This window comes from Neophocaena asiaeorientalis, unplaced genomic scaffold (assembly GCF_003031525.2).
Source record: "Neophocaena asiaeorientalis asiaeorientalis breed wild unplaced genomic scaffold, Neophocaena_asiaeorientalis_V1.1 scaffold85, whole genome shotgun sequence".
Classification (NCBI taxonomy): Eukaryota; Metazoa; Chordata; class Mammalia; order Artiodactyla; family Phocoenidae; genus Neophocaena; species Neophocaena asiaeorientalis.
Genome location: NW_020174301.1, coordinates 9,268,146 through 9,339,566, shown reverse-complemented (window position 1 = coordinate 9,339,566; position 71,421 = coordinate 9,268,146). Strand labels below are relative to the sequence as shown.

General features: G+C 48.0%; 1 protein-coding gene across 1 annotated transcript; it reads right to left on the bottom strand.

The window, feature by feature from the left end:
• Window positions 1-30,158: 30,158 nt before the first annotated feature.
• On the bottom strand, window positions 30,159-53,714 carry BAG3 (BAG cochaperone 3). Its single transcript, XM_024756116.1, has 4 exons — window positions 53,167-53,714; window positions 36,561-36,887; window positions 34,772-35,176; window positions 30,159-31,529 (listed from the first exon to the last, which is right to left on the bottom strand). Exons 1-4 carry the CDS (start codon window positions 53,350-53,352, stop codon window positions 30,714-30,716), a joined length of 1,734 nt encoding a protein of 577 aa, XP_024611884.1. The 5' UTR covers window positions 53,353-53,714; the 3' UTR covers window positions 30,159-30,713.
• Between the last annotated feature and the right edge of the window lie 17,707 nt (window positions 53,715-71,421).

Sequence of the window (71,421 nt, the reverse complement as noted above, 5' to 3'; positions counted from 1 at the left end):
GACATCAGAACAAGAATTATTTATCATCAGGTACCAAGGAGAAGATGTCCTGAGGGAAAAGATATGAATAATAAGCTCTGAGGAAGGGAAATCCAGTTTAAAAAAAAAAGGAGGCAAAGGAAGCTACTGCTATCTCTAATTTTCCACAGCAGCCTCTATAGAGCTCAAAATACTTAAAAGACATATTTTTATTTTGAGGTAGCAGGGAGTAAATATCAGTGGCGCTCACAGATGGTTTTGGTGGGGCCTGGCTTCTCCCAACAGGATCTCCTGCCCTGGATGGATCAGCACAGAAGAGGACTTGTAGAGAGAGTGTCTCTCTTTCTCCCAGGAGCTTACCAACTCAGCCATCAGAAAGCTTCCCCAGTCCAAATGTATATTATTTTAATATAAAATACTGTGTATTGATAATTATCTCCATCAGAAATTTCAAAGCTATTGAGAGCAAGAATTAGTTCTATTCTACAGATAAGAGAGGGGACAAAGAGATGTTATTTGGTCAATGTGTTAGTTTCCTGGGGCTGTTGTAACAAATTACCACACACCGAGTGGCTTAAAACAACAGAAATTTATCCTCTCACAGTTCTGAAGGCTAGAAGTCCAAAATCAAAGTGTTGGCAGGGCCATGCTCTCTCTGAAAGCTCTACAGGAGAATCTTCCCTTGCCTCTTTCAGCTCCTGGTGCTGGCCGGCAATCCTTGGTGTTCCTCAGGTTGTAGATGCATCACTGCAACCTCTGCCTCTATTGTCACGTGGTGTTCTCCCTATGGGTCTGTATGTCTGTGTGCAAATTTTTCTCTTCTTATGAAGACACCAGCCATTGGATTAAGGCTCCAGTATGACCGCATCTTAACTCAATCACACCTACAAGGACCCTGTTTCCAAACAAGGTCACATCCACACATACCAGGGGTAAGGATATGAACATATCTTTTGGGGGGATACAATTCAATCCACAATGGTCATTTTAAGAACAGGATATTGCTACCTAGGGGTAAATATTCTCAAAACCACCAAAAGCCATGACTCTCCAGGCAAAAAGGGAGAATAACAACGTGTTTACTGGTGAAATAGCCCAGAATCCCTTTCTGAATAAGCTCTCTAGGAGTTCTTTCCATCTCCAAGATTCATGATTCTATGACTTAAAACTTACTGTCCCATAGACTCTATCTGTAATATCTTGTGTGACTTTTCCATTACAAAAATTTCACATTCCCATCCCTAAAGCTGGTAACATTATTTTTCAGAGGAAACTTCTTCCAAAATGTGGTATTCTGCTCTGAACAATTCATCTACTCTTTGGAAAGGAAAAAGACTGTCCATGGAGGGAAAGCATGTTATAAGAATGATTAACATTTTTGAGCTTTCATTCTGCATGAGACTCTGTGGTAGGCACCATCAGTCTACTTAACATGATGTACGTGATCATCCCTATTTAGGGATGAGGAAGATAAGAGGCAGAGCACACAGGAATTTGCCAACATCTCAGAGGCCCTAAGAGGATAAAGGGGACGGACAGATGCACCCTACTTCTGACCACAAGAGCAAGACAACTGGGACCAGCGAGAAGAGTAGAGAGGATGGGAAAAGCCAGGAATAGACACTTCCTTCCTTCTTTCTGTACTAAGCCATGGTTTGTTTAGGGGCTGCTGTTTCTGCTTGTGCAGTGTTGCCTCTGACCCACCAACAGAGTCAGAATAAGCCACTCATACACTACCTTACAACAGGGCCCCATTGTCATGTGAGTCAGGTGGCTGTGAGCTAAGCATTGTTCTCCTCCTCTGTACTGTGCTTTGTTGGAAGGCTGGAGGAAGTCATGAAATGTAATCGCTCTTTCTTAGTCTGGAGGAGAACCAACAAAGTTGAATGGTTCATTCATGGGTGACCCCACTTTGTCTCACTTTAGCCCACAACATTCTCTGTCTACCTTCTCCTTAAATAGCATTTATTCACTCAATAATGACAATGCGCTAGTATTAACAAGCTGATAGCTCAAAGTCACTGCTAGATATCAGCTCTTTTTTTAAAAAATAAATTTATTTATTTAATTTATTATTTTTGGCTGCATTGGGTTTTCGTTGCTGCGTGTGGGCTTTCTCTAGTTGCAGCAAGCAGGGGCTACTCTTTGTTGCTGTGCGAGGGCTTCTCATTGCAGTGGCTTCTCTTGTTGCGGAGCACAGGCTCTAGGTGTGCAGGCTTCAGTAGTTGTGGCACGCGGGCTCAGTAGTTGTGGCTCACGGGCTCTACAGCGCAGGCTCAGTAGTTGTGGCGCACGGGCTTAGTTGCTCCACGGCATGTCGGATCTTCCCAGACCAGGGCTCGAACCCATGTCCCCTGCATTGGCAGGCAGATTCTTAACCACTGCACCACCAGGGAAGTCCAGCTCTTTTTTTTTCTTCCTTAGAATTGCTAAACCCTAGAGAGGCAATTCATAGTAACTTCTGAAGGATTTGTCTTAATGGAAGAGAAATATAAATAAACAGATTTCTTCTTCCTCTTTGGCTTAAAACTTCACATGATTTATCTTTTGCAATTCCAAAAAAAATTTAAGCTTCTATTTCCTCCTTTTCACCTTGTTTTACTTTACTCCTTTGCTTTCTGCTGTTCTGAATTATTTTATATTGCTTCTTTGTCCTTGGAATTTTCCTTTCCCCTCATTATCTTTTTTCTTTCTCCAAACAGTTTCCTAATTGTCCCAGCCGTTTCACTCTCTCTTCCTTATGGCTGTCTCTAGAATCATAAAAGCATAGAAATTTAAGGGGAAAAGGGACTTCCAGTTAGTTTAACAGCTTTATTTTACAGATGAAGGGCCAAAGTCTAGGGAATTTAAGGAATTTGCCCAAAGTGATGCAGTTAATTTGTGGGCAGACCCAGGACTAGAACCCAGGTGTCTTGATCGCCTCAACACATCACTGATTCCTTCTTTGTACCTAATTCTACATTCATATAAGAAATTTTCATATCACTGCCATGCTGGCTGATCTCTTACACTGTGCAGTAATGTCAAATCATAGGCTCTGGGTCATCAAGTACAGATTTAGAAAAGTTATTCCATTGCTTAAAAGTTTTGAGAAGTCATTCCTGGTTAGATGGCAGAAGATTTCATAAAAGTTTATGAAATGTGGCGTTGTTATTATTTAACTTCACAAAAAAGAGAAATACAAAGAAAAGAAAAAAGGGGAAATTTTGATACAGTATTATCAATAGTAAAAGTGTTGAGAAAGAAAAAGGAAGTGAAATTACACAACTCAAAAATATACTCATGGTATACTCATAAATTTCCCTCAAGAGAACCGTCTAATAATAAAACATGTGGGTCATAGGTCAAGCAAGCAATTATAATCAACAGAGGAAAGACAATATTTTCCATTAACTAGAATAGAGCCAAATTTTATTCGGTGTGGTGTCACCACAGTCCTCATAGTTTTTGATGCATCCATCATACGTGCTCAATGCACTTTGTCTAATAAATGCTGGTCGAATGGGTATGTGTCTACAGAAAGTCAAACTAGAAGATTACCTTAACTCTGGACTCAGGCTTCTTTTAACATCAACAACCTATAATTCTGATTTTGAATAGCAGCACAAAAATATTACCAGCTAGTAACAGAGTCCCCAGTTTTTTTGTTTTTTTGCGGTACGCGGGCCTCTCACTGTTGTGGCCTCTCCCGTTGCGGAGCACAGGCTCCGGACGCGCAGGCTTAGCGGCCATGGCTCACGGGTCCAGCTGCTCCGCGGCATGTGGGATCCTCCTGGACCGGGGCACGAACCCGTGTACCCTGCATCGGCAGGCGGACTCTCAACCACTGCGCCACCAGGGAAGCCCCAGAGTCCCCAGTTTTAAAAATTTTTTTAATTTTAAAAAATTTTACTGAGGTATAGTTGATTTACAATGTTGTGTTAATTTCTGCTGAACAGCAAAATTATTCAGTTATACATACATATATTCTTTTTATTATGGTTTATCATAGGATATTGAATATACAGTTCCCTGTGCTGTACAGTAGGACCTTGTTGTTTACAGAGTTCCCAGTTTTTTGTTTTTTGTTTTTTTTGCAGTGTGCGGGCCTCTTACTGTTGTGGCCTCTCCCGTTGCAGAGCACAGGCTCCGGACGCACAGGCTCAGCGGCCATGGCTCACGGGCCCAGCCGCTCCGCGGCATGTGGGATCTTCCCGGACCAGGGCACAAACCCGTGTCCCCTGCATCGGCAGGCGGACTCTCAACCACTGCGCCACCAGGGAAGCCCCAGAGTCCCCAGTTTTGAGCTTCCTCATTCACCAGATATTGAGAGGCATGTACAGAATGGGTATGATTTGAATTCCCTGGTTGTAACAGCAACCAACTCAAGCTAGCTTAAGTAAAAAGAGAATTTGTCACGTGACGTGGGTGTATGTCGTGGAACCTAGTACTCACCAAATATTCCATGTCCTCCTCTACATTTCCCAGCCTTGCTTGTAGTTCCTCTGGGGTCATGTAACTAAATCTAGCCAATGGACTGCGACATGTGTCACTTTTAGGCTGAGGCAGTTAAGAGTGATGCTGCTTACTCAAAGACATCCTGAAAAGTGAAATAAGTCAGTCACAAATATTGTATGATTCCACGTATATGAAGTACCTAGAAGAGTCAAATTTAGGGAGACAGGAAATAGAATGGTGGTTGTCAGGGGTTGGGGAGAGGGGGAATGGGGAGTTACTGTTTAACGGATATGGAGTTTCAGTTTGGGAAGATGAAAAAAGTTCTGGAGACAGATAGTGGGTATAGTGGGTGGAAGAGTGTCTCCCCCAAATTCATGTCCACGTGGAACCTCAGAATGTGACCTTATTTGTAAATAGGGTCCTTGTGGATGTAATTATGTTGATATCAAGACAAAATCATCCTCAATTTAGGGTGGGCCCTAAATCCAATGACTGGTGTCTTTATAAGAAGAGAAGACAGAGAGACACACAGAGGAGAAGGCTATGTGACCACTGAAGCAGAGATTGGCAGGATGCTGCCACAAGCCAAGGAGCAGCTGAGGCCACCAGAAGGTGGAAGAAACATGGAAGCATTCTTCCCTAGAGGCTTCAGAGGGAGCCTGGCCCTACGAACACCTTGATTTTGGACTTCTAACCTCCGGAACTGTTAGAGAATAAATTTCTGTTGCTTTAAGCCACACACTTAGTAGTAATTTGTTATGGCAGCCACAGGAAACAGTGTTTCTCCAGGCACCTGGGACACAGGCTACTTGCAGCTTCTTTTCTCCCATCCTGAGGAGGCGGTCCCATTATCACGGTCCAAGATGGATATCCAGCTTTCATGTCCACTGAGCAATAGGATGGGAAGGAGAATAAAAGGAGCTCGTTCCTCCTTTTAAGGGCACATCTATTAGTAGCACCTGCCCCTTCCACTTACAGCCCACAGCCAAGCGTAGCTGCAAAGGAGGTGGGGAAATAGTCTTCAGCTAAAATTTAAGTTTCTATTACCAAAGAGAAGAGGAGAAAAGATACTGGAAGACAATGAACAGTCTCTACTTCTATGATGAAATTATTTCTAAAGTTTATTTTTTTGCACTTCTTATCATCTTCTTACTTTATATTTTAACAAAAAGATCAAGGACAGACTTCTGGAGATTTCAATGGACATGGATATTGAATAACGAAAGGGGATCAGAGAAAACCAGCAGGAAGGGTGTTCCAGCCCAAGGGGCGGCCTGAGCAAGCACACAGAAATGTAGGCTTAAATCCATCACTTCTTCACAAAAGCCTTCCCTGGCTCCCCAAATTAGATTACGTCTCTCTGTCTCACACCCACTCAGCCCTCAGTTCTCCTTTGCAACACTCACTGGGCTTGTTCAAGTCTTGACCTGGTACAGGAAAGCCCCCTGCGGGCAGGGACCATGTCTATCTTCATCACCCGCCATGTCCCCAGCACCTGATTCAGTACCCAGCACATAGTAGGTGCTCAATAAATATGTGTGATTGAATGAAGGAAGGAACTAAGGAGGAGAGTGCATGTTTCAGCAAGATCAGTAACACATACGGCCAACAGAGCGGTGTGGTGGGTTCTGAGCTCCCAAGGAGTCAGCCGAAGTGACACTGGGGCTGGATTTTGTAAGGAATGGGGGTCGATTTTTTAAAGCAGAGATTTTCTCCAGGAGAGTTAATATGGTAGTGGTATATAGGATATCTTCTTTTATAAAATGGAAATAATGATACATATTTGATAGAGTCGTTGGCACAATGCAGTGAGATCATGTAAGGGCCTGGCTCCTGGAAGGTACTCAGTAAATGGTAGCTATTACCAGAGGAGGAAAGGCTGGGTACATAAATCAATCCCCTCATTTACCTGGCAAACATTTGATGAGAGCACTGCGTGAGAGTCTCTCACCTTCCCCGTACTCCAGGATATACACCAGCTAAAGACATGTCCGAGGATCTCCAGCTAAATGGGAAATAGAAAACCAAACTTCATGCAAAGCTCCGATAAAAGCTGACGTGAACATGCTTAAACCTAGGCCTAAGGGAGACGTAGTCCTCTTCTCTCTCTGCTGAGCTGAAGAGAGCAGGACCCCAGGGCAAGGGTCATGCGATCTACCCATTCAGTCACAGTGGAGATGTTGGAAAAGAGAGAAAGACAGATTCCCTGCTTCCCTGGCCCACCCCGAGGAGGGTGGCCCTGTCAAGGGGCGCTAACCACACATATGTGGGCAGCATCATGTGTGAACTCAGGAAGTGAAGGAAGGGTATAGCTCGGGCCCTGCTTTAAGATCACTCACCCCACCCACTGCTGAGGTTGGTGCAATCAGACTGTCCACCTCTCCCCTAGGAGAGAGCAAGGGGGATAGGAATGCTTCCTCTGATATTCCCCCAAATGGGAAGAGAAGGAGAAATCTTACTCCCTATGTCCTGGGTCTAAGGAGGAATTAAAATTTTATCTGGTTCTCTTTAAGCTGCCAGACATTTGAAGGTTGGGAAGGGTGTTCCTGGGATGAAGAAGAGGTTGTACAAAGGCACGGAGCCACAAGAGAGAATGGCAAGTCCAAGAAATAGTCTGTAGTTCATTTTGTTTATAGCTTAGTGAGTGTGTAGATGAAACCCCAGAAGTGTCTGGACAGCTGGGCAGGAACAAGGTGGTTTGTCAAGCTGGATTAACTTGAAGAAAAGTGTCTGCTGTGGTGTGAATATTTGTAACCTCCCCAAATTCATATGTGGAAATCCTAACCTCCAAAGGTGATGACATTAGTAGGTGAGGCCTTTGGGAGGTGCTTAAGTCATGAGGATGGAGTCCTCATGAATGGGATTAGTGCTCTTAGGCTCCAGAGAGGTCTCTAACCCCTTCTGTCACGTAACAATACAGCGAGAGGTCTGTGACCCAGAAGAGAGCCGTCACACCGACATGCTGGCACCCAGCCTCCAGGGCTGTGAGAAATAAGTATCCGTTGATTATAAGCTACCCAGTCTGTGATACTTTGTTATAGCAACCTGACTCAGCAATCAGAAATGAAAAGAAAACATATTATCTGTGAAATACTAGAGGCATTAAGTCAAGGGACAGGACAAGGAAGTCTGTTATTCCAGATACTATTCAGCATTTTTCCTGGAAGTTCTAGACACCACAATAACACAATTTTTAAAAATAAGAGGCATAACACTTAGAAAAGGTAGGACAAAATTATCGTTATGTACAGATATGATTGCCTACCTCGTGCTCTACCACCAGAACAGCTGGATTGGAGACTGTATTAGTCAGCTAGCGCTGCAATAACAAAATACTATAGACTCGTGGCTTAAACAGCAGGAGTTTATTTTTTTACAGTTCTGGAGGCTGGAAGTCCAAGATCAAGGTGTCGGCAGTTTTGGTTTCTCCTGAGACACTCTCTCTTTCCTCATATGGCCTTTGCTCTGTGTGAGCCCATCCCTGGTGTGTCTTCTTCTTCTGATGAGGACAGGGCCCCACCCTTACGACCTCATTTTACCTTGGTTACCTCTTTAAAGGCCCTATGCCCAAAGAAATTCACACCGGGTGTTAGGATTCCAACATTTAAATGGGGGGAAACACAATTCAGTCCGTAACAGAGACTATGGCCATAACTGGGCTTCTTGATATCTTCCCAGGGGAACTGATCTGAGAGAGGGAAGAGAAAGAGAAAGGGAGAGAGACAGAGACACAAGTCAAGCAGGCATGCTAAAAGCTCTTTCCCTAGCTTCTCCACTTCTCCTGGAGACGAGGGAGTGGGGAAGGGAGGGAGCAGGTGTGTTAGTCTAAGAGTGGATGGAAAGCCTTGCTACTCATTAGAATAACCTGGGGAGCTTTCCAAAATTGTCCATGCGTTGGGGGGGGCATCTGGACTCGTGGATTGCTTCTTTGAGAAATACTTCATATACCATAAAACGCACCTTTAAAAGTGTAAAACTCAGTGGTTTGAGTATATTCACAAAGTTGTGCATCTATGATTGCCATCTGATTCCAGAACATTTTCATCATCCCAGAAAGAAACCTCAGATCCATTAGCAGTCACCGCCCGTTCCTCCTTATCTCTATCCCCTGACAACCACCAATTTACTTTCTCTCTCTATGGGTTTGCTTGACGTTTCATAAAATGGAATAATACAATATGTGGTCTTTAGTGTCTGGCTTCTTTCATGGGCTAGTGTATTTTTAAAACATCTCTCTGATTGTGCAGCCAGGGTTAAGAACCAGGTGCTAGCAGAGGTCCCTTCATGGAAACAAGAGACGTTCCAGAGGAATTTCTCTGAGCTTCACCTAGGGTCAGTGGACAGCAAAAGAGAGTCCCAGCAGCTCTGGCAGAAAAAGCTGATAAAGGGTTCTCATTGGTCTAGCTTGGGTCACATATTCACCCCTTAGCCAACTGTAGTGGCTAAGAGAATAATCACATGATCCCTCCTCCTTTGGCCTTTAGCCTGAGGAAAATGGGAGCATTGCTGAAGGATTTTAAGTAGGGGAGGACATAATCAGATTGATTGATTGATTGATAAAATGTTTATTTATTTATCTTGGCTGTGCTAGGTCTTCGCTGCAGCGTGTGGGATCTAGTTCCCTGACCAGGGATTGAACCCAGGTCCCCTGCATTGGGAGTGCAGAGTCTTACCCACTGGACCACCAGGGAAGTCCTCATAATCAGATTTAGAAACATCTACTTGTCTAGGAAATTCAAACTATTGATGCTAAGGAAACCCAATTAACCTTAAGACCCGAATATTAAGAGTCTGATGCAATGATACTGCTAATAAAAAACGATACTCTCTGTTATGGGCTGAATGTTTGTGCCCCCCTTACCCCCCCCACCCCAAAATGTATATGTTGAAACCATAACTCTCAATGTGATGGTATTTGGAGGTGGGCCCATTAAATTTTAAGTGAGGCCATGAGGGTGGGGTCCCCATGATGGAATTAATATTCTTATAAGAAGAGGACGAGAGATAGAGCTCTCTCTCTACCATGTGAGGACATAGCACGAAGGCAGTTGTCTGCAAGCCAGGAATAGAGCCTTCATAGAACTCAGCAATGCTGGCACCCTAATCCTGGGCTTCCCAGCTTCCAGAACTAGAGAAATAGATTTCTCTTGTTTAAGCCAACTAACCTATGGTATTTTGTTATGGCAGCCTGACCTGACTAAAATATCTCCTAAGTCCAACTACCAATATATAGCAAATACAGAAGACTGAGGATCTAGTTAAATGACACGATGGGGATGCAAAAGGAGTTATACTGTTAATTATTTTAAAGCGTGATAATGGTATTTTAAAAGTCTTTACCTTTTAGAAATCCATACTGAAATATTTATGAATGAAATCATAGGACATATGGGATTTGCTTCCAAATATTATGTGAGTGGGGAGCAGGTTGGGATAGGGATACAACAGGTCTGGTCTGGGTTGATGGTTTTTAGGGCTGGGGGAATAGGAACACAGGGACATTATAGTATTCTGTCTTCTTTAATGCACATTCAAAATTCTGCAAAAAGGTTAAAAGTAATAAAAGTATATATTTATAGTAAAGCAGGCCTGACTCCATTTTTCATAGTGGTTTGAGTTTTTGTATATATATAAAAGTAGTAAAACTATATTTATTTTAAAAAGGAAAAAGAATACTCTGGCTATAGTGGGGTAACTGGATTGGAAGGGTTGGAAAACTGAAGGTGGAGAGCCCGGTTTAGAGGCTGTTTGAATGACCCTAGGAGTAATGGTGATGGCGGGAGGGAAAAAGAAAAAAACGAAGAGACACTTAGAAAGTGGAGCACCAGATATTTGATATATTAAGGAATTACTGTCAATTCTTTTTTGGTATTTGGTTGGGTGTGGAGAGTGATGGAAAGAGAGGCATAAATTATGAGGCCCAGTTCTTGGCTTGAGCAAGGGGGTGGTGACATCTTCTGAGGTAGAAAACATCCAGGGAGGGAGTTCCCTGGTGGCCCAGTGGTTAAGACTGTGCTCCCAATGCAGGGGCCCGGGTTTGATCCCTGGTCAGGGAACTAGATCCTGTGTGCTGCAACTAAAGATCCTGAACACACAACTAAGACCTGGCACAGCCGAATAAATAGAAAAAAAAAGAAAAAGGAAAGAAAACATCCAGGGAGGAAAAAGTTTGAGGGAGAAGGTGGTGAGTTCAAATGTACACACAATGACTTTGAGGTACCTGTGGGGCACCCAGGTGGAGCTGTCCAGTTGGTTAAGAGGTCTGGGAGGAGGTCAGGCAGGTAGAGAAAGTTATTAGTATAGAGCAGGTGATTAAGGCCGTGTGGGTGCCTGTAGAGGGACCAGCAGGAAGAAAGGACTCTGGAGAAGAAAGGAAATCTGAGCCCAGAAGAAGGCTGACTTTGAAAGGAGAGCTAGGGCTTCCCTGTTGGCACAGTGGTTAAGAATCCGCCTGCCAATGCAGGGGACACGGGTTCGAGCCCTGGTCCGGGAAGAACCCACATGCCGCGGAGCAACTAAGCCTGTGCACCACAAGTACTGAACCTGCACTCTAGAGCCCTTGAGCCACAACTACTGAAGCCTGAGCGCCTAGAGCCCCTGCTCCACAACAAGAGAGGCTACCGCAATGAGAAGCCTGCGCACCGCAATGAAGAGTAGCCCCCACTCGCCACAACTAGAGAAAGCCCATGTGCAGCAACAAAGACCCAACGCAGCCAAAAATAAATAAATAAAAAGAAAAAAAAAAAAGAAAGGAGAGCTAGAGAAAGAGGAGCCCACAAGACAGGCTGGAAGAAAGCAGCCAGAAAGGTAGGGGGAGAATTAAGGAGTGTCCATGTCATGGAAGTTGCATGCAAAGGAACAGGAAAAGGGTCAACAGTTTTAAAAGCCATGGAATGTTCATAGACAGAAAGGAATGAATACTAGCCATTGGATTCAACCACAGAGACCTTGTTTATGACCTTGGTGAGAGCAGCTTCTGGACTGCTGAGCACATAAGCCAATTGCCTTGGGTTGAAGAGTGAACGGGAGGAAAACAAAGATGCTTCTAATGGGCTGCTCTCCCCCTCCGCAGCCCCTTATAAGGGAGGCTGCCCCGTGCATGATCCTTTGGCCCTAAATAGCCACGTCCTGTAATATGAGGTCAGAGACTTGGCTCGTCTCCTCTGTTGAGGAAATTACTAGGCTAATTAGGTTCCCTCTCTCTTGGGCATCTGTCTGTTGACAGTGGGAGCTGGGTTAAAGATTCTGAGGTTGACTGGAGCTGGAGTGGTCACTATGGGATGGTGCTAGGTGAGAAGTAGAGAGAGGGGAGAATAGAAGAGATGGTCAGAGAGAAACAGAGAGAGGAGAGGAGGAAAGGGGAAGGGAGAAGAGTGGAGGGGAAGGGAGGAAAGACGAGGAACATCTGATCCTGATGGGCTTGCAATTCGTATTCCAAGTTTCTATGGGACCAGCTTTGTTTCAGTGTCTTATGTCTAGATTTGCACATGGTTTCTAGTGTGTTCCTGCAAGAGGCAGCTCCCTTGTGCCAGCCAGAAGTGTCTCTATTCCAAAGGAACTTGAGCAAAACAGGAAGTGAGGAAGTAGAGGTGGTGAGTGTAGACAACTCCCTCCAGAACTTGGTTTTGCAAGGGAGGAGAGAGAGGGGGCACTAACTGGATAGAGTGATGAGAATGACTTAAGGATATTTTAACGCTGATGGGAAAATCAAGAGAGAGAGAGAAGTTGGACACCCGAGAGAGCTGAGATAATGGATAAAGCAAGGTCTCAGAAGAGGTGGGTGGTGAGATCATCCTCAAACAGAGCCCATGAGCCCAGTGTCATTGGCACTGATGCATCTGACCTGCATCCGCTCCCCAGGTCAGAGTGGGTCTCTTCTCAGCTGCCCCGCTGATCATGCTTCCTAGTAAGGGAGGAGCCACAAAGACTTTGTGCTCTGTCTTAATCCACCATGTCATTCTATCAGGCCTTTAGCAGCTTGGGTTCGATGTATAATATGTCATGTCAAATGCCTCACAGACTTGCTAAGTCACTGCCTGGTAACATTTGACTGCCGTATGTGATGGCTTCCCGTTGGACTTTATCAGCACCCGGCTCTAATAAAGAGCTTCAAAGATGAAGTTGGTTGGAATTCTCTGGTGGTCCAATGGTTAGGACTCAGTGCTTTCACTACAGGTGACCCGGGTTCAATCCCTGGTCCGGGAACTAAGATCCCGCAAGACACGCAGCACAGCCAAAGGAAAAAAAAACGATGGAGTTGGTTATATTCTGGCTGTTTTGATACAGCTCACTTAAACACTGGTTTTAGCAGATGAGTTGGGGAATAAATAGTAATGTTCAGCTGCATGAATGAAATTAAACAAGGAATGAGGAATTAATGCTAAAGAAATTGCTATTTACCTTTATTTAGATAACAAAGGAAACCCTTAGGGACTTCCATGGTGGCACAGTGGTTAAGAATCCGCCTGCCAATGCAGGGGACACGGATTCGAGCCCTGGTCCGGGAAGAACCCACATGCCACGGAGCAACTAAGCCCGTGTGCCACAACTACTGAGCCCGTGCACTGGAGCCCGCATGCCACAACTACTGAGCCTGCATGCCACAACTACTGAGCCTGCGCTCTAGAACCCCTGAGCCACAACTACTGAAGTCCAAGCGCCTAAAGCCCGTGCTACACAAGGGAAGCCACTGCAATGAGAAGCCTGTGCACTGCACCAAAGAGTAGCCCCACTCTCTGCAACTAGAGAAAGCCCACGCGCAGCAACAAAACCCAAAGCAGCCAAGAATAAATAAATTGTTTTAAAATGCTTTAAAAAAAACTCCAAAAAACAAAAACAGGGAAACCCATAGTTTTTCCAAAAAGTTCAGGGAATATAGTAATGTAGAGCTTACAAAGTAAAAGTTTCCTGTGTTTCAATTCCAGAGAGAATCTATTTATATCAATAGTATGACATATATTTCCCAGACATATGATATACACATAAATACAACAAAAAAGCTGCCATTCACCTTCTCTTCTACAGCTTGCTTTTTCTTTTTTATTTATTTTTTTTTTTGCGGTACGCGGGCCTCTCACTGTTGTGGCCTCTCCCGTTGTGGAGCACAGGCTCTGGACGCGCAGGCTCAGCGGCCATGGCTCATGGGCTCAGCCGCTCCGCGGCATGTGGGATCTTCCCGGACCGGGGCACGAACCCGTGTCCCCTGCAATGGCAGGCGGACCCTCAACCACTGCGCCACCAGGGAAGCCCTTCATTGTAGTTTTGATTTGCATTTCTCTAATGATTAGTGACGTTGAGCATCCTTTCATGTGTTTGTTGGCAATCTATATATCTTCTTTGGAGAAATGTCTATTTAGGTCTTCTGCCTATTTTTGGATTAGGTTGTTTGTTTTTTTGTTATTGAGCTGCATGAGCTGCTTGTAAATTTTGGAGATTAATCCTTTGTCAGTTGCTTCATTTACAAATATTTTCTCCCATTCTGAGGGTTTTCTTTTGGTCTTATTTATGGTTTCCTTTGCTGTGCAAAAGCTTTGAAGTTTCATTAGGTCCCATTTGTTTATTTTTGTTTTTATTTCCATTTCTCTAAGAGGTAGGTCAAAAAAGGATCTTGTTGTGATTTTTGTCATGAAGTGTTCTGCCTATGTTTTCCTCTAAGAGTTTTATAGTGTCTGGCCTTACATTTAGGTTTTTAATCCATTTTGAGTTTATTTTTGTGTATGGTGTTAGGGAGTGTTCTAAGTTCATTCTTTTACATGTTACAGCTTGCTTTTTCATTTAACAATACTCAAAACTGAATATACAACCTGATAATTTTGTAAATTATACATGTATAGAAAAAACAGTAAAGGTAAATGTAACATAATGCCAATAGCAGTATTCCCTGGGTGTTAACATTATGGAAGAGTTTCTTCATTGCATATATTTTTTGCCTTCTGAATTTTCTTCAATGGAAGTAGTATATTACTTCTAAAATCAGAATATGTATATATATATATCACTTACTCATGTATGTATAATCTATATATACATACATATATACACACATATTAATATATGTATAATATGTATACCTGCACACACATGCACACACATATTATACATATAATTTGAAAACAAGAGACAAAAATGATGAATTATCTATATCTTTGTTAGTTTCTCATTTGAACAAGTTGCCTGTATTTCTGCTAACGTTGATGTTACTACAGAAATCCACTGAGATGAATGAAATGCAGTCTCAAGTCTTTATTTATTTTATTTTTATTTTGTGGCCACACCATGTGTCACTTGCGGGATCTTAGTTCCCCAACCAGGGATTGAACCCGGGCCCACGACAGTGAAAGCACTGAGTCCTAACCATTGGACCACCAAGGAACTCCCTAGGCCCAAGTCTTTAGAAACCAAGCCTCCTCTCCGTGTTGCAGGCCCATGGCTAACTGCCTCACTCACTCCTTGCTGCCATCACTGTTCTGCTTGGAGAGTCTCCACAGCAGAAGGCAGTAATAGATGGGGAAAGAAATTGTGTCACAGACCTCAGTGACCCTGCCGGAGAAGCCCAAGGATTAGCATTTGTGGCTCAAAAGGAAAAAGGAACGCAAGTCAGGAACGTATTAGTTCAGACACACTTGCAAGTGAAACACAACACAAAACAAATAAGAAAATGTATTGGTTCACATACTGAAAAGTCCAGGAGCCGTGCTTCCCTGGTGGCGCGGTGGTTGAGAATCCGCCTGCCAATGCAGGGGACACGGGTTCGAGCCCTGGTCTGGGAAGATCCCACATGCCGTGGAGCAACTAGGCCTGTGAGCCACACCTACTGAGCCTGCGCGTCTGGAGCCTGTGCTCCGCAAAAAGAGAGGCCGCAACAGTGAGAGGCCCGCGCACCGTGATGAAGAGTGGCCCCCGCTTGCCACAACTAGAGAAAGCCCTTGCACGGAAACGAAGACCCAACACAGCCAAAAATAAATAAATAAATAAATTAGTTAATTAAAAAAAAAAAGTCCAGGAGTCAATATCCATCAGGCATGGCTGGATCCAGGGGTTCAAACTATGTTATCAGACCTTGGTCTCACTCTCTCCACCTCTCAGCTTTGTTTTCCCCTGATTGATGGTTTTGTGGCATGTTCTCTCTGCATAGTGAGCCCTGGAAGCTCCAGGTTCCCCAGAAAAAGATTCTCATAGCTTCAGCAAAAGCCACAGAGCTGGTGCTGGGGCTCTGATGAGCCAAGCCTGAGAAATGGTATAGAAAGGAAAAAGGCCCCAGCTGAGCCAGGTGGCCTGAGAGTGGGGGATCAGAGTTCTCCCAAAGCAAAACTGCGGTTCTTCTGTTAGCAGAAGGGGAAACAGTGAGCAGGTAACAACATCAGATGCCCATATTGGTGATCAGGTTTATTGTGAGATCTGCCTTACCTGTGGGGAAGTCACCCAATCTCTCTGGACACTGATGTCCACATCTGAAAATGAGAGAGCTGTACCCAAAATCTCTAATGTCCTTTCTAGCTATAAGGGGTCAGTGTCACAAAATTTTTTTTTCCAGAAAAACACTGAGGGTGTCAGCTGCTGAGCCTTCCCCCTCCATCAGGCCAGGCACCTGATCTTCCCAGGCAGTGGGGGTAGGATGGATACTAACAGGGGACCTCCATGCCCCACAAGCTTGAACTCAGGCCCTAACATCCGTCCTATCAATCACACACATGCTGCTGTCCATTCCACCTTGAGCTCTGATTTGGCCCTGGTGAAGGGGTCAAGGACAAGACAGCATCTTGTCTAATGAGTTCACATGTGTAAAACACCAATCCCTGCTCAATAGACTTCAGTAGCTCCCTATTATCAATCGAATTTGGCCAAAAAAGGCCTCACCTTGAGTTTTAAGGCATAATATGGCCCCTAGGTAATCTGACAGATGTATTTATTTCCCACTACTTCTTTGTATACATTCCATGCTCCAGCTACTCCAGACAGCTCACTGTAGAATTTCTCCCCAGCAAGGCCCAGAAATCACCTGTTTCCTTTTCAAACTCCCCTACTGGATCAGCCCTAAGCAACTTAGAGGGAAGGGCTGAGTCTTGCTGCTGATGTACATCTAGCTCCTAGCATGACGCCTGGTATACAGTAGGCACTCAATAACTATCGAGTGAAAATTTCCCTGAATGAACTTCATACTTTTCCACCTGCAGACTTTTGTTCACTTTATTCCTGCTCCCCAGACGATGCTTAAACCAGCTTCCCCATATCTACTGTCCTCTCTCTCCACGAACCACTCGAGTCCCATTACACCTGCATTTTATTAGCATACTATGTTCCGTCACGCAGAGCCTCAGCACACCGTGTTCAAACTATTGGTTTGCTTGTTTTGCTGCTGCTCTGGCCCTCCCCCCTGCTAGACTGGGAGGAGCTCCCTGGAGGCAAAGGATGGGTCTCATCCATCTCTGTATCCCAGTCTTATTATACTCTCTGTGTCTTGGCAGCAATTAGAACAACATCTGCCATATAGCAGGTATCAACAATACCTGCGTAACCCAGGTGGGACAGGCCCCTCTTCTGTGTCCTGGAGTGCTTCTTGCTAACATATTGAGGGGAGAGTGGTAACAGGAATCAGATAGTCCTACTGTCTCCCGATTTGGAAACTGCTCTCAGACAATAGGACTCTAAGTCTGGTGATATTCAGTGGTACCTCAATGGCAGGGGTCCGGGAGGAGGAGAATTTCAGCTTCTCCTGTTGGAGACACACTCCCAGTTGATCAGAAAGTGCTTACCACTCCTTTGCCTGCCTTACTAGTCTTTGCTAACACAAACATCACTAAATGTGATGGAGGCCACAGTTGTGGACTGAGATGCTGGGAGATCTCACAGAGCAGCCAGTATAGTTTTTAGAGGAAGGAACAAAAGAAATGTCTGCACTTAGGCAGTTCCCTTGTACCACCCACAGTGAAGAGGTCTTATAGCATTAGGCCTTCAGAATAAGGGTGCCCACAAAGACACTCCTTTTCTCCCCATCTCTGTCCATCTCCCCTAATGCCTCCCTTTCCTCCAGCCCCTGCACCCCACCGTTGTGGAACTGGACCTGCTGCCCTATTCTTTCCTTCTAGAAACTCTCCCTTCTTCACAGTTTATTAACCCTGTTGCCCAAATCTTGTTGATTTTTTTCCTGCTTATTCCATCGGTTCCTGAGAAATGTGTCCTAAAATCTCCCGCTGTGATTGTGGTTGTGTCTATTTGTTTTTATGTCTGTCAACTTTGTCATCTATTTTAAAGTGATGTTTTTATCAGGTGCTGGATATCATGTAGGAAAACTTACAGATATAATTTGAGGCTCCGGGTGATGGTAAGATTTATTTTTGCTTCTGGCAGGCAGTAGGGTCTGGGCAGATACCCTTACACTCTGGTTTTAAACCAGAGGTGATTCTGCTCACCAGGGGACACTGGCAATGCCTGGAGACAGCTCTGGTTGTCAGAACTTGGGAGAGGGGGGTACTACTGGCACCTCTAGTGGGTAGAGGCCAGGGATGCTGCTAAACATCCTACAACACAGGACAGCCCCCTCAGCAGAGAATTAGCTGCCCCCAAATGACAATAGCACTCAGGTTGAGAAACCTTGCAAGAATATAAACTTGCCAATCAGAAATAGAGCTGACTGGAAGCTGAACTTCAATCTTTGTGAGGGTTTCTCTATTTTCACCCCACTCCTTGCTGTAGCCCTTTGGAAGTCCCAGCTGAAAGCCTAAGGTGATTACTTGGGCTCCTCCTCCTTGGGCTCCAATTTTTGTCCCCTTAGCATAAGATGCTGGAAACGCCTCTGCCTCTTAAGAATGGGAAAATATCTCAAAACCAACTTCTCTGTTAACCCTTTTCTCTAGGATCTTGGCCCTCAAATCCTCACCATCTTGGTAGCTCACCTTCAAACACGTCTTCGATGTTTTGTTCAGCTTTTCTAGCTGTTCTCGATAGGAGGGTTGATCTGCCAATCTGCCATTATGGAACCATCGCTTTCCACAGAGGGAGGAAGTTGCTTCTGACTCTTTTCTCAAGTCTTTCAAAGGCAGGCTTTAGGCCTTACCATGATGCTGAGTTTCTTCTCTGCCCATACCTTGCCCATTTTGCCTGGAGAGGGGCATCTCTAGTCCCAGTGGCAGGAATGATGATGGGTGCTCTGATTTCCCATAATTACTGCCACCATCAAGAGCAACGGGAGAGGGCTGTGGGGTGGTGGGGTGTCTTACTAGTCATCTAAGAAGTAAACATGACGCATCATTAATTTTTCCATTCTCAGACAAGGATAAAATAGCTCTGTCTTTTACGAGGAAATTTTATTTTGACCCTGCTCCTTATGAAAGAATAAGCCTGGCATTAAGTGCTAAGACCATTTGCATTTTCCCCCCAAAGTCAGGCTTACATTGCTAGGAAACCAACCAAGATATGAGTGGGCCATATCCTCTCATCTCAATGGGTGTGGTCAGTTTCCATTACTGGAATAGAATTCTAATCAGATTGTGAATTAGATTATTTATGATTCACAAATCTCCCCAATTTTAGAAAATGGGGGTGTCTCATTTATTCATGGAATGAAAACATGAATGAATGCATGGCTATGTTCTAATCTTAGACCAGCACCACATCCTGTACTTGCTTTTTTTTACTTGGTTTTCAAGGAAGGCCTTGATCTCTGTTAGTGTATCACTTGTATTATAAGAAATAAAAAAATAATGAAAGAAGGAATTCATTCTGAAATGCAGCCCACAGTCACAAGAATGACTTCCTGAGAAAGCAGGAAAGGATTTCTTCGGGCTGGGGTAAAAATGGAAAGCGCAGTCATGAGTCGCCCCCTACCGCTCAAAGGAGTTAAACCACTGACCTCAGATTTTAGTTATTTGTGGCGTTGAGTCCTCTGTTAGCAATCATGGAAACAAAGCTGTATTTCGTGAGTCCAAGGGGAAGCGGCTTGCTAATACACACAGTGAGTCACTGGGGATGCTGGGATGAAGAGCCAGGATCTCAGGATCCCAGGGCCTAATTTAATAGCCACAGTCCACCCAGGCCAGAAGCTGCCAGCTTCAGTCTGTGCTCATAAATGAACTTCCCTGGAGATTTCCAAGTTTCAAATAGCTTTTGGTAAAGCCTTAGCTCTAAAGAAGTATTTCGAGCTTCACATTCCACTGTGTCACAAGTAAAATCACATTTATAATAAAATAAACCGTCTCAGCCATACCTTTTGTACTAATTGATAATGTTATTCTTGGGACCCCCTCCTTCCTTCCCTCCCTCCCTTCCTTCCTCTTTTTCCTCCTCCCTCCTTCCTCCTACCTCCTACTTCCTCTTTTCTCTTATCATTCGAAGAAACTTAATCCTTAAAACCTTTCATGAAATGAATGAAATGTTATTTCATTATTATGAAATGTTACTTTACTTTTAAACTATGTATTTTATCAAATCTTGATCGGTAGGGTGAAATATAATGAACAAAATGGAAGAGTTACCATGTTTTTAGTATTTCTAAACCCTCAGGGTTTAAAAATATATTGGGGGGGCTTCCCTGGTGGCGCAGTGGTTGAGAGTCCGCCTGCCGATGCAGGGGACGCGGGTTCGTGCCCTGGTCCGGGAAGATCCCACGTGCCTAGGAGCGGCTGGGCCCGTGAGCCATGGCTGCTGAGCCTGCGCGTCCGGAGCCTGTGCTCCACAATGGGTGAGGCCACAAAAGTGAGAGGCCCGCGTATCGCAAAATATATATATATAGGGGATAATGATCATTTTGTCTCTTTATATCTGAAAGAACTTTGTCACCCAATAAGTCACCAAAATTATCTTAAATTTTTTAAAAATATAACTGGGCACCTATTGGGAGTAATTTATAAATTATGCCATAATTATGATTGTGTCGGAGGGCAGACCCAGAGTCATCTTAGAACTTTCATTATTCAGGCAAGAGTCTCCGTGTAGATTCTTTTAGTTATGAAGATTTTGTGCAAGTAGGCACTCATTGCCATGAGTGGAAAGTGACGTTAACTTTGTTTATAAAGGGTTGATGAAGCCCGTTTCTCCCTTAATACCTCCTGATAAGTAAATCCGGTTGCCAGGGAGAAAGAATATAAACTTGCCTGACAGTTAAGGAGTTTTGCCAGGGCGAAATCTCCAGATCCCAGGCCTTTCTCTCTGAGATTCAAAGACAGGAAACCTGTTGGGATAGATGAAAGGTTGCCAACAGAAAAGAATACCAAAGGCCCCAAGGGAAATTCTGTGAGAGAAATCTGAACTGGAGACCAGGGGTGTGAAGGTGGGGAGATTGTTGGGGGGCGGCAAGGAGCTTAGCGAAGGTTCACAGGAGGACATACCTGGAGGCCCAAAGGTGGAGGTCCATGGGTAAAAGTTGGTTGACTGTTTCAGCTGCGTTCTGTTGAAGTTGGCTAAGACGCTTGTTCAGGTGAAGGTGTTCAGAAGAGTCTTGTTATGGTGATAAACACCTGTTCTGCATCACACCTGGGAAGGAAGGTGAACTGTGAACCCCTCTCAGCAGCCATATTCTTTGTGTTAAGTAAACTGTTTATCGGCTTATGCTAACAGGTGTGTGAGTTTGCGACCCAATGAGCTGGAAAGGTCCGTGTCCATTACTCCTAGGCCTCAAGCTTGGGCTGCATCTTCATGGGGACCACATGCTGGGTCCCGCACAGGGTATGGCTGAGGAGAAAGTCCTGGATCCAGCTGTTGGCTGTATCAGTGTGATCCAAGACAGCCTTGAACGTGGAGCCTGGAATGTGGCCCCAAGGTGGTGGCCTGCCTTAGGGATCCAGGCCAGGTCTCTACAAAAGGAGCAAGTGTCCACCCAACAAGGAAGGGCCTGCTTTCAATGGCAACACCGGGGTGGCTATGAGGCACTAGCTGGTGAAAAAAGCTCACCTCCTGTTCTCTCTCTCTTTCCGTACCTGCAGCAGGGTGGAGCCCACTGACCTGAGTGCCTCCTGAGGTTCTTGGGTAACTCAGGGAGGAAAGGAGAGGCCTTGTGATGAAGACACGGGGCTTCTTGCCCATGAGGGCACGCAGGTGCTCCAGCAACTAATTGGAAACATTAGAGACCTGACTGTATGTGGACCCCAAAGCATTGGTTGAAGCAGATAAAACTAGTTACAAGGTCTCCTAATTTGCCTTGTTTAGAGTCCCAAGAAAAGCAATACCATTTTGTTTCTGTAGCCAGCTGCCCTCTGGGTGTGTGTGGTCCTGAGATGAAGCTGGTCTCATCCTCAAGCACTATGCCTTTAGGGAACTGAGTCATTCAAACCTCTTCTCCTCCCCACGGACTGTGCTGAAGGTATGGGCGTTCTGCAGCCTTGCTTTGAACATGTTACTCTGCTTCATCACCCTGGCCCTAGCTGAGTTGACCAAGGCTGAATATCCAACCCAAGGCAGACAATCCGTGGACTAGTCAGTGAACTATATCTCCTGGTGCTGAGAGATGAGCTGTCAGCCAAATCTGTACTCAAACATTTCACTAAGATATGTAAAGAATGAGATGTGGAGAAATTGGAACCTTCCTACACTGCTGGTGGGAATGTAGAAATGGTGCAGCCGCTTTGGAAACCAGTCTGGCAGTTCCTCAAAAAGTTACACATAGGAGTTACCATGTGACCCAGCAAGTATATTCACTTGGGTATATACTCAAGTGAAATGAAAACATATGTCCACACAAAAATTTACACACAGATTTTCATAGCAGCATTATTCATAATAGCCAAAACGTGGAAACAACCCAAATACTCATACACTGAGGAATGGATAAATAAAGTGTGGTGTAACCACACAACAGATGTTTTTCAGCACCAAAAAGGAGTGAAGTCCTGACTCATGCTACAATGTGGATGACCTTGAAAACGTTACATTAAGTGAAAGAAGCCAGTCACAAAAGATCAAATATTGAATGCTTCCGTTTATATGAAATGTCCAGAACAGGTAAATCTGTAGAGACAGAAAGTAGATTAATGGTTACCAAGGGCTGGGGGTGGGGAGAGGGTTATGAGGAAATGGGGAGTAAATGCTAATGGGTGTGGAGTTTTGTTTAGGGGGTGATGAAAATGTTCTAATGTTGTTGTTTTTTATAATTTATTTATTTATTTTTGGCTGTGTTGGGTCTTTGTTGCTGCGCGGGCATTCTCTAGTTGCGGCGAGTGGGGGCTACTCTTCGTTGCGGTGCACAGGCTCCTCATTGCAGTGGCTTCTCTTGTTGTGGAGCATGGGCTCTAGGCGTGCGGGCTCAGTAGTTGTGGCGCACAGGCTTAGCTGCTCCGCGGCATGTGGGATCTTCCTGGACCAGGGATTAAACCCGTGCCCCCTGCATTGGCAGGCGGATTCTTAACCACTGCGCCACCAGGGAAGCCCTGAATTGTACATTTTAATGGGTCAATTGTATGGTATACGAATTTAAAAGAAAAAGACATGTAGATAATAAAACGGTGAACAAGGGGAGAGGAAGCTAAATGGTTCAGATATGAAGAAAGACCATGTGGCCATGAGGAGCCTATGTAAACTGAAGTTCTGGGTGTATAGAAGCTATATCTCTAGGAGGGATGGAAGGAGGAGGAAGGTGATAAGGTCTCCTAAAGCTGTGTGATTTCACTGCTTTTCACATTATTCCCACACTGGCATGTTCCAAGAATGTATAGGCCATAAAGAGCCACATTGTAGGTATTCCTCCTGGAGCTTGTCCACTGTGAATTTCCATGTGACTGATTCCCAACCGAGGCCTTTTTGCTGGAAGTTTGTCTGTTCTGTCACACCCTTCCCGTATCAGTGGGAGGATGCTAGGAAGGCACGTGGGCATGGGGGGTTTTTGTGAGGCTGGGCATGTATGCCTTTAAGGATCTAGGTCATGAGCTGGTCCTCACACATGCTCTGTCTGGCTCAACATCCCACCACCTAGGATTGACTTTGCTTACATTTTGTTTAGAAATGTATAAAGGGGCATCCTTTTTGTGTCTCAGTTTTGGAATTGGATTGTCCCCTTAAACATTACCCTTCCATATACATAGTGTTGAAGGGCCCTGAAGGGTGACTGCCATTGTTAGATACCAACTGCCAGGGGCATTAAGGGTCAGTGTGCTCTTACAGCCCCCATTTCTATATTCCTGTGTGTAGATTCCAGAAGCTGTGAGCAGATTCCAGCTCCCAGGAACCACTCTGTTTCCTGGTCTCTTTGCTGAGGTCATTCTCCCCAAAGGTTCCATCTCATGGCAATTGGAATGGCCAGTAGTTGCCAACTTGAGTGCTTCCCTGATGGCATAATGTGCCCTGATTCTTATGTCCTAATCGTTGTTGGGTAGAGAAGAGCAGAGCAACTTCAGGGAGAGCTGGCAGCTAAGTCCAATGGCAGACCCTGGGCCACTCTGGATCCCAGCCTTCCTTCAGCTTCTGATCCTCTCAAGGCCTGGCCTGGGTGTTTCCTGGGTTCTGGGGATCAAAGATCTTTGCAGTAAACCCTGTTGCTTGAGATCTTATGCGGGGAGGGGGTCTCTGTTCCCTGTTCCTTGCAACTGTAAAATCCCCGCCTGGAACGCACTGTAAAATGACATAATCCAGGCCTGAGCGGGGGGTTGCAGAGAGGGATGGTGAGGGCTGGGAGAGAAGAAACCGAGATGTGTTTGATGACCCCTCCCCTGGACTCTGCCCAGATACCATCCTGAGGTTGGAGACCAGAAGGACTGTGGGACGGCTCCTTGGCCCCTTCTCCTCGTCACTGGGTGGTGTGTAGGGAAGGATGGTGGAAACAATGTTCTCAGTTGGACAAACTGTTGTCCCCAGGATTAGATGTGTTAAGGCATGTAGAGTGAGGTGCTCTTATTACCACCATTTAGCTGAGGGAGAAACCAAGGCTCAAAAAGGTTAGCGAACCTGTCCTAAGGTCACAGAGCCATTGAGTGATGAGGCTGGGATTGGGACTCAGCCTATCTGACGCCAGTGCCGACTCCCAACCGCTGCCCTTAAACCGTGTGTGAAGAGCGCAGGCCAGGAAAAGAGGAGGGACTTGAATGTGCTTGCGCGAGGGGGCCAGGAGACAGCCCCTGAGTCCTTTGGCACAGAGCGGTCGGGGCTGGAGGACTCGCAGGCAGGCCAGCTCTGAAGCAGACACCACAGGGCACTGCTGGCGGTCTTGAGGGGCAGGATGAAAGCCGTGGATGCGGTGGGGAATAAAGCAGGATTTCAACAAGATGGAGAGAAGGGGAGCAGGGAGCTGAGCCCTGCCTCTCTGCTGCCACTTCTCCCGGTCACATGGTCCACCCCAGGCAGGGCACAGTGGTCCAAGAACCTGGGCCACAGGCCTTGCTCTCTCAACTCCCAGGGGCAGAGGGAAGGACGGAGGGACCGAGACAGAATTAAGTATTTATAGCACAGTTGGACTTGAGCCTTGCTAATTGGCAGCTGAAGGCCAGATCTGGCATGCAGATGGGTTTTGTTGGGCCTGCTGGGGGATTTTAACATTTAAAAATATTTAAAAATTGAGAGACTTCACAGAAACAGATTTCTGGCCTTGCTTGAAAATTGGAAAGCTCTTACAACACTGGACCCATGTCCTCACATGGCAACCATGGGCTGGGACTGAGGAGGGTGGCATCTGCCCCCAGCCATGCCCTCTGGGATGGCTGGCTCTGCTGCTCCTCCAGCTGGTGGCCTCCGTGAGCATCTGGGATTGTGCCCCACTGAAGGCTTGTGCTGTGACAGCGCTGTTGGTGCTGAAGGAACCCTGGAGTTTAGATTCTAGGTTCCTGGAGGGTATCAAGTGACTGCTCACTTTCCTGTGTGCCCTGAAGGCAACTGTGCACAGAAGTTTGGTGCTCAGGAGAAAGTAGGTACCAGAAACACAGACCCAGAGGTGACTGGGGTCTGGGAAGTAGAAGCCAGTGACCCAGTGAGAATGTAAACAGTATGTATCATCAGTCAGGGTTCCCCAGAAAATGTGTGTGTGTGTGTGTGTGTGTGTTTAAAAGAGATTTTAAGGAATTGGCGATTGTGGGGATAGGCAAGTGGGGAATCTGTGGGTTAGGTCCCCAGGCTGGAGACTCGGGCGGCAGCTGACCCTGCAATCTTGAGGCAGGATGTCTTCTTTTCCAAGAAATCTGTTAGTGGTCTTAAGGCCTTCGACTGATTTTAGGAGGCCCACCCACTTCTACAGAATACCTGCACAGCAACACCTAGGCTAGTGTCTGCTTAATAGCCGGGCACTATCACCAAGCCAAGCCGACACAGAAAACTAAGCGTCACACAGCGATAGGAGCTGTGGGGTGGGGACGGGAGCCTGGGAGACCTCACTGTAAGAGTGCGCAGGGGAGGGGGCGAGTCCAGGCCGCTGTGCCGGGACTGCAGCTCGGGCCACAGGCGCGGGCAGGGGGCGGACTGCAGCAGGAAGAGCAGAGCCTGGGAGGCCAGGTAGACTCAGCTGCTCTTCCCAGGTATTTAATAATAAGGGGGGTAAACTGGGGATCAAGGAGGAAATGCCTCTTTTTGGTTTGTACTTTGTAGGCTCAGGAGAAGGAAGGAGCCAGGTGAGAGAGAAAGAGAGGTGAGGTGGACAGGAACAGGGAGGGGCCGATGGTAGGATTTCTCTTTGGATCAGAGGAGACCTGCTTCCTCAGCAACAGGGCTGTGGACAACCCAGGGCATCAGGGTGGAGGGCTGGCTAGGGCAGGAAAGGACAGGAAAGGGAGTGTTCTAGAAAAAGGCCCTGTCTGCCTGGAATTCTTTTTCCCATGCCCTCCCCACCTCCTTGTACCTCCTTAAAACTGCCTTTTTAGCCACACAAATTATTGCCATGAGAATAAATTATTATAAAAATTAAAGCAATACAAAAAAAAAAAAAAGACAGCCTTCCAGAGGCTCCAGGAACTCTGCCCCCCACTGTCCTGGGCGCCCGAGTATGGGGATCTGAGCACGTGACCCGTGGCTGCCTTCCCCCCCTTCCCACTGAGAGCGGATGGCACCAGCTCTGGCCTCTCCTGCTCTCTCTTCTGCTCCTGGACCCTCCTCGCCCTGCTCAGGACTCTCCCCCGGGACTGAAGCAGCCCTTCCTGGTCTCCACTGGTTGCTAGTGGGCAGCGCTGGACAACAGGCAGCTTGAGTATCAGGAAAGTAGGGACACGCCCAACCTCACACACACACAGCTGGAGGAATTTTTTAATTTTTAAAAAAGCAACAGGAGTATAGAGCAGGGCAAACTCAGATCATCCTTACTCTTCTTTTGAGGCTTACGGTTGTTTTTATTTTGAATTACACTGTGGGGAGGCACCACAATTTTTTCCACGCTTAGGGCCTCCAAGGGCTTAATCCAGCCCCACCTCGCACCCCTCCACATGCAAACGTTTCAGCGCTCAGAGAATGTAGGGACACAGCCGAGAAACAGAGGTGCAGCCCAGGAAGGGCACAAAGACACAAAGGGCGTGTGTGCCCTGCTGGGGCTTCTTTTGTGCCGCCTGGAAGTTCAAAACATGTTGGAACACGGAAAGAAAGGTATTTGCCTGGGTGACTCAGACATGTTCCAGCATTTTCCCACAGGCTCCTGCACGTCCCAAAATAACTGCAACCCTGGATCCTGTCCCTTGGCATATGATTACGTTTGTATAACGTTACAGAGCGGCGGCCACACTCACACAGGCGCTGCAGGAATGCCCAGCCCACGACGGAGCTCTGTGCTGCATGGCTGGAGAAAAAGGAAGCACAGAGACCACAACAGGAAGAAGTGCCAACTTGCTGGAATCGTCCAGACCACCAACCAGGGCCTGGGTCAACGCCTACCTTTCATAGATGGGGAGAAAATGGCCCAGAGAGGGAATCAATTTGCCTAAACATATATTCTAGGGATTACAAGAGAAAGCTGGTGGGAGAGCTGGCTCTAAACTCTCGTCAACTAATACCGATGTTTATTTCTGAGTAAACGTCAATTTAGCCTTGGAATCCTAAGACCTTATGTCAAAGGAACTTTAAGAGACCTTGGCCGTCCAGGGTGCCCATGTGCCAGGTCTGGACAACAATGTGGGAATAAGGAGTCAGAATGGACCTGCCCTCAGGGGACTTACAGTCTTGCTTAGGAAGTGACTAAAGATATTAAAACAGCTGGAATGGGCTTCCCTGGTGGCACAGTGGTTGAGAGTCCGCCTGCTGATGCAGGGGACACGGGTTCGTGCCCTGGTCCGGGAAGATCCCACATGCCGCAGAGCGGCTGGGCCCGTGAGCCATAGCCGCTGAGCCTGCGCGTCTGGAGCCTGTGCTCTGCAACGGGAGAGGCCACAACAGTGAGAGGCCCGCATACTGCCAAACAAACAAACAAACAAAAAAAAACAGCTGGAAGACAACTGTCCCCTGGCAAACAGACTGAAGGCTGTTAGGAATCTCAGGAAATGGAAGTTTGAGAAGAAGGGTACTGTCTGAGCCAGGAAGGTCTCACAGACAGGTAGGCCTCAAGGGTGGGCGCAGACTCGGGTGGGAGTGGCTGGAGGGGAGCAGAGGCAAGGTGAGAGGGGGAGGGGAGCTCCAGGAACCTCTGGAAACCAAACCCAGGGGTCTGGGCACCCAGTGTTGAGTCTGCTGGTGACTCTAGTATAGACGCCATTACTTAATAGCTCCAAGTTGGGAATTCCCTCGCAGTCTCACTGCCGCGGGGGAACTAAGATTTTGTGAGACGCGTGGCGCAGCCGAAAAAAAAATAGTTCTAAGTCACTTGTTTTATCTGAGAGACAGGAATAATCTCATAGGATTTGGACGCAATATGTTAAAAAAAAGAACCGACGTTCTCACCAAGGAAGAGGTGAGAGGTTATTCTCAAATTTCTGTGGTACCTCACGCGGAGTCCTTTTCTTCTCGGTGCTAAAGAAGATGGTGAGACCAGCATGCACTTCAGTGTCTCCTGGGCCTGGATTCAATCCTGCCCCTGCCCCTGCTCCTGGCTCGGCCAGCGCAAGTCACTTCCTTTGCCCATTACACGAGGACGTTAATTACAGCTAACGTGCCAGCAGGCACTCCTCTCACTGCTTCCTAAGTCTGATTTCATTTAATCATTACCGCTCCCCCGGCCCCATTTTACAACCGAGGAAACCAGGAAAGAAAAGGCTATGTAACTTGCCCACCATCCCAGAGCTTTTCTGTGAAGCTCTGATTTGAACCCAGGAGTTCTGATTCAAGCCTGTGTTCTAAAGTATAATGTTCTCTCTCTTTTTTTTTTTTTTTTTGCGGTACGCGGGCCTATCACAGTTGTGGCCTCCCCCGTTGCGGAGCACAGGCTCCGGACACGCAGGCCCAGCGGCCATGGCTCACGGGCCTAGCCGCTCTGTGGCACGTGGGATATTCCCGGACCGGGGCACGAACCCACATCCCCTGCATCGGCAGGCGGACTCCCAACCACTGCGCCATCAGGGAAGACCATAATGTTCTCTCTTTTTTTAATGTTCTCTTAAAGAGCACTGGGATGATTAAATAAGCCGAACTCCCCTGACGCTAGGAGACACTCAGTGGATATACGTGCCCTGACTCCTACAGGGGCAGACAGGCACGTTAACAAGAGCCTTGCAGCCAGCCCTATGCCCAGCCGGTTGCCGCCATGCAAGGCCCAGGAACCACCAACACAGGTCGGGTAACTCCTGCCTGATATTCACGTACCATCTAATTTGGATGACTGAAAACATTCTAACTACGTTAAAGGGCTACCTGTTGATGATCTTCAGTGATAAAACATCAGCCTAATTCAGTAACCACTTAAGAAGCCTTAACGGTGAGATCCGTTGAGGGTAGATGCCCAAGTCACCAAAAAGATGGTCACGTTCTTTATCTTTGATTCTTCTAAGAAATAGTCCAGTAAGCTTTTTTCCTATTTACAAATTTGCGTTTCTAGAATCGGTGGTGTTGTTAGCAGTCAGCTTTTACTCCTCCAATGAGTTCACCCTGTAAAGATGCTGGCGATTCCCATCAGAATGACTTTGGCAAGCACACCGGCGTGTATTTTTTGTGCAGCATTGTCAGGCACCAATATTAAACTCAATACAGTCATGAGGAATTCAGCTCAGGGGCTCTTAAGCCAGAGGGCTCCCTTGGAGTTCCAAGATCCCAGACCCATCTTTCTCTTCCTTCTCAATTTCAGGTTTATTTGGCAAAGGACTTAAGAAAACAAAATCTTGCACATCTCCGCATTCTGGGCGGTGGTCCTTCCCAAGCCCTTAAAAAACCTTAGCCTAGAACAATCTTCTTCCCCCCAGTGGCTTCGCAGTGCATCTGATCCCTAACCCCAGTGACTTCGAGGAACCCAATGTGGGAAGATAAACCTGGTCTCGGACTGGCTTGGTGACTCAGGGGAGTGTCAGACAAAGATGACCCCAAGACTCTCATAGAACATGTGCCCAACCCCCAGTGAGCTGGACTCCAGGGAACGCTTGGGCCAGCCTCAGAACTGGGAACTGTGCACTTTTGAACCCACTCAGCCCTTTAGTGAGGCCTGCGGATGGCCTGGGGCCAGGTGGGCAGAGATGCACCTCTGCTGGAGCAATCTGAAGAGGTGTGATGGGCACGTCCCCATTCCCTGGGTTCACAGCTCTGAGTCTTCCCAGGTTGCAGCTGCAACCTGAGAATGAAAAATGACCAAGACTCATCTTCTCATGGGTCGGGCCAGCAGAGATGTTACGAATCCCAGAGCAGGCCTGTAAATGTGTCTGTTTATTTTTCCTGAAGCCAGTGAAAGACCATCTTGATGCCGCCACTCTTCAAAACTTAGAAACCACAGAAGACATTTTGAGTTACATTATTACTTTATTTTCCTTTTTTTAAATGTAGCATTAAAGTCATCCAACATACAGATATTCCTACGGCTCCTTACACATTTTATTCTATCTAAAGTTAAGTATTTTAGCTATGAGATGACAAAAATCATCCCACTGAAATGGCAACACTTCTGAAAAATGGGTTTCCTATTTACTGATGAGAAATCGACTCCCCATCTACCTCCGCAAAAACTCCTTCAGTCCAGAGCTGTAGAAAGACAGTTCACATCCATGACTAACATGTGGGACCCATACAGAGAGGGCTCCAAAACAGCAAGCTATGGGGTTAAACTTCTGTAACAAGCAACTTCTTTATTTGTACGGAATACGAATACACAGGAAAAACATCATTCTCCTTTTAGGCCTTTCATTAGTGTGTTTCGCCTCCACCCAAGTTACTGCCTACCAAGCAGCTATGAAGAGTAAAAACCAACTGGTTTTAAGGCCCTGAAATGCATGCAACTTAAAATTCTCTAAAGCACACAATCAGTTCCTAGTCTCCGGGGCTGATTTTTTATTTCGTGGAGACTATGGTGCTGCTGGGTTTGCAGCTGTGTCTGTCGTGCTGCCGGGGTTTGGAGCTGCTGCCTCTCTGGCTTCTGGCTGCTGGGTTTCAGGACTGGGATCTTCTCCATTGCCAGCACTTTTCTTGCTCTTGTCTGCTGTCACGGCACCCATCTCCATGATTTCCTGAAGTGGCTGATCGGTGTCAAGGGAGCTGGGCTGGAGTTCATAAACCTGGACTTGACCTGGGACATCTATTGCTTTCTGTTCAAGTTTTTCCAGGATGGTCTGAACCTTCCTGACGCCATCTCTCCTGGCCTGGCGGACATCAGCACGTCCTTCTGGGTCTACCGAATCCAGGGCCAGTAGCTCTTTGGTCAAATACTCTTCTATCATCAGGTACTTTTTGTCCGTCTTCTTGCCTTCAAAGTTGTCCACAGCCTGCTCCAGCCCTTGCACCTTCTCCAAGATGGCTTCTACTTTCAGCACACCTGGATGTTTTGGGGGTACCTCAGCTTCTCCTGGTTTTGGGGGTGTGGCTTCTGCAGGGGCAGGGCTGGGGGCTGCTCTCTCTTCTGCAGCCACGTTCTTGGGGGGAGAGGGGACGGCAGAAGGGGCCGGGCTGGGAGGACAAGGCACCGGAGCAGAGGGAACCTTTACTTCCACTTTCTCAGAGGGAGGCAGGGGCTTCTGCGAAACAGGTTGAGAATCCACCTCTTTGCGGATCACTTGAATCGGGATGTGTCCAGGAGGGAGATCTGGTCCAGCTGGGCCTGGCTTGCTTTCTGGTTTGTTTTCAGGTTGGGGAATAGGTGAAGGTTCTCGATGGGTCATGGGTTGCTGAGAAGAGGCAAGGACACAGAGATAGTTTTAATTAATACCTGGCTGAGTCACAGGCAGTCATTTGTGGCTAGTACTGACTAGAAGAAAACAGAAATGACTTTTTTAAAGTTTAATAGTATTAGAGGGATTTTCAAATTCAGCCAAACCTGTTACAAAATTAAAATATGATATTCATCATGTATGTGACCAAACCATTGTTATGCTTCTGTTCGTTAACCCTGGTCTCTTGGTCTGTCATCTCTCACTGAATTTTTCTGGAGATGGTATTCTTACAGCAATGAAAAGAAAACCAACATAATTTTCAAAAATGAAAATACCAAAAACTCATGCTGACGGCTGAGTTACTTTACCTCAAAGCAAAGTCCTGGGTGACTCAGACTTTCAGGTGATGGAGCCAGGGAGTAGTAATGGCCACTTGGCCCCCTTCATCACCCTGTGTGACAGTCTCCGCTCAGGGTGTGGCCTTCCCATCTCCTGTTTCAGAAAAGTTATAATGGTCTTTTTTTTTTTTTTTAAACCTATGACAGCCTTGTGGTTTCTGCCCAGACTGATGTATTTTTTGAGAATAAGCAAGACGCTGAAAATGGGTAACGCAGTAAGAATTCTGCCTGGACACATCTGTGCCAGAGCTAACATTCAGCAGTGCAGGATCCCTGCACTGACTACATTGGCTACCGAGGCTGAGATACTCTCTAATTTGACTATAAGCTATAGTGATACTTTAAAAAATTAACTATGCTTGAAACAGAAACATCTTGGTTCACCTAGCATTTAAGTGAACATCTAAAACCCCCTTAAAAATCTCACACACTGATTTTATCAACTGGGAAATAGGAGTTGGACTACATTATTTCTAAAGTACTCCATATTAAAAACACTAAATCCCACTATAATGTTCAGTTAGGTCAAATCTCTGCAAGCCTCTAAAAAGGGATTTCTAGACAAGCTATAAAAGGGAGGCCACTACAAACAAATAGGATTAAGTGGAAATAGGATTAAATATTGTTCCACCAATTATAGAAAATATTGGTAACATGGGAAAGGTATGAGAGGAAACAGCTCCAGCTTTGCAAATGGGCACTTCTTTCCCATTTGAAAGGATTACTGAGTCTGAGTAAGGATCTGATGGACGCTTGGCTGTTTTGTTTGAACACCAGTAGCCTCCTTTTCCATCAAATCTCTTCTGCCAACCAGAAATGCTTAACTTTGGCCCTTAGCACTCATGAACCAGCCACATGCCTCTTCTTGGGTTTTAAAACAATGGCTGAGTAAGTGACTTTGGAAACACCTAAGAGGGGGTGCCCTATGGCTTGTACTCTTCAAAAATGTCAAGGTCATGAAAGCAGAGAAAGACTGAGAACCTGTTTTCCAGATTAAAGGAGACTCAAGGAAAACGACATCTGCGTGCAGTGCTCGTGATCCTACATTAGATCCTGGAACAGGAGGAAATTGCTATAAAGGAGATCTGAGAAGGGACTGCGTATGAGACAACAATGTTTTAAGGACGTTAAACTTCCTGCATCTGATAATTCTACTGTGGGTATGAATGAGAAGGTCGCTCTCTTAGGAAAATATCTGCTGACATATTTAGGGGTACTGGGCATGATATTTACAATTAAACCTCAAACAAAAAGTATAGATAATATATGGAGAGAGGAAAAGATGACAAAGCAAATGTAGCAAAATGTTAACAGTAAATATGGGTGAATCTTTGCTTTCATGACCTTCATATATACTGGACTTCTCTTCTGTAAGGTTGAAATCATTTCCAAATAAAAAAGCAAAAAAACAAACAAACAAAAAAACCATAAAAGGAGGTGTTCTGTTTGAGGGCCCTGAACAGTGTCACCATCTGTAGTAAGGAGATGCCCTGCATTTGTTTACAGGGCACTTTCCTTTTAAAAACTGTGACCAAGGGACTTCCATGGTGGCGTAGTTGTTAAGAATCTGCCTGCCAATGCAGAGGACGTGGGTTCGAGCCCTGGTCCGGGAAGATCCCACGTGCCACAGAGCAACTAAGCCCGTGCGCCACAACTACTGAGCCTGCGATCTAGAGCCCGCGAGCCACAACTACTGAGCCCACGCACCACAGCTACTGAAGCCCGTGCGCCTAGAGCCCGTGCTCTGCAACAAGAGAAGCCACCGCAGTGAGAAGCCCGCGCACCGCAAGAAAGAGTAGCTCCCGCTCGCCACAACTAGAGAAAGCCTGCACGCAGCAAGGAAGACCCAACGTAGCCAAAAATAAGTAAATAAATGTAAAGGCACTTCCACAATGTTGAAAAAAATAAATAAATATTTAAATAACAATAAAAAATAAAAACTGTGGCCAAGAATTCACTCAGCAGCTGAGCGGCCCCGGCTGCCGAGTGTTCTTCAGCTAAAACTAGAAGACTTCCTCCCCCAGGAACCAGTGCCTGCACATCTCTACTGAAGGATAAGCAGGCCCTGCCTGTAACTTTCACCAGGCATGAAGGAAGGCTTCCCATCCGCCCAGCCAGCCAGGCATCGGCCAGGTAACGTGGTCCTCTACCGCAAAGGAGGAGAAAGGAGTAAGACATGCTCCCTGTGGCCAAGGTCAGAGCAGAGCTGAAGAGAGCGGATGGATGAACACTTTCGAAATAAATGCACAGAATAATCAGAGCTGAACTGTAAGGGACTCATACTAGGCACCGTGGGAAAGATGAGGAGGCTTCGTGGAAGTGGCAAGACTGGCTTGTCCCCTGGAGGATGGGGACAGCTTGGATTGTGAAGACATGTCAGGAAGTGGGTCCAGCACAAGCAAAGGCACAAAAGAGGAGACAACAGAGTGAAGGGCCTGCAGAGTGCAGGAAAGGGTGTGAGTGAGGCAGGAGACGAGGCTGAGGGTGGGGTGTGGAGGGGCTGCAGGGCACTGCAAGGGTATGGTGGGCACTGAGACACCTGGGCCCCCCCCCACAGGTGTGTGACGCTGTGTTCTGCCCACTGTTGCCCACGGTGGTGGCTGGAGCTCTGCCCCTGAGGCAGCTGCAGCGAAAAATGAGCAAAAGCTGTAGAAAGTACTGGAGGCTCACAGCCCTCGCCTGCATTTCTGCTGATGACCAGCCATTTTCAGGATCTCGCTCTCCCCCCCAGTTATGTGCGTAAACCAGGAGGGGCTGGTGGGGTGGGGCCGGGGGGGGACCCAGGGCGCCTGCACAGAGAGCTCCTCAGGCCCTGGAGAGATGCTGCCCCAGCTAGTCTGCCAACACCGACTCCCATACCTGAGGCCTGTCGACCACGGTTTGCACGCGGACGGACGGCGGGGTGTGCACCGGCGTGCTGTTTCTGGCTGGAGAGCCCTCCCGGCTGGACGCACCCCGGACGGGTGACCGGAACGGGGATGCTGCCCACACGGTCCGGGGCTCCCAGTCATCTCCCTGGATCTTGTGGTACACAGGCTGGTGGGTCTGGTATTCGCCCTGCTGAGCTGGGTAGTGGGTCTTCTGGGCTTGGTGGAAGGAGGGCTGGGCTGCCGGCCGGGTGACATTCTGTTCATGTATCACCGGGATGGAGATGTAGCCCCGGGGGAGCTGGTGACTGCCCAGGCTGCTCCTGCCAGAGGAGGAGGGCAGGCTGGCCGAGGAGGACGAGGATGAGCAGTCCGAGGCAGCCGGAGACTGGGATCGCTGCAAGACGCAAAGGGCGGATACACAGCCCCGTGAGCCACCGCTGTCTGGCCCTCCGACTCTGTCCCCACCATGCGCCTGCTCTGGGCAGCAAGTTTAATATGACCTCCCGTCTGTAAGCCTTTCCATTTTCAAAATGTAGTGTTAAGACTGGGAGCTCAGGAGTCAAGAGGCCGGGGCTCAAATTCTTAACAGCTCAATAGCCTTAGGAGCCGCGTTCAACCCCCAGCCCAGTCACTGGGCTGACCTGACAATTCGGTAAAATGATCTGTGCGTGTCCCAGCCCCAGCGCCACACACAGGAAGCGCTCGCTACGCTTTACTTATTGTTGTCACTGCATTTCCTCTCTCCGTAACTCTTTTCCTGCTTATCCACAGAGAACTCAGCTGGGCACTGGGAACTGTGTCCCCTGTGTGGACCGAGGCAGGCCAGGCCCCTTTCCCTTCCCGGCCACCTACTTTCTGTTCTAGAAAATCAGAAGGGTGTTTCTGCAGCTGGCTTCTAAGGGCCCTGCTAGCTTAAATTTGTTCAGGTTTCTCTGACTGACGTGTCACTTTGGTTTTTTACAACAAAAACGTTACAAATTCAGGTACCGCTTCTCCAAGGAAGGGAAAAGAGCCTCCTGGTGTCCCACGTTAACTGTGATTTTTCACCCCCGGAGCAAGAGCAGTGCAGGAGACACGATGGGATGCCGTGCAGACTGCAAAGCCCAGAGGGCTGACGGCTCAGGTTCCTACTGGGGTCCACTGGCCTTCGAATCTCAGCTAGGAACTGGATTAAGAACTATTCTTTAGACATTAGTGCAAGAAGTGTCAGCTGCAGGCTTAAAACCTGAAAAGCAGCTGCCTTCCTGACTCCTGATTTTACATTTCCTTTGAAACTGTGGACACTGTAAGGGCAGGTACGCGGTCTCATTTTCACGTCAGTACAGCTCCAAGCAGTTAATACTTACCTGTGAACACTGAACTGAATGAAATAACACAGAGTATCTCTGTATTTCTGATATAGAAAGCTCGGTGGGTGTACGGGGCATCGCGTGAGGAAGCAGAAGGCCGGGCTTCCGGTCCCAGCGACGCCACTTCCAACTTCATGATTGTGGACCAAGCTGTTTACCCTTCTGAGCCCCAATTCCTTAACTACCAAAATAAACCATGATCCCTGCCCACCTGAAAAACCAACCTGTGAAACGCTGGGGGGATGCTGGGCTGTCTTGCAAGCGATCTTTGCTGGGTGACCTCTGACGCTGCGGGCCAGGCCCAGATGCCCCGCGTCTCACCAGGCGTTGCCCTGGGCACCGCATCAGGGTCTGGGGCAGCCTAGGAAGCACAAAACCCGGCACCCCCGGGTCGCACCCCACAGGCCCGCGAGCCAAGCCTCTCCTTACCTCAGGTCCATGGGAGGCTGGGGGCTGGGCTGCCGCAGCCGCTACCGCCTGTCCACACTGTTTATCTGGCTGGGTGGCTTCCGCCACTCCCCGCAGAGGTGACTGGGGCCTCTGCGGGGCCGCCGGGGCTACCTCGGTTTGGAAGCGCTGCGTCCCAGGCTGGGGGTAGGCGAAGACAGGATGTGGCTGCCGGCTCTGGGCACCGTCGTGGAGGACGGGGATGGGAATGTAGCCTGGCCGGAGCCGGGGGTACACGGCGTGGCCTTCCTTCGTGGGCAGCGGCCTGGAGCCCTCCCTCGAAGGCCCGTTTGCAGAGGATGCGGTTTCCTGAAATAAAGAGAAACACAGACCTGTTAGAAACTGGGAAGGAGACAGCCCTGAACAGGAGCAAGCATGGCGCCGAGCACTCCGACCTTCCAGAGTGACCCTGGGTCCCACAGTGCCAGCCAGGGCAGCTGAGCACACACAGTGTGGGCGCCTCCCCTGACCCCCCACTTCTTCCAGACGCCCCCTCCCCTAGTGAAGCCGCTGTATGGGCAGCAGTTTAAGAATCAGAAGCATCCAGAGGAAGCAGGGGAGCCAAGGTAACTGCTGAGCACAAGAGAAGTCCCGGTTTCCCAAACTGGTAAGACAGGTTTCTTTGCTGGGTGACACGGCGGCAGTGCATATAGGTGAGTCACTGACCGCCTCCCAAATCTTCAGACCCAGATCAGAAGGTGCGAGGAGCATTCAATTCCAGCTCCCTAAGCCACAGCCAGCTTCTCTGCTTTCTAAAGGGTCCTCATGTCTCCTAGCGATACAGACTCGTGCTGGACCCCAACGCAGGCCACAGCCTGGAAGTCTGCCGAGAAGGGGCGGCAGCGGGACGCTGCCTCCTCAGGAGTATTTTCAGAACAAGCTGTGAGAAAGGGAGATACACAAGGAATGCAGAAGCAGCACAGGATGAGAACAAAACCCGGGGATTAATTGTGCTGGTCTTGTGATGCCAACAAAGCTTGCTTGGCGAGGAGCGGCTGGGTCTCTCTCATGTCCTCTCACGAAGCTCTCCCTTCAGCGGCCCGGCTATTTTGGGACCCTTGAGAAGGCCAAGTTCCAGATGTACCACAGAGGAAGATCTTGTTTCAGACAACAAGGCTGGCCCGTCACTCGCCGGGCAATGTCACTTCTCACCAAGCAGAGGCTGGGCAACTGAAACCAGGGACCCCCACGGCTTCCGGTCCTGACGACCTCCGGAGCACTAGAGGGTCCTCTTACGGAGGAGGGGGCGGAGGATTTGTGCCACTGACACAAATAGTTGAGTGGGTCAACTATTACGGAGGAGCGTGATCCTTCCTCACGAGGCAGCCCTCTGAACGCCAACGAACGCCAAGAGCTGAGGCTCTAGGAGCTTCGGGGTGTAATTCCCAGTGGGGTGAAACTGGTCACAAGTGGGGAAAGCCGAGGGCTGACCCTGGAACTTAGCCCTTTCAGACCCATGAACTGCTTGCCTCCTGCCGAGCCCCGCCCCAGAGGGCCTCCAGCAAGAAGGAGAGGCAAGGGTGTTGCCATGTCCTTGGGGACGCCAGCAGACAGGCACTCTCAGATTAGAATACCCACGTGCTCAGGGCAGCGGCATTATTTTAGCCTGCTTAACTCAGGTCACCCAAGAGCAGGGAGTGGGTCCAGGCCTCACATTCAGAACCAAATTCCTGCCATGAGAGGGACACCAAAAGGGAGGCAGCAAGAGGGACCCAAGAAACGCCGTGCTGCTCGGAGCTGACTCACAATAGGCCATCCGGGCATTTTCTCCACGCACTGGGCACCTTCCTTCCAGCCTGGAGCAGGGGCCTGGATGAGTGCCGGGGCATCGTCTCTGCGGGCTTCCTCCTGGCCACGCACAAAAGCAGAGCTGAGCAGTCAGCGGCCCTCATCCGCTGACTGGCCCCTGGTCAACGTCCTGCTCCCGAGTTGCTTGGTACCATGGGATCACCAAACCAGCAAGGCACGATCCCTGCCAACTGGGGGCTGCATGAAACAAACAGGAAGCAAAACTACCTGGAAAGCACAGGAGGCCCTGCGGATGGGGGACCGCCTGGGCTTTTCTAGTAGGAGGGGGCTTTCTAGAGAGGATGCAAGTTCATTCTTACCTCTCTTAGTAACAGTTCTTTCATCTGGGGTAATTCTCTTAACCTCGATGAGCCTTAATCCCCTTTTCTAGAAAATGAGCTAGCAACACCCACTTCATAGGACTGTCGTGAGGTTTTATGAGAGCACGTCAAGAGGGACGGCCCCCCCCCAAAAAAGAGTGATGCCGGGAAGGCCAAAAGGCATGTGAATCCCCCCTAAACAGGCCCATGATTATGCTCCTCAGACCCCAAAGTGTCAGAGGAATCAAAGCTGAAGGACGAAGTTAACTGGTGGTGACCAGAGTAGAACAGTGACTGCACCTGGAGAAAACGGAGTCGTCTGGGAAGGAACCTTCGGAGGGGATGGAAACGTTCTCCATCTTTCTCTGGGTGGTGGTAAACGGGTGTACATCCGTGTCGAAGTCTCTCACACCGTCCACTTCCCTGGGACCCCCCCACAGCCCCTCCCCTGCCACATTCCACCCACACTGTCCAGACCGAACAGGTGAGGGTTGCCACCCCCAGCATCGTCGCACAGCCAGCTGCTGGCTGGGCCTCCACCTCAGACCCTCCCGGGGCCTGGAAGCCATACAGAGGCCTGGCTGAGGCTTCCCTGCTCCTGGGGGAAGCCCCCAGATCCAGAAGGTACTGGAGCGGGCCTGCCACGAGTTGTGCTTTTTATGCATCTCCCTGAGCATATTTTGTGCCTCAACTGAAAAAGAAAAGGGAAGAAAAAGGAAGGAAGAAGGGAAGGCGGGCGGGAGAGCAGTTCCACCTGCCCCAGGGGCTGCTACAGTGGAGGCGATACCTGACCTGGTCTTGGGAGTAGTGGTCCGGGTCAGTGGAGGGAGCGTGCGGTCACCGCAGGCAGGGCTGGGGGTGTCAGGGGCCCAAGCTGGAAGGCAGGGTGGCTACGGGAGGCCTGGAGGCTGCTTTCCTACAGTCCTGAGGTCTGTACTGGTTCCGTGTGAATTAACGACCCATTTATGCCATGCGATAAAAACCCACACATCTCTCATGATGGCCTCTGAAAGAAGGTGGGCTGCCTTGCCACTCTGGTGGGGGCTTTGTTTAGAAAACACTGCTTTAGGTAAGTTAAAAAGACCACCTCACTTCTACAGAATAGAAAACTAACACTTCTACGTGAATAATTTAAAACGAAAATGAAACGCCCACCCATAACAAGGTCTGCACCAGATGCCGACTCCACCTCTGTTTCTACTCTCCTCTCATCAGAGCCCTGTCAACAACAAATGCTTCAGTTTTACTAACCAAAAAGCACTGCCCAAAAGAGTTAAATTGCCCTTCCTATCTTCTGTGGTGTTTTCATCACAGTCTAGTAAAAAAAAAAAAAAAAAAGACATAATTCTTTTCAAAGGAAGAAGTTTGGTTTTTTTTTTTTTGGCCACGCCACGCCACGCGGCATGTAGGATCAAACCCGCACCCCCTGCATTGGAAGGGCGGAGTATTAACCGCTGGACCACCAGGGAAGTCCAAGAAAAAAGTTTTTTAAATGTTTAATATTTATAATTCTCCTAGAATATGACCAGAACATGTCTCCTCAGTCCCGTAAGAAGTGTCCTCGAGTTCAAGCCCAAGCCTACTGGTTATATCAACCAGCATCTTTCATAGAGGAAAGGCACTACCTGCCCCACCCTGACTTCGCTGGGGACTGGGGACTCCGTCTCCTGGGGGTTGCACTTCTGTGTGACCCCGTGATAGGGACGGGGTGCCATCACAGTCACCAAGCAGATGACGGCCAGCCCTGCCTCCTCATCACCAACTGCCTAAGCTCCCTAAGGAGCAGTGACGGCATTACAGGAAGCGTTTTCCAATCAGCTCAGCTCATCATCCTTATCTGTGGGCAGAGCCATCAGGAATACATACATATGAAATCCAATTAGGAAATAAGAGCCTGACTTCCACTGCTTATCCCACTGCATTAATTTATAAAATGAACTGGTTCAGCTTCTTCTTTGTGCATTGCATTAAAATCCTCTGCGGGTGCCAAACAACTCCATGTGAAGGCCGGAATAAAAAGCAGGGAAAACTACCTCAGGTGAGCCAACGTCTGCCCTATTGAGTACAAGGTATTATTACTAGACAAGCCCAGGGCCAGGTTCTGAGCTTGGATGAGCCCGTGGCTCACACAGGTCTTGTTTGCTTAAGAGCACAACTAAACTTCACTACTGAGTTTTAGTAACAATGTGGGTGCTTAGGGGACAGCTAGGAGACTTGGAAAGAGGCTGCGCTTGGTCCTAAAGCTGACTCTGCTCTGAAATATGTGTGCTACGCAAGCAACTCACATCCCCTCCCTGGGCCTTAGTTTCCTCAGCTGCGAAATGAAGGGGAGGCCCAGATGTTCTGTAAAGCAGTGGTCCTCAGACTCTAGGGGGCGTCCGGAGCGCCCAGGAAACGCAAAAAGGTGCAGACGCTACGTTCAGACCCCAACAAAGTCTGACTCAGGAGGTGTGTGGGCAAGTCCAGCCCCCATGGCAGTGGGAGCACTGACCTAAAGGAAGTTCCTTGCAGCCCTGACGTTCTCCGTGACCTCTGATTCCAAGATCTCTTCTAGCTCTAAACACCTACATAAAGCTCAAAAACAAGGAAAAGCTGACATGTTGGAAATCTAAAAATGACCACTCTTGACTGCACCCAGTTAAATCACATTAGAACTCTCTGGAATTCAAGGTGCTCCAAAGTTGCATGAACCAAGTGAAGAGGAGGAAGCCGCTGACCTTGCACCTTAAAAGCAGGGTGGAACCATAAACCCTGAAAACGGCGGCGCCCCTGTGAGCCCCGACCCCAGCTCCACGGTACAGTGCTCTTTCAAACGGGGGCTCGACACCTACAGACCACAGTCTGAATGAAGGGGAACAGCGACAAAGGCCACTCTGAGGGCTGCCCTGCAGCACCTCCGCCTCAACAGCCTGGAGTCCTAAGTAGGGCACCCATTCTATCAACTGGGTTTTTAGGCCAGAAGAGTCTCACGCCTGCCAGGCAGTGACTTTTACTAAAGACACTTCAGAACTCCTAAAACAAAGAAAAAAAGATGGCGGGCAATAAGAATCCTGGGACTCCCCATTTAGCAAGGACGCGGATCAAAATAAAGCGGCTTGCGGCTCTCCTGGTGGCGCAGTGGTTGAGAGTCCGCCTACTGATGCAGGGGACGCGGGTTCGTGCCCCGGTCCAGGAGGATCCCACATGCCGTCGAGCGGCTGGGCCCGTGAGCCATGGCCGCTGAGCCTGCGCGTCTGGAGCCTGTGCTCCGCAGCGGGAGGAGCCACAACGCTGAGAGGCCCGCGTACCACAAAAAAATAAAAATAAAATAAAGTGGCTTGGCTTGCCTCTTTCAGGCAGGAAGCAAAACAAAAGAAAAACTTCCTTCTAAAGCACACGTAGAGACCTGAGCTTCAACATTCTACCAAAACTTTCCATTTGGTATTACAGGCCACAGACATGAAATAAGGTATTGCCAATGTGATATATAAAGAGATATCTACCTCCCCACAGCCGAACTCAAAGTTCCCACTGGAATGTGGTAAAGGGTCTCTTCCACTGCCCCCAGCCCTGTTTGGGGCATGTAATGGACTTTGGGCATTTTCTGCATGGTAAGTAAAGTCCACATCCACCAAAGTCTGTTTACAGCACTCCTAGTGAGACAAGAATCTGTGCTGGAAGCAACCTAGCCCCAGGTGCTGGGAGGTTTTAACTGATACGCCCTGTCATTAAAGTATGCATACTTATCTACAAAGAGTTACAGATGTAGAAAATAAACTTGTGGTACCAGGAGGTAAGGGATGGGGGAGGGATAAATTGGAAGATTGGGATTGACACATACCCACTACTATATATAAAATAGATAGCTAATAAGGACCTACTGTAGAGCACAGGGAACTCTACTCAATATTGTGTATTGGCCTATATGGGAAAAGGATCTAAAAAAGATTGGATGTATGTTTATGTATAACAGATTCACGTTGCTGTACACCTGAAACTAACACAACATTGTAAATCAACTATACCCCAATAAAAATTAAAAAAAAAAAAGTATGTATAGTTGATCCTGGGATTACTGAGATGGGTGTCCCTATGTGCTTCTGCTAGGGAAAAGCACATTTTAAAGATGTGCTTAAAATGAGAGAGATGAGCCCCTGTTTTCAAGCTGCCATTCGGGACTCCAATCCCGCCCTGCTGCTCGCCAGGGGTGTACCCTCGGACAGGACTCCTTGCTACTAAGACTCAGTTCCCCCAGCTATAAAAATCCCCATGCCTTCCAGGGCTTTTTGCAAGATTTAAGTGAAATAAGGCACGAGAAAGTCTTTGTAAACTCTGAGCTGTCCCATGCCCTATACAACTACGTTCCTCCATTCCACAAATAGTTATTGACGAACCCAGCTTTTCCCAAGCAACAGTTGGTTGGGCCTATTGTTTACAGAGTTGTGAATTTGGGTTTAATTCTTCAGTGATCTCACCAAGTTGGTAATGAGCCTGTTAGAGTCTGAAGCCCCTTTATCTGAGAGTCTTAAGAGCACTAATTAGCAGGGATGGTACTTTCTCTGCTAAGAAATGTATCTAAAGTTTCACAACCTGGAAGCAAACACAGCTAAAAACAACTCTAGGGGCCTGAGCCCTAAACTCCCCTCTCCCTTCAACAGGCCCCAGGTGCTGAAGGGGTCTGCCTTGCAGACAAACTCACCTGAGAATCAACACACAACCTGCAGTGACTGTGGTTCCTGCACACATGCCCCTGAGACCCAGGGGAGAGAGCCAAGCCAGGCTGGTGTCAGGGAGTAGAACATCTGCTGGTGTCCCCCTAATATTCTCAGTGTGTCCCCCCAAGGCGTATAAGCAGTCTCCAGGCCACAGCTGGGTATGTCCCCTGCTGGGGAGAGCGCTCGGGGCTCAGAGTCCCCCATGGGCACCCTGGACCCCTCCTCAAGGATACCATGGAGCAGATGTGGCCCAAGGTCACATGGGAAGTGACTGCAGAACCAGGAAGAGAATCCCGGTCACTGGGGTTCAGATCCTGAGCTCAACGGCTTCAGGGAAATTAAAGACTACCTACTTCCTCTTCAGGAAAAAAAAAAAAAAAAGGGTAGGGATCAATCTAAAGGCATAAATCACAAACGGAAAAGTACCTGAAATTTCCATATTAGGAAGCGAAATCTTGTCTGAATTTAGATAAAGAGACCTCCTCATCCCCATGGACACATTTCCATGGGTTTCTCAAGGTTCCTTCTCAGACTCAGGTAGAACACTGTTCAGTCACCGGGCTCCTCCATCTGTGAGATGTCAACCATGCAAAGCATCTGTTGTTATGAGGGTGCTGGGCTTCACTGGACGTGTATTTTGTACAAAACACCGTTTCGCAAAAGAAAAAATCTCCAATTCATCAACCACAGCTCCGGCAAGGGGAGACTCTGGCAGATGGTGGCAGTCTTGGGGGTATTGCTGGAGGGCTCCTCCCCCACCCTAAGCAGCTTCTCAAAGCATTCCTTCCCCAGCAACCACCCTCCCCCAAAAGGGTGGTGGCAATTAGAACCCCCCTGCCTCTCTGCTCCACCCACGGTGACATTTCCCCCCCCCCTTAGGGCAGGGTCCAGTACACCTGTGCAGACGGCCAGCCCCTCGTTTAATGTGGCTCCGTTTCCCCGCAACACCACTGGGCACCTGGTCGGTCCTCAGGCCTGTGCAGAGACTTGGAGGGAGAGCCCCGCCTCAAGCAGTCGGGATTCAGGGTAAACACAGCACCCCCTGCAGAACACAGGATACACAATCTTCAACAGGCCCCAGGTGCTGAAGGGGTCTGCCTTGCAGACAAACTCACCTGAGAATCAACACACAACCTGCAGTGACTGTGGTTCCTGCACACATGCCCCTGAGACCCAGGGGAGAGAGCCAAGCCAGGCTGGTGTCAGGGAGTAGAACATCTGCTGGTGTCCCCCTAATATTCTCAGTGTGTCCCCCCAAGGCGTATAAGCAGTCTCCAGGCCACAGCTGGGTATGTCCCCTGCTGGGGAGAGCGCTCGGGGCTCAGAGTCCCCCATGGGCACCCTGGACCCCTCCTCAAGGATACCATGGAGCAGATGTGGCCCAAGGTCACATGGGAAGTGACTGCAGAACCAGGAAGAGAATCCCGGTCACTGGGGTTCAGATCCTGAGCTCAACGGCTTCAGGGAAATTAAAGACTACCTACTTCCTCTTCAGGAAAAAAAAAAAAAAAAGGGTAGGGATCAATCTAAAGGCATAAATCACAAACGGAAAAGTACCTGAAATTTCCATATTAGGAAGCGAAATCTTGTCTGAATTTAGATAAAGAGACCTCCTCATCCCCATGGACACATTTCCATGGGTTTCTCAAGGTTCCTTCTCAGACTCAGGTAGAACACTGTTCAGTCACCGGGCTCCTCCATCTGTGAGATGTCAACCATGCAAAGCATCTGTTGTTATGAGGGTGCTGGGCTTCACTGGACGTGTATTTTGTACAAAACACCGTTTCGCAAAAGAAAAAATCTCCAATTCATCAACCACAGCTCCGGCAAGGGGAGACTCTGGCAGATGGTGGCAGTCTTGGGGGTATTGCTGGAGGGCTCCTCCCCCACCCTAAGCAGCTTCTCAAAGCATTCCTTCCCCAGCAACCACCCTCCCCCAAAAGGGTGGTGGCAATTAGAACCCCCCTGCCTCTCTGCTCCACCCACGGTGACATTTCCCCCCCCCCCTTAGGGCAGGGTCCAGTACACCTGTGCAGACGGCCAGCCCCTCGTTTAATGTGGCTCCGTTTCCCCGCAACACCACTGGGCACCTGGTCGGTCCTCAGGCCTGTGCAGAGACTTGGAGGGAGAGCCCCGCCTCAAGCAGTCGGGATTCAGGGTAAACACAGCACCCCCTGCAGAACACAGGATACACAATTCCGCCGGCCCATTTTGGGCAGGGGATCTGGGGTGAGGCCACGGGCTGATGAGGCTGTGGGCTGCAGGTCTGGCTGAGAGCCTTCATCTGCCCTCACGCTGAGTTACTGCCCAGCACCTACCACCCCCACGAGGGACACAGGAAACCCCTGGGAAGGGTGCTGAGGGTGTCCGGACACTGGAGGAAGGAGAGTCAGCTAAAGTGGTCCAGGGGCGATAAGAAGAGGCCTTGTCTTGGGAAACGAGACTTCATACCCATCTGGGAACCAAGAGACCCACGTCCAGCCAGCACTGTCCACTCTGTGGGAAAGCCAAGCACCTGTGAATCCCCTCCGACTTCTTGGCGAAGACTGGGACTGTCGCCACGGACCACACACATGCCTCAGGTCAGGCCCTGGCTCATCCCTTTCCCGATCCTCACGACCCTGCTGGACAGGTACTGGTGTATGCCCATTTCTCAGAAGGAGAGACTGAGGCTCGGGGAAGGTGAGTGATTTACCTGAGATCACCAGAACCCAGGTCTGTCAGACTCCAAGGCCGGGGATACGTTAACCCTTTCACTATTCCTGCCACCCCTGTACACTGTGTGATAATTATTGGCTAATGTCTCCAAACCCTTCAGCTTCTTGGGGTAAAACGCAGCAGGAGGGAAAGCATTTCATTTCGCCCGGTTGGAGCTGGGCTGAGGCACAGACCTGGAACATTCAGTTCGAGTGTGGTCTCGGTCAGGGAGCCAGGGCTTGATGCTGAGTCACTGCCTGGCTGAGACAGGGCAGCGAGAGCGGGGCGCACCTCTGAGTCACCACAGCCCCAAGACTCCACACAAGCCCAGCATGGGGCCTCTGCAGGGACAGAACCCAGGTCTAGCCCAGCAGGAGAGCTGGTCCTGCTCTGACACTCAGGGTCCATGGGATAATCTGGAAGATTCAAAAGCGACGTGGCTGCCTTCTCTGCCACACGCGTCCTTTCCTTTCTTCCTGCCATTTCTAAACTATTCATTCTTTCTTTCTTTCTTTGTCCAAGAAGAATTTTTTAAATAACTGAAAAGAACAAGAAGTCTACTTTAAATTAAATTAAATTTTCAAGAAAATGAGGAAGTTACTTCAAAATAGGAAATGTTTGCTCTTCAAAAGGATGCTAAGGCATTTTCAGGGGAAAGTCTCGCCTCAATCACTAGGGAGAGAGCTCTGCGCGGGGACTCGGGACGCGCACTGTTTACAGGCTCCTACTGTAGGCAGCAGGCAGTCTACAATCCTGGGCGCTTCATAATTGACAGTGAATAAGAGGCTTCGCTCTGTAGCGTCTGATCTTACTGCCAGCCTCATGGACAAAAAAACTGGAGAGAGACTCCTTCCGTGGCGCCGGGGCTGCTCTCTGCCGCTGTGGCTTAGCAGCGTCTGGCTGTTGCCAGCAACCGGCCTCCCCAGGCAGGCCTGCTCCAAGACGCTGTGTCACTGGCGGGGACAAAAAAGAGCTTCTCCAGACCCGTAAGGATGAATTCAGGGAATCAATACCAAAGTCCCCTGTGGAGAAAAGGCCATTCAGAAATTCAATAAAAAGGAACCGGCTCCCGGGAGACATTTGGGAGCAGAAGACAACACTGCTTAGGAACCAACAGGAGGCTTCCCGCGACACGCTCTTCAGTAAGGGATGCTTTCCTTCAACCAGCCTGTCCACTCTGGAGCCCAGGCCCATGTTTTACTCTTCCCCACGCAGAATCCTTCACACATTGAGCCTGTAGACCCTGCCGGGCTCTGAGAGGCAGAAAGGGGAAAGAGACGCAGACTGTGCCTCTGGGACTCCCAGCCCACAGGGACGTGACCCCAAGGCAAAGCAGAAAAGTGCTGCCTTTTGGAAGAAAGATTCGAATGGAAGTAACGTGGAGTCCAGAGCAGGGACAGCCTACTTCACCGGAGAGACGGAATAAATGCTTTGTGGAAAATGGCACCGGAGGAGGCAGAACTGTCCTCTGTGTGGCCTTTAACACCATGACTTACAGAGAGCAGGTGCTCAAAAATGTCGGAAGAGATGAATGAGTGAAGACTGGGGGCCATCTTCTAGGTTCAGACCCAGGCTCAGGAAACGAGACAACATTTCTGATCGGCTGTAAGAGATGGACTCAAGGCTGTTTATCAGCAGAACTGTGCCTGGCGAGCTCGGAGCGTAAAGGACTGAGTATAGAGAAGCAGCCAGGTCCACTAGCGGCAAGCCTGTCTGTCACCTGGGGCGGGGCTGGGGGTGGGGATGGGGGTGGGAAAGCTCTGGCTACAACAGTCTTTCTGTTTCCTCATAGCTGACAGGCCAGGCACATCCCCTCTCTCCAAGTCTGTTTCCTCATGCATAAGGTGAGCCTGACAGCTTCCACCTTAGTGAGTTGCTTTGAGGATTTAAAGAGAGGTTTGGAAAAGCACCCACCTGCGTCTGGCACATAGCTATAAATATGTTGACAGACAAAAAAATAGTTCATCCCTTCCTGAAGAAATTCTCTCTGCTTAAGCTTTTACAAGCTGCCTGGCTTGCTGAGAAGCTGCCAAGGCCCCCAAAGAAATTGTCATAGAAATATGTGAAGAGTTTAAGAACATCAGATAGCTCACGCAGCTCACACGCCAAACAAGGGCTAGAGATCAGCTTCCACACCTGCAAAAGGAGGGGATCTGGAGCCTAGCTTCAAAAGTCCAGCTGTGAGTCTGAGGGCTGAGGCACAAAAGGGTGTGTAGACTTGATTCACGAGCAAGGGGGAGCCGGGAGGGGCTGGAGAATTCCTCAGTCAGGTAGGAGAGAGGTCTCCTCGGTGTCCATCAGCACTAGAGGGTCCTCGGAGGTTCCTAATAAGCAAGGCCTTTGTCTCCTGCTCCCCGTTTTTCTATATAAGGTGTCTTAAATATGTAAGAGCAACATGAAAACAGCAAAACTATGAAGGAGAAAGAGTAGGTTTGGGCTACGCATGGTTTCTTAATTTTTATGAAAATTACCAGATCATTTTAAAATGTCAATAGGAAGTAACAGACATGCGGAGTGGTTTATATAAGGCAACTGTGTGTCATTCCAGAAACGAGGACAGTGCTAATCAAGCCTCATGGGCGGTATGAAGCCTTCTGACTCACAGGCAGCCCAACAGCAACAAACAACCAAGCCTTCCCGGCCCTGGCTAACGTCAAACGCTGCCAGCGGTTCCCAGGCACTGACTCTACCCTTGTAAAGGGTAAATATACTCCACAAAACAGGAGACAAGTTTTGCTCAGTTCTTGCATAAGCCAAACACAGACTGTTCTTTAGAGGGAAAATGAAGGTCCCGGATGAGCTGGACTCATAAGGCATCTGGCCATGTTCTTTATGCACCCCCAGCAAATCACTATTCATCAGTCATAAAGAAATGGGCTCCAGAGTAACTGCAACTTGCTGGAAATACAAAGGAGAGAGTGGACACTCATTTCCTGACTGTGTTCCAATTCTAAGAGGCACAGGAGCTTGCAGTCAATCTGCAAAGAACAAGGTGATCTCATCTTTAAGAAAATTCAGGAAGCTCCGCTGAACGTGAAGGGGAAGAAATGGGGCTCTACTTCAGTCGACATTCAAAACATTTCCGATTTCCTCTGAAAGGATGTTCCTACCTGTCTCGCACAGAGCCTGAGGATAATCTGTCAAATTACTGTGGTGAGATTCTGCCGGCAGCGGAAGACAAGAGGGAGAGACTCTGGCTTGCTTCTTCCTGGGGTTCAGGAGGGTCTCGGGACCACCTCCCCACAGCCGGCACTGGCACCCCACCAGGCTCCACCCCTCCCCACGCTACCCCTATGTTTGTTCGCAGAAGCCACGCACCGGGTGAGTTTCACCACGAAGGAAGGGAGGCTCCGGTGATGGCTCTGCAGGTTAGATGTTGAGCAGGCCCCTTGAGGGTGCCAAGGCCTACGCAGGCGCACGTGAAGTCACAGCTCCCCCGCCCCCCTAAGAAGTGGGATCATTGTCCTTCGGTGGCTCCCAAATGCCAGACTGCCGGAACCAAGAACCAAGAGGGAAGCTTTTCTGACATACAGATTTCTGGGCCCTACCCTGAGCAACTCGGATTGAACAAGGGGGTACCCAGCTGGCAACGTGTGTTCTTAAAAGGCTTCCCTGGAGACTGCCAGGCTTGGGAATCCGTGCCGGGGACCTCCAAGACCGGCAGAGCTAGAACAGCCCTGCTCCTCCAGGGAGGAGGGTCTCGCTCTCGTCGCAGGAAGGATTGTGAGGGAGCAGCACAGCGCCACACCCCAAAATATCTGGCCTCTGTTTATTTAGCAAGAGAGCCTGGAGGAGTGGCTGCACAGAAACTGCACATCTCCTGATTCCAAAGTGGACGTCAAGCTCTCTGCCAGAGACGGGGCCTGGACTGGTATGAAATTGCCAGGAGATTAGTGGGAAGCCCACGTGTGCAGAAAATCGATATCTGGGAAGACTGCAGGTTCAGTTGCTCAGAGTGGAGCTGGACTGAGCCCAAAGCCTTTGCCTCTAGCTGTCCTGCCTCTGCAATGAAGGGCAAGACACTTGCTTTCAGTTGCCGCCTCTGTAAAAATGGGATGAAAAGTCACTCTAACCACCTCAGGGGAATGAGAGAGGATCAATCGTAAGACAACAGAGGATAAGACTAAACCAAAGTTCTAATCTTTTTCTTCCTTCCACGAAAGCCATTTCTGTACCTACATGGTTAAACTGTAAACACCCAGAAGCTGTCTTCTCCAGAAGAGGGCTTTCTCTGTTTTTCATGCTCAATGAAGAGCTCTTTATTGACTGACAGCATCTCCTCTTGAAAGTAAGGATGCTCAGAGGGTCCTCTTAGCTCAGTTCCTCTAAAATCACCCTTTGTTTTCTGCCAGAGCCCTTTTCTCATTCCACATTAAGAAACCAAATTTCAAATATAAAGTAACAGTGAAGGATTTTCCATTGTATTGACTCTGAAGTAAGGTGTCATTCATATAAGTGAAAGTGAATTTGTCACACAGATGTTCTGTGTATATCAAAGCACAGTCTTGAAAGCAATGAAGCCCAGAGCTAATGAACTGAATGTTAGTTTTCTCCCTATGTTTTGGTACCGTGCTGAGAAATCTCAAGTAATTAATTTGGTAAAGAGAGCTCTTTCCTTGAGTTGATCACATCCAGCCATCACCATCTAAGTAGTCACAGAACAGAAGTCAGCCACCCAATACTTGATGGTTGGGAGGATACAAAAATTATCAAGTATTCCAGCCTGCACGCTTCATAGTTTCATGAAAATTTAAGACACTTCTACCTTCCTCTGAACAGATACACTGCCTCTTATCGACTTTTCAGTGTATTTCTCTCTTTGCTCTTGGTACTAGCTGAGTGGCCTTTGGAAACACACTTGAACTCTCTGGGTTATTTTTTGTGTTTTTTTTTTAATAAATTTATTTATTATGTGGGCTCCGTAGTTGTGGCTCACAGGCTCTAGAACCCAGGTGTAGTAGTTGTGGTGCATGGGCTTAGCTGCTCCAAGGCATGTGGGATCTTCCCGGACCAGGGCTCAAACCCGTGTCCCCTGCATTGGCAGGCGGATTCTTAACCACTGTGCCACCAGGGAAGCCCCTCTCTGGGTTTCTTTCTCAGAAAAATAGAGGCTGGGGTAAAAGGTCTTTAAGGACCTTTTTCCACTTTAAAATTCTGACTTAAATTTTCAAATCAACTTTTCCAGCATCAGACTTCTGATTTAGTAGCTTGCATTTTCTACTTGTCGAGAACAATAATAGTAACTCAACCTGTTTTCATCCCCCTGGAAAGGTTTATAAAACCACAGCCTAACCCATCCACTGTACAGATGCACAAAGATCTCAATGTGCTGAGTGAGTTTCATGTTGGAAACAAAGCGCCAGCAAGGCGGGACTTAACCCTGCACTCACAGTGGATGTGTCCAAACCTGATCTTCGCTCACCACCAAGGATGCCAGCGGATTCCGACTGTCCCTGTCTCTATAGGAAGGAAGCCTCAAAATGATACTTTTTTTTGTTTTTTGTGGTTTTTTTGCCCACAGTAAAGATCTACGTCCTTGCAGGCTGCAGTAACAGAGCTGGTTTGAAATGAGCATCAGTTTCACTCAATAATGGGCTGAACAGACAAGCAAAAAAGTATATATGGTTACGCCCATCCCAGCTAATTATAGCCTCTGGTACTAATTTTCAGAAATAAATATACAATTAATTTCTTATAAATGTAAGCTGCTGAATTTACAATGTCTCACTGTTGGGCACCAGTCTTATAAATATTTTTAAGAAAAAAACTGCATAAAAATGAAGGTGGATAACACAGATCTTTCTTCTAAAATAATGATTTATAAAGCATTTTTAATTTTGTGAATTTTTAAATCTTCAAAATAACTTATTAACTCTCTATGACTTTTATTTTTATTTTGCCCAGACAACGTAACACTATCCTTTAAGTATATTTCTTTTTGTCAAGCTTTATATTTTGAAAAAGTTCAAATTTATAGAAAATTACAAGAGTAGTACGATTAGTTATAATTTTTTAAGTTAACAGACTCATTCCAAGCTCCTATTTTCAAATTTTCATGCTTCTAAGGATTAAGTAGTATATATCCCTGCATATATGTAAATGAGGCATCCTTCTAATACAAAAGTATTACTACACAGTTACTTGTGTATTAGAAACAAATCCTAGGTATTTTAGTAACATAACAAGGAAGGGAATGTATTGCCATTTAAAAAAAAAAAAGTCTCTTTCTTGCCAGTGTGAGGCAATGTCTAAGGCAATAGCCAACTAGGAGACAGTCCCACATCTTTAGTTTAGAAACTGCCTGGAAGAACAGCATCTTGTTTTTAACAAGTCATACTAGAATATATTCTTAGTGAAAACAGTTTCAACCAATAATACAATTTTAATTTCAAATACAGAATGGGGAAAAAAGAAAGGAATGAATTTACATCCAGTCTCCTGAGTCACTCTGTGCCTGAGATGGGAGGGTGAAGTCAAGACACCTTCAATCGAATTCAGAAACTTTAGGGGGTAAAATTCCTAACAGACCCTAAAAGACCCCCACCCCAGCTTGCCAATGGCCCCCCGGCGTCCGCCAAAGTACGGTCAGCAGGGTGAAACCAGGATCTCGGTCCTGGAAGCCGGGCGGAGGCCGCGGCGGGGCCTGGCCCGGGCCTGCGATGCTGACCAGGCCAGCCTCCCCTCGTCTCCTGGCCCACGGCCCCTCGAATCGAGCCGGTGGACCGGACCCGGCGCCACCGCGCGGGTCCCACTTCCCGCCCGACCCCCGGAAACCAAACGCGGCCCAGGGAGGACAGTCCTCTCCGGGACCTCCCCCCCGCCCCGACGCCGGCCATGTGAGGGGGCTCGTTGGGGGGGCAGCAGGCCGACCCCCTGAGAGCTGGTATCCTTCTGGGGGGTCCGTGCGTCCCAGGTGGCCTTCACTGACCTCCGGGGCACCGGCTCAGGCGGGCTACGGCCGGCGGGCACCTGGCGCCTCGCGTCCCCGCAGCCCGGCCCAGTCCAGCCGCCCCCTACGGCCCTGTGCCGACCGCTGGCCGTCGAGGGGGGGCCGCTGACCCGGCGGCCTGCGGCGCGGGCCCTGCTCACCTTGGGGACCTCGGGGGGCACACGCGGGTCGTTCCACGTCGTGGTACGGCTATTGTGGTCCACGAAGAAGGGCCAGCCGGTCTGCGGGTCGATCTTGATTTCCCAGCCAGGGGGCAGGGGGTCGCGGTCGCCGGCGCCGCTGCCGGACGCCATCTGCACCATGGGCGAGTGGGTGGCAGCGCTCATGCTGGGTCGGGGTCGGCCCAGGGGGCGGCCGCCGGGGTGCCGGATCGCGGGGTGCCGGGTCACGGGGTCGCGGGGTGCCGGACCTCCAGGTGCAGAGTCGCTCGCTGGCCGCGACCGGAGCTAGAGTCGTGCGCGCCGCCGACGTGTCCGGGAAGCCGGCGCTGGGCACCTTTATGAATTAAAGGAGGGGGTGACGTGGCCGAAGAGGGCTGGAAGCGTCTGGAAATAGCCTCCTCGCTGCCAAAGGGGAAGGAGGAGATAAAGGGAGGTAGCAACTGGCCAGCTAGAAACTTCTGGTCCCATCCAGATAAGTTGGCGGCGGCGTCGCTTGGATGTGGAGCTCCGCCCTGAGTCATCAGCTATAATCGTGGCGGGGCGGGGCGTGGGCAGGGCGTGGGCGGGGCCTCGGCCAGGCCGCCCCTCCTCCACCCCTCCACCTCCTCCCCAGCCCCAGCTTCCCCGGCGGGGGTCCCCCGGCCGAGATGGCCCTGGGGTGGGCCCGGTGCATCCGCAGGGTCCGCGTGCCGCCGGCCGGCAGGACTAGCGAGCCCCGGGGACATCGTCTGTGTGTCCTGGGCCGGTTTCGGTTTTCAGACTCGTTCCCTCTTCTTCGAGCCGCGTGGGTGTTCCCGGGACTGGCTCCTTCGTATAAAAACAAAGTCATCGTTAACCTTTAAAGTCGCTGGATTCAAACTCGAGTCTGTCCCACCTCCCCTTTGCATCCCCATATACTGATACTCCAGGATATTGGCGTCCCTCAGTTACGTTTTAACCACTTTTTTCCATAGGCTTAAGGGCCGTCCGGAAGGAGCTCTGGAATGTTGATCCGACACCATCACCAAGCCAGGGAGAAAATGGAAGTACAAATGGAAACTCACCTGCCTTTCTTTAGAAAGCTAAAGAAAGATTGCATCAACGCATGGTTTTATGCTCCCGAACCTCAAATCTCAAATGTAGAAACTATCATTGAACAACTTTAAAGAAAAAAAAATATTCTTTTGGGTTTGGGTCTTTTTTATGGTGGAAGTTGGTTCTTGCTATCTTAATTTGACCTTCATTTGGAAAGTAGGGGAGAATTCAAATCAGGAAAAAATTTTGTTTGGTTAATTCAGTGGTGGGTTGCACTTGTAACCTCAGCCAAGCACCTCAATTCCTCTGGGAGAAAGAGTGCGCCCCCAGAGGCAGAATGTTTGGGGGGTCCCATTTTAGATCCTTAGGCACACAGACTCATTCCCTTAGCCAGAAACATTTTGAGAAGTTGTCTTGGGCTAATATTGGGCCCAGCTTTCCAACTCAAATGCAGAGAATACTCTGGAACCCTCAGAGACAACACCTTTTGTGTCTTCCCACCCTCAAATTACTCCTTTTGGAGCAAATGCTAGAGAGGCCTGCCAATCACTTCCAATGGAATGATTCTCACTTACATAGGTCTACTTATCAGCTTTAAAGTACAAAAACTCAGTTTTGTGAAAACACAGAGATGATTAAGCCCCAGGGACTGACTTGGGTCACCAAACACACGAGAATGGGGTATAAACCCAAATGCCAGTGCAGTAATTTACCATAAGAAGTATTACTATTGAAGGAGCTAGACCCTCAAATGCACTAGTCAGTGGCTCTCTTATTCTTCCTTATTTCTGAAACCCTGAGCACAAGGCTGGGCCCAGAGTTCATATTCAATAAATATTGATGTTTATTGAAGATTGATTCCAAAGTGAATTTTTATCTTTGTCTTCTTCCTTTGCTCAATTTGTTTTCCACTACAACTACGCTTAAACACTGAGAGCATTCTTTGCTGGTGTTTTGTTCATTTGTTTGTTTGTTAGATTTGCTAGACAGGAGCAGGGAGGAGGCAGGTTCCTCTGGGATTAACATAGCTGCTCCTGAGAGTTATATTCCACGGGGGCTTCAAGTGGGTTTGTCTAAAAAGGAGCTGTAAGTCTTGGAGAACTGCCTGGAAGAAGCTCCTTTGAGCCATGCTGAATAATGAGGGGCATGTCTGTCCTGGGCTTTTTTTCTTCTAGGTCTTAGGACACACATTCCCCAGGGGCTATAGACTGAATGTTTGTGTCCCTCCAAAATTCATACATTGAAACATAATCTCCAGTGTGATGCTATTTGGAGGCGGGTCCTTTCAGAGGTGATTAGGTCATGAGGATGGAGCCTTTATGAATGGGTTTAGTGCTGTTATAAAAAACACCCCAGAGATCTCTCTCACTGCTTGCTTCCACCATGTGAAGGCACAGTGAGAATACAGCTGTTCCTCTGGCTCCTACCAGATACCGAATCAGCTGGTGCCTTGATCTTGGAATTCCCAGCCTCCAGAACTGTGAGAAATAAATTTCTGTTGTATATAAGCCACCCAGTCTGTGTTATTCTGTTATAGCAGCCTGAATGGACTAAGACACCAGGCCTTCTGGAATTCACTTGCCCATATCAGAAGCTTAAATATGACCCTGAATTTCCCTTTCTCTCTTACCATCCAATCGTCACCAAGTCTGTAGATTCCACCACCTCAGTATTCCTTGACTTTGGGTACCCTTCTCTTTCTTCAGTGTCACCACCCTGGTCCAGGTCATCCTTATCTCTCATCTGGACCCTGGAAACAGCCTCTAATGTTGTCCATGTTCAATCCATTGACCAAATGGTGGCCGGAGGGACTTTTTTCAAGCACAAATGGGCCATGTCCTTTCTCTGGTTAGTATGCTTTAATGGCTCCCCATGGCCCTCTTTATATCCGAGTCCAACACTCCTTGCCCTGGTGTATATCAGACCCTTCTTCCCCTCTTCCTGGCGCCCACTCCGTGCTGGCCCTGCTGGACTGCGTCATGCGCACACTGCTTCCTCAACCTTCTTCCCCGCCCCCGACGCCTCCCACTCCCTTTGCCTGGCTGGCTCCTTCCTCTCCTCCTCCAGGTATCACCTTGGGTATCACTTTCCTTCGCCTTCCTAGTCTGGTCATGTGTCCCTTCTGGATGCTCCCATACAAATCCTGTGACACCCTATCAAGTGCACTGCATTACAATTGCTTGCTTGATGGTCTGATTTGCTATGGATTGAGTTTCTTAAGGGCAGGAGCAGAATCTTGATCAACACCGAGTCCCCAGCCTGTAGCACAGTGCCTGGCAAATAACAGTTATAAAAACAGCAACAGTTGTAATGGCGACCACTTATTAAGCATTTACTGCGTGCCAGGTACTGTGTTACGAGCTTTATGTGGATAATCTCATTTAATCTTTGTGATGGAGCCTGTGATCCCCTTTCAGGAATGAAGGGCCTAGATGCTGCGAACACTGCAGGAAACCCAATCTCAGGTGTCCTTTGGGGACTGGCTCAGCTGAAGAAAGCTGCCCTGCACATGGTCACACCTCCTTCTAGGGGCAGCCTGGACCCAGTGACTGATCAACAGAGGGGCATCACTGCCCTGTCCTTTGGGTTCAATTCGGGGTAGGGGCTAACGTGCTCTCCCAGCTCCAGAGCGCCCTCTGGGTTTGGCTGCTGCTTTCTTTCGGCGGCCTGCGGCGCGGGCCCTGCTCACCTTGGGGACCTCGGGGGGCACACGCGGGTCGTTCCACGTCGTGGTACGGCTATTGTGGTCCACGAAGAAGGGCCAGCCGGTCTGCGGGTCGATCTTGATTTCCCAGCCAGGGGGCAGGGGGTCGCGGTCGCCGGCGCCGCTGCCGGACGCCATCTGCACCATGGGCGAGTGGGTGGCAGCGCTCATGCTGGGTCGGGGTCGGCCCAGGGGGCGGCCGCCGGGGTGCCGGATCGCGGGGTGCCGGGTCACGGGGTCGCGGGGTGCCGGACCTCCAGGTGCAGAGTCGCTCGCTGGCCGCGACCGGAGCTAGAGTCGTGCGCGCCGCCGACGTGTCCGGGAAGCCGGCGCTGGGCACCTTTATGAATTAAAGGAGGGGGTGACGTGGCCGAAGAGGGCTGGAAGCGTCTGGAAATAGCCTCCTCGCTGCCAAAGGGGAAGGAGGAGATAAAGGGAGGTAGCAACTGGCCAGCTAGAAACTTCTGGTCCCATCCAGATAAGTTGGCGGCGGCGTCGCTTGGATGTGGAGCTCCGCCCTGAGTCATCAGCTATAATCGTGGCGGGGCGGGGCGTGGGCAGGGCGTGGGCGGGGCCTCGGCCAGGCCGCCCCTCCTCCACCCCTCCACCTCCTCCCCAGCCCCAGCTTCCCCGGCGGGGGTCCCCCGGCCGAGATGGCCCTGGGGTGGGCCCGGTGCATCCGCAGGGTCCGCGTGCCGCCGGCCGGCAGGACTAGCGAGCCCCGGGGACATCGTCTGTGTGTCCTGGGCCGGTTTCGGTTTTCAGACTCGTTCCCTCTTCTTCGAGCCGCGTGGGTGTTCCCGGGACTGGCTCCTTCGTATAAAAACAAAGTCATCGTTAACCTTTAAAGTCGCTGGATTCAAACTCGAGTCTGTCCCACCTCCCCTTTGCATCCCCATATACTGATACTCCAGGATATTGGCGTCCCTCAGTTACGTTTTAACCACTTTTTTCCATAGGCTTAAGGGCCGTCCGGAAGGAGCTCTGGAATGTTGATCCGACACCATCACCAAGCCAGGGAGAAAATGGAAGTACAAATGGAAACTCACCTGCCTTTCTTTAGAAAGCTAAAGAAAGATTGCATCAACGCATGGTTTTATGCTCCCGAACCTCAAATCTCAAATGTAGAAACTATCATTGAACAACTTTAAAGAAAAAAAAATATTCTTTTGGGTTTGGGTCTTTTTTATGGTGGAAGTTGGTTCTTGCTATCTTAATTTGACCTTCATTTGGAAAGTAGGGGAGAATTCAAATCAGGAAAAAATTTTGTTTGGTTAATTCAGTGGTGGGTTGCACTTGTAACCTCAGCCAAGCACCTCAATTCCTCTGGGAGAAAGAGTGCGCCCCCAGAGGCAGAATGTTTGGGGGGTCCCATTTTAGATCCTTAGGCACACAGACTCATTCCCTTAGCCAGAAACATTTTGAGAAGTTGTCTTGGGCTAATATTGGGCCCAGCTTTCCAACTCAAATGCAGAGAATACTCTGGAACCCTCAGAGACAACACCTTTTGTGTCTTCCCACCCTCAAATTACTCCTTTTGGAGCAAATGCTAGAGAGGCCTGCCAATCACTTCCAATGGAATGATTCTCACTTACATAGGTCTACTTATCAGCTTTAAAGTACAAAAACTCAGTTTTGTGAAAACACAGAGATGATTAAGCCCCAGGGACTGACTTGGGTCACCAAACACACGAGAATGGGGTATAAACCCAAATGCCAGTGCAGTAATTTACCATAAGAAGTATTACTATTGAAGGAGCTAGACCCTCAAATGCACTAGTCAGTGGCTCTCTTATTCTTCCTTATTTCTGAAACCCTGAGCACAAGGCTGGGCCCAGAGTTCATATTCAATAAATATTGATGTTTATTGAAGATTGATTCCAAAGTGAATTTTTATCTTTGTCTTCTTCCTTTGCTCAATTTGTTTTCCACTACAACTACGCTTAAACACTGAGAGCATTCTTTGCTGGTGTTTTGTTCATTTGTTTGTTTGTTAGATTTGCTAGACAGGAGCAGGGAGGAGGCAGGTTCCTCTGGGATTAACATAGCTGCTCCTGAGAGTTATATTCCACGGGGGCTTCAAGTGGGTTTGTCTAAAAAGGAGCTGTAAGTCTTGGAGAACTGCCTGGAAGAAGCTCCTTTGAGCCATGCTGAATAATGAGGGGCATGTCTGTCCTGGGCTTTTTTTCTTCTAGGTCTTAGGACACACATTCCCCAGGGGCTATAGACTGAATGTTTGTGTCCCTCCAAAATTCATACATTGAAACATAATCTCCAGTGTGATGCTATTTGGAGGCGGGTCCTTTCAGAGGTGATTAGGTCATGAGGATGGAGCCTTTATGAATGGGTTTAGTGCTGTTATAAAAAACACCCCAGAGATCTCTCTCACTGCTTGCTTCCACCATGTGAAGGCACAGTGAGAATACAGCTGTTCCTCTGGCTCCTACCAGATACCGAATCAGCTGGTGCCTTGATCTTGGAATTCCCAGCCTCCAGAACTGTGAGAAATAAATTTCTGTTGTATATAAGCCACCCAGTCTGTGTTATTCTGTTATAGCAGCCTGAATGGACTAAGACACCAGGCCTTCTGGAATTCACTTGCCCATATCAGAAGCTTAAATATGACCCTGAATTTCCCTTTCTCTCTTACCATCCAATCGTCACCAAGTCTGTAGATTCCACCACCTCAGTATTCCTTGACTTTGGGTACCCTTCTCTTTCTTCAGTGTCACCACCCTGGTCCAGGTCATCCTTATCTCTCATCTGGACCCTGGAAACAGCCTCTAATGTTGTCCATGTTCAATCCATTGACCAAATGGTGGCCGGAGGGACTTTTTTCAAGCACAAATGGGCCATGTCCTTTCTCTGGTTAGTATGCTTTAATGGCTCCCCATGGCCCTCTTTATATCCGAGTCCAACACTCCTTGCCCTGGTGTATATCAGACCCTTCTTCCCCTCTTCCTGGCGCCCACTCCGTGCTGGCCCTGCTGGACTGCGTCATGCGCACACTGCTTCCTCAACCTTCTTCCCCGCCCCCGACGCCTCCCACTCCCTTTGCCTGGCTGGCTCCTTCCTCTCCTCCTCCAGGTATCACCTTGGGTATCACTTTCCTTCGCCTTCCTAGTCTGGTCATGTGTCCCTTCTGGATGCTCCCATACAAATCCTGTGACACCCTATCAAGTGCACTGCATTACAATTGCTTGCTTGATGGTCTGATTTGCTATGGATTGAGTTTCTTAAGGGCAGGAGCAGAATCTTGATCAACACCGAGTCCCCAGCCTGTAGCACAGTGCCTGGCAAATAACAGTTATAAAAACAGCAACAGTTGTAATGGCGACCACTTATTAAGCATTTACTGCGTGCCAGGTACTGTGTTACGAGCTTTATGTGGATAATCTCATTTAATCTTTGTGATGGAGCCTGTGATCCCCTTTCAGGAATGAAGGGCCTAGATGCTGCGAACACTGCAGGAAACCCAATCTCAGGTGTCCTTTGGGGACTGGCTCAGCTGAAGAAAGCTGCCCTGCACATGGTCACACCTCCTTCTAGGGGCAGCCTGGACCCAGTGACTGATCAACAGAGGGGCATCACTGCCCTGTCCTTTGGGTTCAATTCGGGGTAGGGGCTAACGTGCTCTCCCAGCTCCAGAGCGCCCTCTGGGTTTGGCTGCTGCTTTCTTGGGACTGCATCCCAGCTCTGCTTCTCCCTCTTACCCTGTTCCTCTCAAGAGAATCCCTTCATAAAATCCTGCTGGCTAACTTCTGTCTCACAGTCTGCTTCCCGAGGAACCAAACCTGGAACAAACCTCTCAGCAGCCTCATGGGTAAGTGTTACTAAGATTCTCCCTTTACAGATGAAGCAATTACGGTTTAGTAACTTGCTCAGTGTCACAAAGCTCATGGATTTAAGTTCAGGCAATTGATTCTAGAGCCTATGCTTTTAACCAGGCACTCAATAAATACAATAAGTGAATCAATGGCTTAGTCCCACTAGTCACCAAGGAAAAAAAATTTTAAAGCTACTATTGAGAAACAAAGCTCTGTGTACGTAATTTTCTCAATGCCGAGGAAACAAGGGCAGCAGCAAACGTCTGGGGATGATCACAGTCTGTCCTGTCAATGGTGTGGATGGGCCTGGCTGACTCATAACACAGGTCACAGAGAGGGGACTCAAGCCCAGCCATAAAGGAGAGTTCTAAACGAAAATGTCACCTGAAAGATCTCAGTGTCTGGATGATTTAATCCATTTCTAATGGAACACGTGAGCTGGCATAGAAGGACAGCCAGCTCTCCTCAATCTGTGCAAATGCTGATCAGCCCAAGTTGTTTCTGTTTGCTTTGAGATGTGATCAGAGAACAACACATGCATCCAGGCCCACCTGGATGGAAGCTCTGGCCTCTTTTGAATGTCTCGATGGTCAAGTTCATTGGGAGGGGCCACAGGCAGTAGGTGGTAGAGCAGAGAGATGAATAGGAGATGTCTGGTCTGGTTATGCTGTGTAGACCTCAATGATAAGCTCTAGATATACACCCTGTGGAGGGGGAGGGGAAAATCAATATGGCTTAGCTCAGAGTTTCAGATTTCAGCACTAACTATGCATCTGTTTGTTATTAAAAGTTATAGGCTGTGCCTGCTCCAGCCCGGCCGCCCTGTGCTCTCTGACCTCCTGTGGCAGGTACACCCTTTTCCAGGCACATCCTGTTCCAGGCATGGGCCTTTAATCATAAACTACTCTGCTTTGCTATCTAACGGTCTATGTTCTTCCCTGAAAGGATGGCAGGAGCCGTGGAAATGGGGACGCTAGTGGTAAAAGCTAATTTTATTTTAAAGATTTTTTTTTTGATATGGACAATTTTTAAAGTCCTTATTGAATTTGTTACAATATTGCTTCTATTTTATGTTTTGGTTTTTTGGCCGCGAGGCAAGTGGGCTCTTAGCTCCCTGACCAGGGATCAAACCCGCACCCGCTGCATTGGAAAGCGAAGTCTTAACCATTGGACCACCAGGGAAGTCCCAAAAGCTAAGTTTTTAAAAATATCAGGCACTGTGCTAAGCACACCAGGACCTGATCTTATTTATTTCACGCAGCAGTTCTAGGATGCATTAAGCCCATTGCACAGAGGAGGAAACGGGTTTAGAGATATTGAGTAATTTGCCCAAGTTCACATGGCTGATCAGCAGGTAGAATAAGGATCTGAAATTAAATCTGTCTGATTCCATGGCCTGTGCTTAATTACAAGGTTAAACACACCTTTGCCGTTTGCTGCTTCTCCATCCTCAGCGAGTCCCAGCTGAGCAGCTGTGCTAGGTTGGATAGCGTTCCCCCCAAATTCATATCTACCCAGAACCTCAGAATGTGACCTTACTTTGCAGATGTGTTCAAGTTAAGATGAGGTCATACTTGATTAGGGAGGACCCTAATCTGATGACAGGTGTCCTAATAAGAGGAGGAAAATGTGGCCACACACACAGACACACACACACACACGCAGGGAAAACGCCATGTGATGCAGAAATTGGAGTGATGCACCGACAAGCCAAGGATTGCCAGCAAACACCAGAAGCTGGGAGAGGCAAGGAAGGATCCTCCCCAGAGACAATAAATTTCTGTTGTTTTAAGCTACCCAGTTTGTAATACTTTGTTAAGGCAGCCCTAGGAAACCAATACAGCAGCCATACTATCAGTCTTTATTGTCTAACCCAAACGTTGCGTCTGTAATCCATAATAAGAACCACCCTTTGGAGCATGATTGACAAATTGTTTCATTTGTCCCTCATCACGCACAGCCATGCAGGGAGGTAGAATTTCTTGATTCCTCATCTCCCCACCAGGCAGGAATCAACCTGTAACCGAAAGTGGGGTCCGGCTGCTCACTACTCAAAAGCCAATAAAGAGGCCAGGTTGGTGGAAAGGAAAGTTTGCTTTGTTTTGGATGCCAGCAAGCAGGGGAGAGGGCGGATGTCTGTCCAAAGGCCGACTCCCCTCTCCCCCGACAATCAGTGGACAAGAGCGTCTATAGACGGAGGGAGGGGCTGCGAGCAGAAACAGCACAGCCAGCTCTGACGGTCATCTTGAAATTTGGTCATCGGTGGTCTGACCAGCGTCATCTCGATTGTTTTAGGTAGAGTTAATCTTCAGTTCCAGGGTCGGTTTGTTTCCATTTCTTTGAGGCCAATTCTCAGAATTGTGGCAGCTTATGCCGTGGCTACAGTCTGGTCACCATGTAGTTCACTTCTTCTACCTGGTGAGGGTTTCTGTACCTGTAAGACAGCTCGCAGGATGTGGCTCAGAATGTTATCTGTAGCCCTTAAGGAGGAACTAAAGGTCCTTGACTATGTTTAATGACTAAACTATTATTATTTGGTCTCCTTTGACTTTTTTCCTCTGTTTCTGCATTTTTTCAGTTCTCTGATTAAACTTATTCTTTGGCTAAAGTTTTTCCGCAGACAAAAGGCAGGCGGAGGACATGGGGGGCAAGGACCACAGGGTCCTGCTCCGTTTCAATGCCCTCTTTTCTTTGATACTCCTCAATCTTCAGGAGGGACGGGTACAGAACAAGAGGGGAAGAAGGTTTTGGGTAGAAGGTTAGTCATCAACTTGGCAGAGGAGCTCAGGTTTAGTTCCATTTCTGCTTCAATTTTCCCCAACTGTTTGAGGGAATGGGGCGACGACCGCTCTTGGTTACTTCTTGCTGAAGTGGGGCATAGTCCTGCCTAATTTCGGGAATGGACAGAATTGGAAATAATCTCGAGCTCCATGCTTAGCATCCATATTTTGTATTATGAGAACATTACCTCTCTCCTTGATTCCTTTTCATAGTACCTGGACAAACACGTGAAAATCTGTAGACATTTTACAATGAAGATAATAATCAAGATGCATCTTTGTATTATTCTCTGTATTTTTTCTTTCTTTTTTTTTTTTTTTTTTGCGGTACGTGGGCCTCTCACTGCTGTGGCCTCTCCCGTTGTGGAGCACAGGCTCTGGACGCACAGGCTCAGCAGCCATGGCTCACGGGCCCAGCCGCTCCGCGGCATGTGGGATCTTCCTGGACCGGGGCACGAACCTGCGTCCCCTGCATCGGCAGGCGGACTCTCAACCACTGCGCCACCAGGGAAGCCCCTGAATGTATTTTTTCTTAATGGTTAAAGCAGATGTACAATGTATGTTTAATAGGCCATAAACAGGCTGTTTTGGTTTGCTTGAAGTTCAAGTTAAATCAGGTATAAGCCAGAATGACTTCCCCGTACCTCAATATGTGAAAATTTCCTCCATCATTTCCCCCTTTTAATTGTAACTCTTTCCATAGAAAGCACTGATATGCAATATATTTTTCCAGAGTGGCTCAGTTGCCTGCTCTGGATCCATTCATGTCCCTCGGTGCTAGGCCTCTTTTTGTTTGTATATTTGCCTAGTTGTCCACGTTGAGGGAAAACTAATCAGATATCATGAACAGACTCAGACGTATGTTAATTGGGAAATGCTTTATAGACCATACACTTTACCATTTATACCCAATTCTCACACAAACATTGTACATGTGCTTTAAGCAGTAAACTTAGAGCCAGCAGTGATACACATCATGAGTAGTTATACTCTGTGACAACCTCACTGGACAATTTTTTCCATCCTGAAAATCAGGGTCAAAAGTATGGTTAGAAACAAAACAATAGCGTTCGGTCAGAATTTTTTTTTTAATTGCTTACCCAGTTCAACAGTATGATCTGAAAGTTATCAAATGTTTTCCATATAATTAAACATACCAAATAATCCTAATTGGTTTAGAAAAAAAAATTTTCTTAACAGAGAGAGAAAACCACATTTAGTCTTGTACCAATTTACTGTTAATAACAAAATTCATTTACCTAATTAAATTCAGTCTAATCTTAATCCTGACAACATACAAAATTCTTTTCTCAAAGTTCCTTTTTCACAAACCTTTTATCACTTTTTGGATCCATACAAATTTGTCCTTTTTTTCCCACCCAACCAACTGTAGGACAAAATTTTTATCATCATTTTTCCTCAACAAAAATATCTCCATTCTTCATCATGTTCTCCCTGTGTGCCTGTCTGTTTCCAAATTTCCCCTTTGTATAAGGATACATGGCTCATTGGATTAGGGGCCCACACTACTCCTGTATAACTTCATGTTAACTAATTACCTCTGCAATGATCCTATTACCAAATAAGGTCTCATTTTGAGATACTGAGGGTAAGGACTTCAACAAATGAATTTTGTGGGTCACATTTCAACCCGTAACAGTACTCAGAAAAATATAAATCTCCTTTCCTCTAATGTTCCCAAGCCTCCCAGGTCCCTGCTCCCGGGTGCCCGCAACCAGTAATCCCAGGTTACTGGGTATTCTGCCATACATCTCTCAGCAGGTACGTGCATTCTTCCCACACACAAATACTAGCACATCATGTGCCCTGGCATCCTCTTTACTCTTTTCACTTAACACCCTGTGACATTTTCCATATCAGTCCAGACAGACCTTCTTTATTCCCTTCTCTTAATAAACATTTAGATAGTTCCCAGCCTTCTGCTATTACAAACAATGCCACAATGTATATTCTCCGGCACACGTCATTTTGCATGAATGTACATCTATTAATACCTGGAGGTGAAAGTGCTTGGTCATCGAACCAGTGCATTTTAAAAATTTGAGCTGTTTTACCAAATTGCTCTCCAAAGAGGTCAGAAAAGGTCAGCCTCGCACGAGCCGTGTTCACAGTGCCTGTTTCCCCATAATCTTACCAGGCTATGTACCTAACTTCCTGATCTTTGCCAATCTGATATATTCGCTTTGTATTTTTAATTTGCATTTCTATTATTATGAGCATAATTGAGCATCTTTTCATCTGGTCAAGAGACATTTGGTATTCCCTTTCTTTAAGCCTGTAGCTATCCTTTGCCCATTTTTCTGCTGAAACTGAGGAGGAATGAAAAGGGTTTTCACAGAAGCAGAAAGATGGAATTTTAAAGGGGCGTCAGATAATTGTGGGGCACACAAAGATGAGGACTGGCCTCGAGGATGGCTGGAGGAACTACCACCTCTCCAGCTGTTTGAGATTTCTTCCTTCTCCAGCCTAAGCAAGGGGCTGCTCAGGAGCCAAGGGGAAGCCTCGAAACTAGATTCTGGGTTTAGAATTGCACATTTGAGCTTGGACTGGGAGTCATCTGAGAAAGCACTGGGCCCCTCCTTTGAGCCTGGTTTATGTCCAGGGGGCTGATCAAAGTTGGTGGGGGCCGGGAGGGGGCATAAGAGGTGGGAGCTTGTTGCTTGAATTTGGGAACAGGTTTAGGAGAAAGGTGAGGCTTGAAACAGGTACATAAGTCCTAAAAAGACAGTCAGAGACCAGCTTCAGAAATTCCTCCCTAGGCCACAGCATGCTTTTGTGTTGTTCTTTTGTTCTTTCTTCACCGGCTAGGGCTGTGCTGAGTTCAAACTCAAATGAACAGCCAGTTCTGTCTCAATCTGTCATTATCTTGGAAGGTATAACTGAGTATGTCTGAAGAGCTGTTTTCAGAACAGAGAAAGGATCCGGGTTATGCTTCTGGTTTCTCTGCAGCCACGTGTTTTGCACTCTGGGGATTAAGCAGATATTGGTCACACATCCCCTATTGTTTCCAGAAGGTGCCTAGGGTTGCTTCCAGAGAGTCTATCAAGTCTTGCTGTTCTATTTTTCCATTCTTTGGGGATTTATGGAACACCTCCTGACAATAATCCCTGAGCTTGGCCCTGTGGGAAGATACAGACATGAGAGAGCTGACCTGTGGGGCTTCCCTGATGGCGCAGTGGTTGAGAGTCCGCCTGCCGATGCAGGGGATACAGGTTCGTGCCCCGGTCCGGGAGGATCCCACATGCCGTGGAGCGGCTGGGCCCGTGAGCTGTGGCCGCTGAGCCTGCGCGTCCGGAACCTGTGCTCCGCAACGGGAGAGGCCACAACAGTGAGAGGCCCGCGTACCGCAAAAAAAAAAAAAAAAAACAACCGCTGACCTGTGCCTTCCAAGATGGTAGACTCTAGTTAGGGAAATAAGGCTACTGTGATGGTTAATTGTATGTGTCAACTTGGCTGGGCCATGGTGCCCAGATACTTGGTCAAACATTATTTTGGATGTTTATGTAAAGACGTATTTTGGATGAGACGAAGTTTTAAAAATAGTGGACTTTGAGTTAAGCAGATTGCCCTCCATAATGTGAGTGGACCTCATCTAATCCTTGAAGGCCTTAATCAGAACAAAAACTGATGTCCTCTGAGCAAAAGGGAGTTCTGCCAGCAGACTGCCTTTGGACTTGGACTGAAACTCTTCCCTGGGTGCCCAGCCTGCTGGCCTACCGTGAAGCTTGTGGACTTGCCCTTCCGCAATTGTGTGAATCAATTCCTTAAAATAAATATCTCTTTCTCTCTCCATCTCTCCTCTGCCTTGTGATAGATAGATAGATAGACAGACTCTGTTTTTCTCTTTCTCTGGAGAACCCTGACTAATACAACTACTAGTGAGCTGTGTGACCCTCAAGGCAGTATCTGACTTAGCACAAGCTGAGAGGGATGCTGAGGGGAGGGAGGAAGGTGGGCCTCAGCCGTCAGGGAGGCCTTGAGCAGGAACTGGAGAGGTGAGCAGGATCCTGAAGCAAGGACAAGTTTGAATAGGTGGAAGAGGGAGGAAGGGCCTTCTGGGAGGGGAAGGAGGAAGAGGAAAGCTGGGCCTCAGCAGGGGAATGACCCCGGAGGCACAGGGGCTCCTGGCTCCAGGTACCCTCCACACTGCAGTTGTCAGAGTTGCACCTGGACCTTGTTAGTAGAAGTATGTGTTTAACGTCTGACTCCCTCTCAGGCCATAACCTGGTGGTTTTTAAGCATACATATTCCCCATGCCTACCTAAATTGTTACCCCAAGTTGGTGCTTAATAAATTTATTGATGGAGTGAATGTGTTCACTTTGTCCTTGTATTGAATTATAATCTATGGAAGAATGAATTCCCAACCTTGTTCCAGAAGGGGTCAAGAAATTGGTGATGATGGTTAAGAGAATTACTTTTTCCCAATAGGGAAATAATTATATTACTTTCTTTTCACAAAACATACTCATAAACAATTCAGACAATGCAGAAAAATAGAAAATAGAACATCTGTAGTCCTGCTGCCCAGAGATGAGATGGAAATGAAATAACATTAATCACCGTTAAGTGCCGAAATAATGCCATTTGCAGCAACATGGATGGACTTGGAGATTGTCATACTAGTGAAGTAAGTCAGACAGAGAAAGACAAATACCATATGCTATTGCTTATATGTGGAATATAAAAAATGGTACAAATGGACTTATTTACAAAAGAGAAATGAATCACAGATGCAGAAAACAAACTTATGGTTACCAGGGGCGAAGGGGGGGGGAGAGATAAATTGGGAGATTGGGATTGACATATATACACTACTAGATATAAAATAAATAACTAATAAGGACCTACTTTATAGCACAGGGAACTCTATTCAATACTCTGTAATGGCCTATATGGGAAAAGAATCTAAAAAAGAGTGGAGGGCTTCCCTGGTGGCGCAGTGGTTGAGAGTCCGCCTGCCGATGCAGGGGACACCGGTTCGTGCCCCTGTCCGGGAAGATCCCACATGCTGCGGAGCGGCTGGGCCCGTGAGCCATGTCCGCTGAGCCTGTGCGTCCGGAGCCTGTGCTCCACAACGGGAGAGGCCACAACAGTGAGAGGCCCCCATACAGCAAAAAAAAAAAAAAAAGAGTGGATATATGTATATGTATAACTGATTCACTTTGCTGTACACCTGAAACTGACACAACATTGTAAATCAACTATACTCCAATAAATTTTTTTAAAATCATGGTTAACTGTAGAATGTGATACGTTATTATTGCCACGTTGTCAGATCTCTCCTTGCTCTTGAACCAGGACCGTCATATTTATTAAGCACCTACTGCTGTGTGTTAGGGACTGAAATACAAAGGTAAAGTAGAGAGACACGGGGTTCCCCTGCCTTCCAGGAGGGTTGAGCAGATTTGAGAGAGTCTCACAGAATCAAAGCTTTTCCCAACTTGGGTGTTTCTGTACCATCTGTTGGCCGCTGGACACATGGTCTTTAGTTGTTGCTGTGCTTGAAATACACATTTTCCTTTCCCTTTCCGAGGCTGTGGAGAACAAATCTCTCAGGGCATTTCTCTGGAGCCATTCCCATTTTATACAAAATAGGTTGTTAAATTTGAAGGGCTCTTTTCATTTTTTCTGTGGATCCCTCTGGCAACTCAGCCTCTTTAGTTTTATGATTTTGGGGGTTACTGTTTGTGTTTAAAGATCACATTCTTCACCCTGACAGGCCAAACTGGTTTAGTTTTTATCACTCTTCACTCACAAAACGAAGCATTATTCTCAGTAAATAGGAATAATTAGCAGCATTTCCATTGTTTATGTTTGGAGTTTTTTAGTGTTATTTTTTAAGTACATAAATAATATACAAGATATACCATTGTTTGAAAATGTGTTTTAAATTTTAAACTCAAGTATAAATGAAGCATTTCATCCAATGTCTTAATCTGTTCTTTCTCTGCATTCTTTAGGGTTGTTCTTACACAGTGGAGGCTAGATCTTAACCCACTTGTACCTGGGAAAAATCTGTTATGATTTTCCAAAATGTCTCTGTTTCCCAGATTAATTACATTCATTTTACCCACCCAGCTATCCTGTACTGTTGATCGGCCACAAGGTTCCAAGACCTACTTGGGAACTAGAGCAGGCAGTGTTTGCCTTCATGGCATCTGCAACATGGTGAGGCAGCCTGCACCCTCTGGGACAGGCCTGGTAGCACCCTAGGAGTCCATACAGCATTCCTTGCCCACAGCGCTAGGCTGGTAAATGTGCATTTGAAAGTCGGGAAAAGCATATGCTAGTTATTAACAGCTCACTGTCCGTGCCAATAGCAGGCAGGTCCCAAAGACAAGGGAGGCCAAGCTGTGCTCACGCTGGACTCAGTTACCAACCTAATGTGGGAGAGGAGGCCAGCAGTTAGGTTTTTCTCTTTTTCTTTCTTGTTCGTGTAAAAAGCATAACTAGATTTTGTGATTAGAATTTAAAGATTTTTATTGTTTTCTCTGTAATTACACAAGCAATTTATATACACTCTGTAAAAGTTGGAAAATACAGAAGTCACAGAAGAAAATGAAAGTCTCACACATGGATGGGGACTTTTTTTTTCCTTAATATTTATTTATTTAGGCCACACTGGGTCTTAGTTGCAGCATGCAGGATCTTCACCGCAGTGTGCGGGATCTAGCTCCCTGACCAGGTATGGAACCCGGGCCCCCTGCATTGGGAGCGCAGAGTCTTACCCACTGGACTACCAGGGAAGTCCCTGGATGGGAACTTTTAAGGAGACGGGATTAAGATTGAGATGGGGAAGAACGTGCTAACAGTTCAGAGTGAGCTCTTGGTCACTGGCAGTGTTAACAAGGAAGGGGACTGAATGACCAGCCTCTAAAGGGCCTTCCTGCTCTGATTCTGTGACAGGACAACCTGTCCTCAGCCTGCTGGGTTTTAAACAGTGTGTCCCTTTTCCCCACCGCTGCCCCAGAGAGCAAAAGAAGGCAAAGTGAATCAAGGCTCTGCAGAGTGGCACTTGCAGAAGAGGGTTAGTTCCCTGGGAATGCCACATCTGTCCGTTCATTCATTCACAACTCTGTAAATATTTATTGAGTGGTTACTATGGACAGGGCACCACACCAAGCTCAGGGGATTTTCCGTGAACAGCACAAACTCTAGACCATGGGCACGAAAGTTGTACAGATAAGAATTTAGTCACAATTGTTAACACCAAGAAGGAATAGCCATCCTAGCCAGAAGGTTGGGAAGGCACCTTTGAGGAAGTCACACATCAGCTGGCCCTTGTGGGATGAATAGGAGTTAGCTGGACAGAGGAGTCGTTCTGCAGTATGTGTGAAGGTCTGTGTTAACCAGCAAGGCCTCTCGAGGGTGTGGGATCTTATCCCAAGGACAATGGGCGTCATTTGCAGAATTTTAAGTCGTGAGTGACACGATCAGATTTGTGTTTTTAGGAAATCATTTAGCTGCCATGTGGAGAATGCCTCATAGGAAAGCAAGATTGAAGGTCAGGGGACTAAGTTAAGAGGCCAACATGAACATCTAAGTGAGAGATGGTATGGCTGGGACTAGAATGGGGATAATATTAATGAAGATTAGGTTTTATTGAATGTATAACTAAGTGCCAGGCACCTGCATGATTTCATTCAATCCTCACAAACACCTATGAAGTAGGTATCATTATTTTTGTTGTTTTATAGAGAATGTCTAGGCTCAGAGAGTTTAAGAAATTTGCTCAAGGGCGTCCCTGGTGGGGCAGTGGTTGAGAGTCCGCCTGCCGATGCAGGGGACGCGGGTTCGTGCCCCGGTATGCCGCAGAGCGGCTGGGCCCGTGTGCCATGGCCGCTGAGCCTGCGCGTCCGGAGCCTGTGCTCCGCAACGGGAGAGGC

Excerpts from the sequence above, each read along its gene's own strand:
- BAG3 (XM_024756116.1), bottom strand. The coding sequence starts at position 53,352 with ATGAGCGCTGCCACCCACTCGCCCATGGTGCAGATGGCGTCCGGCAGC. Across the intron at positions 36,888-53,166 it reads TGCCCCCCGAGGTCCCCAAG|GAAACCGCATCCTCTGCAAA; the intron begins GTGAGCAGGGCC and ends TCTTTATTTCAG. Across the intron at positions 31,530-34,771 it reads CCGTGGTCGACAGGCCTCAG|CAACCCATGACCCATCGAGA; the intron begins GTATGGGAGTCG and ends GCCTCTTCTCAG.